Source organism: Nelusetta ayraudi, unplaced genomic scaffold, assembly GCF_046127955.1.
Source record: "Nelusetta ayraudi isolate G7.1 ecotype Tasmania unplaced genomic scaffold, CSIRO-AGI_Nayr_v1 ptg000003l, whole genome shotgun sequence".
Lineage (NCBI taxonomy): Eukaryota > Metazoa > Chordata > Actinopteri > Tetraodontiformes > Monacanthidae > Nelusetta > Nelusetta ayraudi.
Window position 1 is genome coordinate 3,161,658 of NW_027466053.1, and position 68,343 is coordinate 3,230,000.

The window sequence follows — 68,343 nt, forward strand, 5'->3', positions numbered from 1 at the left end:
CCCACCCCCCACCCCCACCCCTGCCAGGGTCCGCCAACCAGACTGCCGGGGTCGAGGCAGAGGTCGGCTAGGGGCGGGGCCTGTTGAGGCTGCGTCCTTCCCTTCCGGCTGGCTGATGTCAGGCAGCAGGAATGTGGAAAAACAGAGGAACACACTGGGGGGCCTTGTTCTGCCCCTGTGAACCGTCCCTCTGGGACAGAGTCCAAAAAAAACCACACACAGCCAGGGCGGCTGAGAGGAGGCGGTTGGGGGGAGGGGGGGGAAGTTCACAGGAGAACACAATTTGCACTTTACAAATAAAAACTGATTGATTGATTGATTGATTGATGAGATGTCACTTGCAACAAATCCAGAGGACAAAACTAGAATTTACTTTTTCAATTTTCTTTTTAACAATGAGCACCATAATAATTCCTATTTTGTTACGTGACTCTGATGAAGCCAAACACACACCTACACACACACACACACACACACACACACACACACACACACACACACACACACACACACACACACAAATCTCTGGCAATTATTTATGAAAATAATTAGGATTGATTGAAATTGTCAGGGTGTCCAAGAACTTTTTTTTACACTACTCTACTGTCTGCTCTGTATTCTCAAAAAAAAAGACACAATTCTGTTATACTGTGGTGTAATAATATTAGACCATTAAAGAACTTTTTTCTGCTGCTGCCAAATGCATTCTGGGTGATAGGCAGCACAAGTCCACTAGACTCAATGTAAAATGTTGATGATGGGATCACGTGTACAGACAAGTTGTCGCACTGAGGAACATTTTAATCATCATCAACAACTTTGTCTTAACGACCCTTTTGAAATAAGAAAATAAGAGCTACGTTTAAAAAAAAAAGAAGAAGAAAAGTGATAACTATGTCAAGACAGATAATGTGTGAAATGAAAGAAGAATTAAAAATGAGCAAAATGAAACAATGAAACTAAGAAAAATGGATCTGCTCACAAAGACAAAGACATGTGACTGAGTGAATGACAGGAACGGACTGAAACCCGAATCTGAGCTATTATTGTTGCTCCACATTTCTGAGACCATTACATGATATTTGCTTCAGCAGCTTTTTTCTTTTTTTACCACTTTCACATCATTTTGCTGGAGCCACAGAAGTGAGAAGAAGTCGAAACTGTGACTGTGACATCACGAGGGGGAGAGTAATTCCCAGAATGATGACATCACCACCGTGCACCTGATGGAGAAGAGGAACGCTTCTTTTTCCTTCCCTGGAATGGGAGATAATTTAATGTCAGAGGGGCTTTTTGGGGAGCGATGGGGGGTAGGAGACGGAGAGGAGGAAAGGTGAAAGGAGGGTCAACAAACAGTGGCCACACCCACAACTCTGCTCAGCTACAGGGGGGAAAAAAACAAAAAATACTGGTGCTCATGCAAATGTAAGAAAATGCCGTGAGAGCTGCAGCACAGCAGAAGTTCAACAAGCCGCAGGAGAAACACAGCAGCTGCTTCCACACATAAAAAAACAAGTTAAAAAAAAACTATACACAACTGGAAGATGATTATGTAATAATGGCAGAAGCAAACAAACACAGCAGCTGCATAAAGCACAGGAAGGTCAGATCTCTCATTGGCCCCGCGCGGGGTTTGAATAGTTTGTAATGTGACACTGTGTTGTGACTTCTTCCACTCACATCAGTCACTGATGAACAAACATTTATTCGTTTTTCGGTTTCGTCAACAGGGACATTCCTGAGGAGATAACGTCTTTTCCCACATCCCCAAAATGTGTTGTGAGATGGAGGAATGAGCTGATCTGAAACTGGTTGGATCAGGTGGAGAACGACCTACAGCTTCACCAACCGCCGGGCAAGACGCAGCACGTCAATCTCTCGGTTGCGTCACCTGAGCGGTTGATTGTTTTTGTCGAAGTCATATTTTCACGTCTACCGTTTTTCAAATTTGCTGAATGTCGTTGAGGTAAAAGGACGTAGCTGGTGGATCTTCTCAAGTAAGAAAACAAAACAAACAGATTTATTCCTGCTCGTCTCACCATGTTTGGAAGCTGGACTGGAGAGAGGAAGAGGACGGAGCCTTCTGCAGTCACCCCAGACAGATGTACAATGTACAGAGTGTGAATCTAATGGGTGTCTCGCGGTTTGATTCCGACATTTGTGGTTCACGATAAAATTTGCAATTGATTCTAGATTCAAGCGATTTTCCATTCAAACGATTCTTGATTCAATCATTTCGATCGTTTCGATTCAAATGATTCACAATTCAAAAATTGCTACAGTGCATAGTGTGTTAATAATTCAGAAATTACAGCATCAAAACAGAACACAGTTTTGACAGTTTCTTGACGTGATATTTTCTTTAGATTTGAAAGCTAGCTGTTTAACCGATTCCAATGATGTTATCACATATTGCTCAACTGAAGCCAACATTTCTTCATGCTCGGGTTGTACAAAAACAATGTTGGTGTAAAAAATAAAATCGGGGAGAATGTGACCGGCCGAAGTTCCTCCATGGTGCCGACGGTAGCTTAGCAACATAGCAGGCTGCACCATTGTGCCCGGAAGCCTGTGAGGGCGTGGAAATGTTACTGAAAATTCATTTCTCAAAGTTGATCCATTGATCCAGAGTCAAGGAGAAATCAATGATAAGAATTGCGATTCACACATCAATCGATTGCTTTACCCCATCGCCACGAGTCTGTGCTACAACAATGAGCGTGTTGGACAGGTTCCACCTCAGACCTTACAGTCATGGAGTCATGAAGATGAAGGTAGATCACATTGCATGAGGAACCCTGACTTCCTGCCGTCCCTCTCAGACATGCCATCATCTTCATCATCTCAAGCTGCTGTAGTCACGTCTGAGGAGATTACAGCTTTGCAGCTCTTACGTAAGGCGGGCTGAGTCCAGACGAGTCCTGTTGCTGCTGCTGCTGCCACATCAGGACTTTGAGAACCAGCAGTGGCAGCAGCAGCGGCAAGCTGATGAGGCAGCTTGAAAACAGCCTGAAGGCCTGAATGACGTGTTGCATAGTTCAGATAAAAACAGCCAGCATGTCAGGTCAGTGACACCGGGCAAGTCGGAACACAGACACACACACACACACACACACACACACACACACACACACTCTAAATCAGTGGTTCAAGATAGCGGCGATAAAAAAAAAGTCCAGATGAAGCTGATTAGCACAACAGATAGAACTTTGGCCAAATCTGTTGGATTTATTCCACGTGTCCAGCTGATAAAGAGCCCAGTCAAAAGTATTTTTTTAATGTTTATTTTTTTGGGAGCCAGGGGGAGGGCTTTCTTTCAAAAGAACTAGGGCGGTGATTGGATGGACATTCTTTGTGAATTCACCACCAACCAATGTGGTGAAAAGGGTTTCTGTTTGTTTCTGTCGTGAAAAACTGAAATGAGGTAAACGAACAAACACACAAACATGCTGCTGCTACGATGCTAATCTCTTTAGCATAGCTCTCACCAATTGTTCTCTCGCTCTTCACAACCTGCTGCCCTAATTGACTTTTTTTTACTTGAACTTTTTGTGGAGCAACAACCACTGGCTTTGCCAAAGACAATGGCGTGTCGAGTCGTCGGGTTGTGTAACGTCGCCTGTTTGGAACAAAAAGTAGGCCAACATTGTATGCTGAGGCTCACCCCCCGCAGCCGTTCCCCTTCTGTTCACGCATGACGCAACGGCGCTTTATTACAGTCTGAGACGATAAAAATGCATATAATGGCACTTAAGGGTTGCCAGGTTTGCGGCATTCCGATTGGTTGATGCAACAGGAGAGCTCCTCAGTGGTTGGAGGTGAGAAAGAAATATCTTTTTTTCAGTGAAATCCTGCAGAAATCCCTCAGTAATCCAGCCAACTCCCCACAGACATGCTGTGGAGGTGGGAGTGGGCGGGGCACAAAGACAACCCCGCCCCTGGCCAGGTCCCATTGAACGGCACAATTCGAGATTTTTTTTTTTTAAGGCGTCTGATTCTTTCAAACACCACTGATGTGCAGAGGGATTAAAAACAAGAAGAAAAACACAGCCGGCAGCGGCTGGAAAAGTCGGGATTAGACCTCATTTGCATCTGCATGGTGTGAAAAAGAGTGAGACGTCCTAAAGTGAGACGTCCACCTACGCAGATGTAACAAACCGTCAGGGTTGGTTCTACCCAAAATGAGATTAGTTTTTTTTTTTCGACAGAGACAAAACTGCATTTGAGCTGAAGGGAAAACACAAAATGTGTTTTAAAAAAAATAACGGGGGAAAAGTGTTGAAATTTTACTGTGATCAGATTCAAACACCGACACAATATTTTTTTCTCTGGTAGAGTCAGAGCAGCAAAGTAAAATACAAAAGTAAGAGAAAAAAAACTAAAGAATTTTGGAAAAGATGTCAAGAAAATTATCAAAAAACAGCCAAACTGACAACAACATGACAATCAAGTATTGTCATCGTGACCGTACAGCTGATTCATCGATGACTTGACGAGGCCTTTTCACTGCCACATCGCCGCTGGTGCCAACCGCTGGTGCCAACCGCTGGTGCCAAGCTGTAAACACGCGACATGTAGCAACTGTTAAAACCGTTAAAAAAAAACGGTGACGTCATCTGGTGGGCATGGCAACAATGGAAGGCAAGCAACGCTATTAGAAACATGGCAGAATCAAATAGAATCATTCTTTGACCATTTATAGTTTGGCCTCTTTCAAAATGTAGCCGCATGTTGCAAAATCCGTCAATAGATCAAGAATCTGGAATCTGATTGGCCAAGAGGCCGGACTCTGGTTGGCAGGGAGGCGGGACTCCATGCTGAGCATTTTTTGAATGTCTTCATTTCCTTGTTTCTATTTTTTTTTTTTTCGCGAAAAGGTGCAAAGCGTGACGCCGAAATCCAAAAAAGTGCATAGTACTGTTCTTAAATATTACCATGGCGATGGTGTTAGCAGGGGACGCTATCATTAGATCGTTGGATTGCTGCCGTTTGATGAGCTGGAATCTAAAAATAAATGATTTGTTTTTCTAAATCTTCTTTTCTTTTTTTCTATTCTAGTAGAAGAGCGGTGCATTTTTATTTTATTTTTTTCAGCCCGCCACGTTATGTTCCTGCTGGTACAAGCATGACACCAGAAGCAGAAATAAGTAGCAAATATTGTGGCCAGATGAGGACTTTCTCACCTGTTTCTGTATTGGCTAACGTGTCAGCAGGCGTTGCTATTGTTAACTTGTAGCGGGGTCCCTCTGGTGCCGTTTGACGTGCCTGAATCTAAAAATAAATGATCAAAAAAAAAAAAAGCGCAATTGAAAGCGGTAGAAAGTCTGCGGAACTGCCTTGGTTGCCTAAATATGGCAGTGAGGGATCCAAGACGACAGCCGATCGTTCACACAAGTGCTCTTTATGTTGTTGTGCAACAGCTGTTACTCATGATAGAGCTCCTCTTCTTTCTTTCTTTCGTTCTTCATTATTTAGAGAGCATGTTGTCATCCGGCCCATTTCAGGAAGCCGATGCTCCAACAGCTGCTGGAACCCTGGACGTTAATCACCCCGAGGAGGGTAGGGGGTGCTGTGGTCACCGCTGCGGTCTGCTGCTCTTTACAAGGGCTCAAAGTCATTCCGGATGAGTGTCGTGTGACCGCAGCCACAGTTATCTCATCGCTGAGTCAAGAAGGAACCTTTGGCGTTCACAGCCTTTATTGTCTTTCAGGGGAAACTTTTAATTCTATTTGGATTTTTTTTCTTTCGCTCTGGACATCTGTAATGACGTCACAGCTACTGTTTGGACTTGAAAGGGTTTCCATGGTGACAGTGTTTGTGACTCAAGCCTGAGAAGGAAAATGACTCATCAAGTCTGAGATCTTACTGATGTGCTTCGCCGAGCTCAGGTCTCAAGTGGTTGTCGTTGAGAAGAGTTTTTGATTGGTCAATCAGACTCCTGCAGCTGAGAGGAGTGCAGGAAGTGACTCCTGCAAGAAGAAGAAGAAAGAAAGAAGAAGAAAAGGTCGACCTGCTGCTGGATGCTGCAGGAGTCTCCACTCCTGATTGGCTCAGGCAAGAGATTCGTTGTGGCCCCTCCCACCAGGAAAGAAGCCTAAGGGAGCCTCCCAATCTTCTTGGAATGACGTCCGTGATGGCGTCACTGGAGTTGCAGTCCGCAAAAGCGAAGTTGCGATCAGTTGATGTTGTCAGTTGTGGTGAGTTGTTATTGTTGGGCCTTGTAGCAGCAGCCAACACAACACGCACAAAACAAAACGTCCACCAGAGTTCAAATTCCTCCAACGTTCCCAAAATGAATCTCCAACTGGCGACCACTAAATGCGTGAACTTGGAAAAACACAAATTTTAAGGTCTTGCCGAAATGAATTTGATTTTTGTGTGTTTCCATGCACGTGTGTGTGTTTGTGTTTTTACCTTGGCCTCCACTTTCAAAACAATGTCAGTGGGCCATCTCCCAACATGGATGTCTGCATATAATTCCAACCATCCATCCATCCATCTATCTATGGTGTCATACTAATTCCGTGAGTCTTCCGACTCCTGAGGGCATCAGGGATCAAGACGCTCCCACACTCCCACATTGACAGCACAAGGGTTTTTAGGATGCAGAAGGTCACATCTTTCCGAGGAAACTTTTTTGGGCGAATCCTGATGACGAGTTTCACTCAACGCTGCTCGTGTTTAGGGGGAAAATCTCCTCCCACGCTGGTGGTTGCAAGCCGTACCAGAAGTCATGTGCAGAAACAGGAAGTGTGTTCATGCTGCTGCTGCTGCTGCGGCTGCGGCTCCACGCGCTCTTTGATTGATGCAGGGAGTTTTGAGGGGTTCCTCGGTGGAGAAAAACAAAAACTCAATGCAAAAAAGAAGACTCGTAACTCCCCCTCCCCCTCCCTATCGTTTCTATGGGGGCGACTCTTAGGTACTTTCCGATCAGAGGCAGGGCAGGCGATACGCCTGGCTAGCCAGCCAGCCGCTCCATCTCGACAGCTCAAAGCCCCTCACTGAACCGTCCAGCACACTCTTGACGGCGGCGATTCATCAGATCGACGGCCTCCCTCATGATTGGATGGTACAAAATATTAACTGTTAATTGGCTCTTCTAAACAATCACCTGAGTGTCGACAAATGTTCTTAAAACAGTTTCTAACTACTTTCTGTTGCTTTTGAAGACTTTCACTGTCTGCAACTTTTATCATTATCTGAATTATGAAATCATCTCTGGGTCAACATATTGGGTCAGATATTGAGACAAATATATTCTCTATACATTCTGTACAGTAAAAAAAAAAAAACAATAATAGTATTCTAACAATGTTTCATTACATGATATTATCTGAAGAATAATATTCAAGTAATATTCTCTCATTCAAACCTGAGGCCCTACTGTGCAGAAAATGTCTAGCATTTTTTCACATTAAAGACCAGACTAACCCCCTCAGTGCTATTTACAAGACACATCACATTTTACCGCCGTGGGACCTCGGCCCCTTGCCCCCAGCGGTGGTTATGTAACCGAGCTCTCCGGGATGAACTGATTGTCTGGATCGCTGTCAAATCATTTTTGCCTTTTATTGGTGCAGAATTCTGACCACGTCCCTCCAGGTCAGACTCACAGGCAGTGACGCAAGGGCCAAGAAAACAGAAAAAAGAATACTAGGGGTCCACATTTGGGTCAGAGCAATGTGTGTGTGTGTGTGCGTGTGCGTGTGCGTGTGCGTGTTATGTATTTTTTTCCTTTCTCTTGACTGATTGTGCGATTCAAGCTGACGGAGCAACTTAAGTGTTGCTGCCGCTGCTGATGATGATGTTGTGTTGCTGCTTGCAGCTGTTTGCAGCCGCTGCACCGCCACAGCCGACGGCTGAGACAGAGAGGGCTGGTGTGAAGTGCAGACTCAAAACAGTCAACTGCATGCTTTCATTTTCTCATACGAGAAGACCTTGAAAGGAACCTGTAAATAAAATCTGTTATCATTATTATTATTATTATTATTATTATTATTATTATTATTATTATTATTATTATTATTATTATCATAGAATAAAATCATGAAGAAAAGGTACTTTCAGACCATACACCATACAGATTTGTGTAAATAATATTTGCCTCAACTTTCGACAGAGAGAGAGAGCAAGGCAGTGAGAGAGGGAGAAGATAATTTGCATAAACAAGAATTACGACTCAGAACTGAAGCCTGCACACGAATCTAAAACTTTGCAAAAAAGCAAAACAATCAGCAGCTGCTGCCAGTTCATCAGCTGCTGCTCCACAACATGTCTATCCCAGTTTATTAAGGCTGTTGTCTGTGTTGTTTGTTTTTTAATTATTATCTATTTTTATTTTATTGTTCCCTTCCACCTGTATTAATGGTTAAAAAAAGAGCTCACCGCAATGTAAAATATTTTGAAGCTTTAATTTCCTCAGAAATCGACCAGACTGTGGGAAATGTGTGGGCTTTTACCCTCCAGTGTGTTTTCACTAGCTGAGTTTCCACCACGGCTGACATCAAACAACACTGTCACACCTGCCTAACACACACGCACACACACACACGCACTTATTCACACAAAGTAATATCAAAATACACCACAAACGGTGGAAAGGTGCTTGCTTGAAAGGTGCCGGGGGATATTTCAGTGAGGCAACCTTTTTAATGTTGCTGCTGTAATAATAACAATAATAATAATAATAATAATAATAATAATAATAATAATAATAATAATAATAATAATAATAATAATAATAATAGGCCCTGCGATGAACTGGCAACTTGTCCAGGGTGTCACCCTGCCTTCGCCCTAAGACAGCTGGGATAGGCTCCAGCAGACCCCCGTGACCCTGAATAGGAATAAGCGGGTATAGAAGATGGATGGATGGAATAATAATAATAATAATAATAATAATAATAATAATAATAATAATAATAATAATAATAATAATAATAATGTTTGTTTCACTCAAACCACTGACCAACATAACCAAATGTGACCAACTTTATATGACCAACTTGACGTTGGTCATATAAACAGTACTTGACATCACCAGATCCGTTCTATTTCTTTGCAGACACACACAGACACACACAGACACACACAAAGCTGCAGCCTCAGCAAGGGGGGGGAGGGGGGGGGGGGGGGGGGCTTTAATCAGGGCTTTTGCTGTGTCAACAAGTGAAGATGCAATGAGTTGGAGCAACACTAGCGAGGGTCTAGCCTGACCACAAACAGTGGGCTAACGTGTATCAGCCTAACTGGGATCACTAATAACTGTGCGATGCAAGAAACAGTTGTCAGCTCTCGCCACACACACATACTGCTGCTTCCTGTGTTCCCCCTGAACAATAAAGGAGAAAAGCGGATAAACACTCTGCAGGGAGCAGGTCGGAGCTTGACTGCTTGTCTTTTCCTCTGCTGGCTGGTTTGGCTTGTGAGTGTTTCTCACTTTAGTTCCAACCGTCGCTGTTCACAGGCCGGCGGGTCGAACAGCTCTCAGGTATTGCAGCTGCACTTTGAGTCCTCACTCTTCCTGTTTGACCGCGTCCGGCCTCGGCTAGCCTCCAAACGAGGCCACATCTTTGTGTGTTTGTGTGTGTGTGTGTGTGTGTGTGTGCGTGTGCGTGTGTGTGTGTGTGTGTGTGCGTGTGTGTGTGTGCGTGCCACTAACATTAGAACACAGTGTTCCAGGGCCTTTGTTTTGTTGTTCCGTGCCTGTCTGCTGCGCCGCCCGTCTGCATCCTGATCCTCATTGCTCTCATTCCTGGCAGGCACAAACAGCTCGGAGTGAGGAGGCTCGTGAGAAAAGAAAACATGCAGCAAAGTGAAAGAAGAAGAAGAAGAATTAAAGTAGCTTATGTTCAGCTACTGCTGATGGTCGATCCTTTGGTTCTGGACTTTCAAAGAGCCAAGATTAATATGATTGCACTGCTTTAATCAATGGGGAAATAAAAAAAAATTCTGGATGTCCAGAAAGCAGAATATTTAGCCCTCTGTTTTTAGCCTCACAGAGGGCTTGAGGCCTTAACTCTGTGTGTGAGCGTGTGTGTGTGTGTGTGTGCGTGCGTGTATGTATTGTGCAGTATCTCAGCTGCTACACACCCTGGCTCCTGATAGGGCAGGGACACCTGTAAAGGAACCTGATTGGCCACCAGGCGAGGTGTGTCAGGCAGCCTATAGGCTCCTCCCCCAACCTCCTCCCAGGTTGACGTGTGTACAACCATATTTCACAGATGTCCGCCTTCGCGTCCGCCTGCCGTGTCTTGTGACCCACCATCCACTGAGGATGGTGCCAAGCCTCACACACACAGACACGCACACACACACACACACACACACACACTCACACCCGACCTCTGAGTCGCCTCACCCACACATGACGGGCCGTCACCAAGTAAATTTGCTTTGGGCGGAAGCTTCCAGTCAGCTGATGAAGGAAAATAAGATTTATAAAAAATGAGCCTGAGAGCAAACAGGCAGCCGCCGGCCTGCAGCGATCACCTTATCTTGAAGTCTGCTCCATTTTAAACGGCCGCAGAAAATAAAAAGGATGCGGTGAATTTCTGGTGATGGGGTCAGAGCGCAACAGGAAGTGGAGCGCAGAAGTAGATCCCAGATCTAGAAAGACAGAGATGATGCAAGGTTGTCCACTTCCCGTTGTCGCTGCTGCTACTGCTGCTGAATTATCTTCAACCTGAAGTGACTCAGAGTGAATAACGCAGTGAGTCACTTCCCAGCACTTCAGCGAAGGAATTTGAACGGCTCCAACTCAGCTGAGTCATGGTGAACCGTGGAGGCGAATGAGGGGCAAAGCTCATCAGGATGAGGATCAGAACAACTCAAGAAGGTTAACGTGAAAAGTCTCCGATTTTCGCTTCCTCTCCAGCTGCTCGGTGCATAGAACACACACAATCCGAATCTCTGAACGGACTGAATCCTTCTTAACTTGACGGGTTACTTTGTCAGAGGAAGCTTCTGCCTTTTTTTTCCCTCCTACCAGGATTCATTTTTAACGCACCTTCCCACTGCAGACCAGAACTGAATCATTGCCATTTAACCTTGTGACCATGTGACCATGTGACGTGGTGTTGTGCCTCCTCACTCTGAGCAGAAGAGCTGCAGGACAAACGGGCCTTTGTCTCGCCCGGCTTCGATGTCAAACTTGTTTTTTCCCATGTGCATCGTTTCTTGGACAGGTTCGGGGCAGCCTTGAGGTGAAGTGTGCACATTCCCAGAACCATGTGTGCGTGTGGGGTGGGGGGTGGGGGGCATGGGGGGGATTAAAAAGCACCAGATGATCGAGGCCAGCAAGGAAAATAAAAAGATTTGCAGCAGCTTTTTATTTTTATTATTGGTGCAGTAAAAGAGTTGAATAGTCTACCAGATGTGGTCTCAGACTGGCTGACAGTTCAGTTCCATCAGGCTGCAGACGTGGCAAAACTCTGCTTCTTCTCCCGTCGGCAGGCTGCTTTGCACAGAAAACCTTCTTGTCCAAAGAGTGAAATTTCACTTTCAGTGTTTCTTCTTCTCTCGCTGCAACAAACCACCAGGCCTTTGTCAATCTACTCTTAAAACTTTAATGACATAATTTTTAATGGAATTTGCAGCTGAAACGAAATGACTTGCATCAGAATTTTAAGGTGAAAATCTTTAAATGCACTGTTTTAATTTTTTCACGTATTTCCAGATCTTTCTTCATCATCCAGAACTCCTGTGTCGCAGCCTCACTCTTCACCCCTTTCTATTATTTATTCAAAACCAAACAAACATTTACACTCCCTAGACCTGAAAATAACACGACGCTCTTCGGCTCGGCAGAGTCACAGCTTATTTTTAGAGGCTCCACGGCACTTAAACAGTATCATTCAAACAAAATTGGCCCCAAACATCCGAGTGATTCACAGCTTGTTTCCTCGGCTCATCTGGTTCCTTGTGGCAGAGAGTCAGAACACCTGGTGACGTGGCCTCCCTCCCCCCCTCCCCAACTGACCTCACTCTGCTCAGACCTTCACACTCACGTATGGCTGGGTTGCAGGATTCTCAACCGCAGCCGAGTCTCTTATTGTCAACAGGTGATGTGGTGCGTGAAACCCGGAGTCAGAGCGAAAACGGTGACTGTTCCTTTAAGAGCGTGGGCGTGCAACAGCGAAGAAAGAATGTGTGGGCATAGGGCTCTGAAAACAGACATACGCAGCAGCAGCAGCAGAGAATTTCCCCTTGTCCACAGCAAAGTTGGAAGGCGGTGGAGGTGGGTGGTGGCTTCAAAGTTCATCTTCAAAAAAACACAGAGCTGAAGGTGTGCGGTTTTCGTTTGCAGCCTTACGGGAAAAAACTGTGATGAATATGAAAACTCTGCTTCTGGCTGGAGGAAGTGAAAGAGAGACTTGGACCGACTCACTGACTTGACGACATTCAGCTCAGTGAATCGTTCAAGAACAGGGGGCCTGGTTCTCTTTCTCAGTCTGCTTCTCTGACGACGGCTAGATTGGAAACAAAACAGGTTCCCCAGGATCTCCCCCCTTCCTCCCTCCCCTCCGTGCTCACCCCTCTTCCTTCCTCCTCCAGGGGCCCTCCACAGCTCCGCTCTGCCCTTCTTTTCTCTGAGGCTCCTGGTTTTCTCCTCCTCCTGCTCCTGCCGGCCTAACTTTGGCTGCCTGCACATCCAGTCATGCCTGACTGCGTCTCGGCTCACCTCCCCCGCCGCTGCTCATTCGCATGACATGCTTCTGGCGTGCATGCGTGCGTGGACATGAGTGGCCGAGCTGGCCAGGTGGAGTTTCCGGAGGGGAAACGGAACAGTGTTTTTGTTTTTTTCTTTTCCAGGAACTTCACTCCTTGAAACTTCCCCCTCCTGCGATCCGTCAGAGGAGGAAGGATGACGATGACATCGATGATAATGGCCATGTGCGTTTTGTTCACTGTTCAGGGGTAAAACATTTTTTGGAGGAAACAGACGGAAGAGTGAAGTATTGTGAAAAGATGCTGATGTGTCAGGTGTTGAGCTGGTTCCAACAGGAAACGCAATCCTCAACACTGAAAAGTTCCCCCCCTCCATCATGATGAGGCAACAACATCCATCCCTTCATTATTCTATTGATTCCTTACCCATGTAGTTCATGCATCCATCCATCTGCTAGAACTTTACCAGCCATCACCTATAATCTGTAATCCATCTTTCCATCTTTTCTGTGTCCGTTTTGAACTCTTATTTGATAACTCAAATGTCTTTTCTCGAGTGGCGAATAAACCTGAGCGGTGGAAGCCTTTTCTGGCCCTGTGGGTCTTCTGTTCACCCTGAGCCTGCAGCAGCAACAGGTGTGAGACTCAGGTCCAGCTGAAGCTGAGCAGGCACTTTGATCGCAGAGCCGACGGCCTGAGAACCAAACTTATCTCCAATACCTCAGTGTGTGTGTTTGTGAATGTGTGTGCGTGAGTACGTCATGCGAGGCTGTTCCCACAGGAAAGATTGTCGCCAATGGTCTCACGCTGATCAGGTTTCTCCTTCAGAACCCGACACGGTTTCACCCACTTCCTCCGGTCAGACGGCCAAACTGGGAGCCCTGAGGGGGCAGTCGCACAACACAACGACAACAACAACAACAACAACAACAACAACAACAACAACACAACGACAACAATGCGTTGAGTTACTGGGTCAGTGAGCTTTGGGGATTTTTATTGGTCAAAAAAGAAATGAAATTAAAATAAATTTAAATGAAATAAATTTAAAAACGACTCCAAGCTGCTGGTGCGACTTTTTGCAATGAACAAAAACAACAACAACAACAACAAGGTGATGCCATCTAGCATGTGACGGCTGCTGGTTTGAACAGTCTGCAGAAAAGTGAACTGTGGCAACACGCGGATGCTGACAAGTGCCTTAGCAAAAAAACCAAAAAACCCAAAAGAGCCAACAAATAGGAGAGTGTTTGCTGCTTCACGGTGCAGTTCACCAGCGCAGCAACACAGCAACACAACAATACAACGCTTGATTAACTGCAAAAAGTGCATCACACACACTCAAAGTCAAACGCCGGCGAGGTCGGAGGTCAGATAACCAATCAGCGGGTTTATGGGAGAACACGAGGACATCACAGCGGAGGAGGAGGAAGTGGGGAGAACAAAATTGGCACGGGCCAAAACAACAACAACAACAACAAGAAAAAAAAACAGGCGACAAGCTCTGAAATGTGACTCCAGTCACCAGTCAGTCAGTCAGGTCCACATTTAGTTCTCGCTATGAACTTGCTAAATAGTTCCGGCGACCAAAGTCTCAACACTTGTTCCTGCTCATAACGTTTAAAAATAGAACAAACAGACGTTGTTGGAGGGTGATGTAGTCATTTCCGCTGCTATTAAGCCCCTGTGTGTGTGTGTGTGTGTGTGTGTGTGTGTGTGTGTGTGTGTGTGTCACGAGCGAGATTCTGTTTATAGCCAACAGCCCAACATGACCTGGACCTGGACTTGGGACCTGGGATCTCATACTGAATGAGCTCAAAATGGAGTTGAAACTCCGTTTGAAAAGTGTAACAGCTGTTAGAAATAAAAGAGGCTCAACTGACTAATTCATTTGAAAGTTTTTCCACTGTGTTCTGCCAATGTTCACACCTGTATTAGTTTCTGATCTAACATAAACCCTCTCTGGATGTCTCCGGAATTAGCAGCATAATTAGCCCTCCGTTGCTAAAACTGATGCTGCCTCAAATAACAGCAGGAACAGTCAGCCAGTCATGTGACGCTTCTTCCCGCTCCATTTCAGGGCACATAGTCGTCCGAGGCTTTTTTTAATGCTGTTGACACATGCAGACAAGTGGACTTCTGAGGTCTTGGCAACTCCCGTTCTCCAAACACAGGCGTCCTCAGCCAGAACTTACTGACGGAGAGAAGATCAGTCGGGATCACAGAGAGTCAAGACCCAATTTATTGCGCTTCGATGTGAGGTCAACAAACTTGTGCTTCCAACATTAGGAACATTGGGAACCCGCCCCTGTTGGTTTTTGCTTTTTTGAGTAAACAAGCTAAATGGCAAAATAACATTTAGTTTCCCTGCTGCAAAAACACATGACTGACTGACTGCCAAACTGACTAACTGACCAAATAGACCAAAATAGCATCATGTCATGTGGAAAATCACATCGCCGATTACACATTTTTGGACCAGAAAGCAGGAAGAAGAGTGATGCCAAATACCCGCGACACCTCATTGTCATCATCATCACTGCTGGGGCCTTCATCATCCTCATTTCCTCCACGCTGGTACAGGAAGCTCTGTAGAAAACAAACAATCAATACCTCAGAAAGCAGGCTTATCGTTGCAGGAAGAGGCAGCCAGACCTTAATAATCGCCTGATTGTTTTTATTGCTGTTGTTTCTAGTGCAGAGCTTTAATTTCAAGCCCCAGCCTGCGGTGGAACAAAGGCAGAATCACGACAAACAGCAGCAGGTGTAGCTGGGCAACACAACCTGCGTGTTTCAGCAGCTGGAGGGACTTTTTTTTTTTTCATCAGAGGTCACCTCACCCCTGGACAGGGGACGGGAACTCTCATACACTCACAAAAAAAAACTAAACAAAATAAAAACGTCTCTATGAGGTTGAAATGCTTCTTTACAACGTCAATGTGTATTTTCAAAGCACTAACACTGAATTGCCGTCATTATGATCCAGAAGGTTTTTGAGGAAACAAGGCCAAACGCTGATATACGCAGAACACGAACAGAGCTGATAGGCTGCTGATTAACTGATCTGAACAACTTTGACCTGGACACACCCACCAGTGGCCGCTGGTTAATCTGTCAGCTGAGATAAGATATCACTTCCGCTTTATAAAACTCTCAGGTGCTGTCCAGTCACCTGCCGCCTCCCTGCACCATCCCACACCTACCCCCGCAACCTGCCGGGGAATTACTTTAGCGGAAGAAAAGTACCTCAAGGGGACAGCTGTTTGTAGCTTTATGCAAAAATGTTTGTGTCGGTTGGTCAAGACTTCAGACAGCTTGCTGAACCGGCCAATCATTTGCAGTGCCCTCTGAGGAAGCTTATCAGATAGAGATCCTCACCCCTACCCCCACTGATACAAGAAAATAAATCATTGATCATTGTTTGCTGTCTTAAAAAAAAAGGCCTTTACAGTCTTAAGTGATAAGCAAATTCTGATACCAGAATTCAAAACTGGGACTTCAATTGCTTTTATCTACATTCACAGACTCACACTGGATTCACACTGGATTGACTTTCCAGTGCTTCTCTACTGGTAAGCAGCATCTGACTGGCTCCACTTCTCATGCAGCGTATGCTCAAACACACACGGCCGTGTGACGTCACAAAGGGCTCCGATAACTCCTCCGCCAGGTGAATGACCAGCCAGTTGTTGGCTCCCCCTTTCAAATATTGTGTGTTGAGTTCCAAGGAGAACAAGCTAGTACCCAGTTAGACTGCTGCAAACAGCGGGCTAAGCCTGCTGTTTTCCAGAGATGTGGTGGGACTTCCTGGGATAATTAATCCGCCGTCCATCCGTTTTTTTTTCCAACGCCAGCCGTCGGCGTTTTTGAGAAGATAAACAACGACAAGAATAACAACATCAAAGTTCCTCCAGCTTTGTTACTGAAGTCGTTGCCGTTGTTAAAAAGCTCTTCAAACACAATGGCGAGCGGCTAAACCCCTTTTCTGGCTGGAGGAGGAACTTTGATTGAATTCCGACACGGCAGGATTTACAGCTCTGACACACAGGATTAGGCGGCAGCCTCCAGTGCGAGCTGGAAATACCACAAATATGTGTGGTAATTCTAAAATTCCATGTGGAGAGCGAAGGGTTTTTTGTTTTGTTTTGTTTTTGCGTGGCGGCGATGGTGGTGGCAGTGGTGACTTCGGCCTGAAATGATGGTTTGTGCGATGCGTTGAGTAACCTGCTCATTGTCTGGAGGGCCGTCTCTTTTGTTTCTCCACTTATCAGCACTGGTTCATACTTTATTTTGTCTGCGCCGCCGTAATCCCCACCCCATCACCCCACCCCCCGCCATCGCCATCCATGGGGGAGGATGAGAGAATGCAGCTCTGACCCAAATTCAAAGAAACAAGGAGCCGAGGGAGACAAAACAACAGCAAAAGATTAGAGAAGAAGAAAATAATCTCCCTAATTAAATGTTTGTTTGTCTTTCTTCTTCTTCTTCTTCTTCTTCTTCTTCTTCTTCTTCTTCTTCTTCTTCTTCTTCTTCTTCTTCTTCTTCTTCGAACGTTCTCATACGTCCCTTCGCTCAGTGGTTCAAAAGGTGGCAGCAAAAAATCCCTCCGAGGTGAAAACAGTCATTTCACCTGCTCACCCAAAACACCCATCAGCCTCGACAGAGGTCGTCATTGCGGTCCTGCAGATTACAGCCGCACACCGTGATGACTGTTTTCTCTCGGCCGCTGCCGACGTGCCCTAGAGCCAGACTCCCAGTTCCCCTCGCCGGCCAGGCCAGGCCTGCCTGCCATCTGATTGGCTGTCTGGGTGACTGCCTGCGCAAGTGCCAGAGTGAGGCAACTGTTCCTGAAAATGACGCGGTCGGAAAAAAAAAATGACACACAAAAAAAGAAAAAAACACAAAGTACCTGGCTGCGACATGTCGACGTCCGTCTGTCATTGCGACACGTCTCTTTCGGTTTAGAGCGAGGCGTTGGTGCTAAAGTTACACTGTCAATGGCAAAGAGGACAAAAAACAAGTGTGGAAACGACAAAATGAAACTGTATTTTTATGTTCCTGTCTGACCCGCAAAAAGGTCCATATTTGTGTTTGTCTGTGTTTGGGGCCACTAGAAAAAAAAAGGTAGACAGCCAAATTGCAACACACAAAGTTTATTTTGCAATTTGACTTTTTTCAGGACCGCACACACACACACAAAACCCAACAACCTCACAGATAACATTCTGTCACACCATCAACTGCCCCAAATCTCTCTTAGCCCTGTGTTTTCAGCTTTGCAGTTTGAAGATTATGCTTCTCGGGACCTGCCACACATTCAGAAGGGGAAAACAAGAAGAAGCAGGTCTCCGAGGGAAATTGACAGCTTACTCTTTGCCTTTAACTGGTGCTGAGGCCAACTGCTGCTGCTGCTTGTGACATCATAGCTGTCAAAGCAAAATAGAAAAGATTCAGAATTTCCACTTTTTCAACTTTGGTTCTATATTAAAGGAAACAAGCTGTCGGCACCAATCACATTGAATCACAAGGCGAGCAAAAACAAATTTGCACCAACACCAGTTGCCCTTGAAGTACATCGACGGTGGTGCTGAAATAATGTTTCTTGACCCTGTTTGGAAGTGAGATCACACAAAGAGCTGGAAATATGTTGCATATGACTCCCTCGAGATCAAGTTAATCTTTTAAGGTGCCTCTGGCCCAAATTTTCTGTAGATGCAGAGAAAACAAAGCCGCTGAGCAAACACCTTAGTGACAGTTACACAAACAAGGTTTATGAGTTCAGAGGCAAAACAAGTTGTTTATCAGCTGCTACAAAGGAAAAAAAAAAAAAAATCTAAATTTGCATTTTGAAACGTCAAACAAAAGTCAAACACTGACTGGGGACAGTTCTGTTCTGACAGTCAGTAGGATGACAACAATAACATCCGATTGTGTAATTAGACCGAGTCAGTCACAGGGTACGGCCATGCTCCACTCATCCTCACTAGAACGGAAGCCATCCATCCATCATCCATCTACAACGGATTAACCCAAAGTAAATTGGAAGTCATCCAAAAACCTGAATTCTGTTACTTGGTCAGCAGGGGCCGCCACAGTTGGTTGCAACATGCCTAAATATGACTGTGAGGCAAGTACTAAATTCACAAACAGTTCACAGTTTTTTTTTAGTCTTTGCTCAAAATTGCTGATAGAAAAGCACAGCTTCCTTTTAGTCCAAATGAAAATGTCCATAAGGTTGTGGGGGCGTCGCAACAGTTTAGTGGCAAGTTGTGTTAAAATGTTGGGGACCACACACAGTACTTTCACCATCACATCCAAATAAAGAGTCTTCCAGTTTCAAGATGAACGGAAGGTTCAAGGTGGCACTGACCTCCATGTTTCAGAGCAAGCATCATCTTTGGAATGAGGTTTGCAGCCTTGATGTCTAACATGCGGTTCTAAATCCAAAACCTACTCGTACATTTGGCTGCCTGAAAATGCCAAAGTCCCAACGTGCCGACCAAGTTGCAGCCAGAGGGAGAAGCTCCTACTGGCTGCACTTTGGTCTCCAGGAGCCAAGAATTATAATAATATGATAAAATAGTAGTAATATTCTGACTCTTGTGGGCTCACCATCCGCAAAGGAAGCTGTAGGGGTCGGGTGCTTTGTGGCACTGGCAGCAGTGTAGGCCGAGGGCCTCGATGATCTGGACCTCAGGAACAGCCTCTGGCTGTAGGGACATGGAATGTCACCTCGCTGGGCGGGAAGGAGCTCAAACGGGTGCAGGCGGTTGAGGGATACCGGCTAGATATAGTCGGGCTCATCTCCATGCACAGCCTGGACTCTGGAACCTCTCCATCTTTCTTGCATTAGCCGCGGTGAGCAGCGGTGGGATGGTGTGGGCTTGCTTATTGCCCCACAGCTCAGCTACTATGTGTTGGAGTTCACCCCGCTGAACGAGAGGGTTGCGTCCCCGCGCATTCGGGTTGGGGACAGGTCTCTCACTGTGATTTCGGCCAATGGCCCAACTAGCAGTGCAGAGTACCCGGCCTTCTTGGAGTCCCTGGAAGGGGTGCTGGATGGTGCTCCAACTGGAGACTCCATTGTCCTGCTTGGGGACTCCAAGGCACATGTGGACAATGATATACACAACCTGCGATATGGAGGAACGGCCTCCCTGATCTGAACTCGAGCGGTGTTCTGTTGTGGACTTCGGTGCTAGTCACAGTTTGTCCATGACGAATACCATGTTCGAGCACAAGGGTGTCCACTATGCCCTAGCCCGAAGGTCAATGATTGAGATTGACTTTGTTGTTGTGTCATCTAACCTCCGTCCACGTGTCTTGGACACTCGGGTGAAGAGGGGCTGACTGATCAATACCTGGTGGTAAGTTGGATCCGCTGGTGGGAGAGGAGACCGGAGAAACTCAGCAGGCCCAAGCATATCATGAGGGTCTGTTGGGAATGTCTGGTTGAGCCCTCTGTCAGTGGGGTCTTCAACTCCCATCTCTGGGAGAGCTTCTCCCAGATCCCGGGGGAGCTTGGAGATATTGAGTTTGAATGGACCATGTTCTTCACCTCAATTGTCAATGTAGCTGCTCGTAGCTGTGGTCATAAGGTCTCTGGTCCGTCCGGCCGGCGCCTCAGGAGGGGGAAGCAGTTCGCCATCAATACTGTTTAAGGTGCAGATGGGGAGCTGTTGATTTCAACTGGTGATGTTTTTCGGTGGTGGAAGGAATACTTCGAGGATCTCCTTCATCCTGCTGTCTTGTCTTGCACTGAGGCAGCAGAGGCAGGGGACTTGGGGGACTTGTCCAATACCCAAGCTGAAGTTACCAAGTTGGTCAGAAAGCTCCTCAGATGATGTGGTGATGTCGGCTTCATCGAGCCAGGACCTCCAGTGTGCACTGGGGCGGTTTGTAGTCAAGTGTGAAGTGGCTGGGATGAGAATCAGCACCTCCAACTCCGAGGCCATGGTTCTCAACCGGAAAAAAGGTGGCTTGCCCTCTCCAGGTCGGTGGAGAGACCCTGCCTCAGGTGGAGGAGTTCAAGTATCTTGGGGTCTTGTTCACGAGGGAAAGATGGAGTGCGAGGTCGACAGATGGATTGATGAGTCGTCTGCAGTGATGCGGTCGCTGTACCAATCTGTTGAAGTGCAGAATGAGCTAAGCCGAAAGGCGAAGCTCTCGATTTACTTAGAAGAAGAAGAAGAAGAAGAAGAAGAAGAAGAAGAAATATTCTGACCCACAGCGAAAAAAACCTGAGCAGTAGCAGCAGCAGCAGGCCTCTACTCTGACCTACAGCCAGGCTGGAACATGTTTCCACCGGCTTTCTGCTGATCCCTCATGCTCTGTGTGTATGTTGAATTGCAGTCGTCATTCCACCGCAAGTCATCATGTTTTATGCCCTTTGCTCCACTTTTTGCACCCTACGCACTTGTAAAATTTGTCTACTTGCTAAAACCGTGACTTTTGATACTGAGTGAATGACTCATGACTCAGCGACTCATCTTTCTGCTGACGGAGTGCTGATCTCACTTTGGTGATGAGAGAAGAAAACGAAGAAGAAAAGAGGGCGCAAAGAAGAAGAGGGCCCTCCCTCTCCCCCTGGTCGCCCTCCTGCTGTGATCAGAGGTTCTTTGAGACACTTGCCCATTCAGTGGCCAGGAAATGTGCAGCGGGCTGCTGCGTGATTCGGCGGAAAAGATTCAAACAAGTCGTGTGATATGTGAGATTCTTCCAGCAACTGCATGAACGGCTGCTACTACTGCTGTTGTTGTCATTGCTGTTGTTTTTAACACAATGTTGCTCTTTCATTCATTCAGTCAGGGGCTCAGCGGCTTTTCACCTCCGACCTTACACACGCCGCTGCAACATCGATGTTTTGTAGATTCCCAATGAAAGACCAGGATCAATGAGGGTAAAGTGGGAGGGGCCATTGTGTTTGCGTTTGGGACGGGCCCGAGCTGTGACTGACACTGACTGTTTGACCCCCGACCAGGCACAACAACATCTCACCCACCGTGGAGCAGAGAGGTTGGGCGGGGTTAGACAAGCCTGGCCCTGTCGACCCCCTGCGGATGCCGCGGCGATGTGAAACAGACACTCACGAGCTGCTGCTGCCGCCGCCACATCCTGACTTATAGATCACATGGGTCTCATCGAGTGAACAGGAAATGGGTGACCTACTTCTCACATGTTTGTCACCCAGTTTCACGGCGTCACAGTTCCCTAGCTACCAAGGCAGGCGACAAAGAACAAGGGCAGTGTGAGTGAGGGAGCGAGTCACTGAATCTGTGAGTGAGTGAGCCCTTCCACTCACAGTTTTGTTGAAACTTAAAGATGACGTGAAGCTTCCTAAGGTGTATATGCGTTGTGTTTCATTTTATATTATGTATTTCCATTTTCACTGTGCAGAACTATTGGTGGATTTGCAGAAACACGGGCAAGTATGAGCAGCCTGATGAGAAAACTACCACCCTGACAGCATGTTTGTTAACAGCTGCCTTCCGCGTTGATGAAAACACAAAAATGATTGACAGTAGATGTGGTGATTTCAGTTTAGTATCCACACAAAACAAACAAGCATTTGTCAAACATCTTTGATATCGGGGATTACAATAATGATTCCAACAGAAGCTGAACCAGTTCCTGAGTCATCTGACCAGGAGGCTGACTAATTCTGCTGACCCCTCGTTAAAACAGTAGGTCCCCATCGTTGCGTAACTGAATGATATACGTACAAATTATTTTGTAACTTGGATGAAAAAATAACCTGATTTCAAATGGCTGGAATTCATTTTTCTTTATGCCTAATTGGTTTTTTGAGCCGTGAGTTATTGCACACGAGGCGGTAATATTAGCATTGTTAAATAAGTATCAAGCACAGATGTGGGGGGAAAAAAGATATAGAATTTACAAATATTCTCCATTGTAAAATAAAAACAAATTTGATGAAATGAGTCACAGCCAAGGTAGGGCAACAAACAGCTGAGGACGGAAGAGGAGGAAACCGCCGGCATGTCCAGGCCTGATCCCGTGATTAATTGTGTTGGAGGTTGTTGCCTTGTACACATGGAGGATTTAATATTAGACAAAATGATGTCCTGTGACTTCCTCCCCACTTGATTTAAAAAAGCCTCGACCTTTTGCCGGGAACATCACTTCCCCCTCACGATTACAAAGCATGCCTTGTTCCTGAACTATCCCCCCTAATCTGCGAAAAAGAAAAAAGGAAGATTAAACAAAACATAACATGCATTCAAAGACTTGGAATTACTTCATGCAGGGTCAATGACAGGCGATGGGACACTGAACACTGAAAGCCATGAAGGCTGTTACTATTCTAACCGTAGTCAGCTCCTCAGACCGAAGGTAGCACTATGTTTTTGACGCTCCACCCTACTAACGTTAGGGGTGTTTATTTTGTGCAATTCACATTGCGGTGATGGTTTTTTCGCAACCACCTGCCCACTAAACATGCAGATGCAGGGTTAGGGTACGTTTGTAATAAGTATTTACATGTGTAAGTATGTAATAGGTGGGTCTAAATTAACTGTTATAACACAGAAAGCAAAATCCTTTCTTTGTGTGCATTTGGTTCCCAATGAAGACACTCTGCTAAAAACTGCTTAACATTTATATGGATATAAAAACTGTCTTGAAATGCAAAATAAAAGAATTTTAATCACACAAATCAAAAATGTGATTAATCGTAGTTAACTACAGAGAGTCAGAGATTCATCTAGTTTAAAAATGTCATATTTTGATGTCCCTACTTATATCATGTTGGCCCATAAACGTTGCCCAGAAACAGGAAGTGGAGACTGAGGCGATCCATTCAGAGAGCCGTTGGTTCATCAACGGAGAACTAACAGGCAAAGGTCAGTGGCCGCCTAATCCGAAGCACCGTGTTAATCATAAACTGTGTCCACTCATAGCAGCTGCCATGGCTATAAACTGCTGACCAACGCAGATGTGATGTCGAGCAGCAAGGCGAGGTAAAGCCATTGGCTGTCTGGAACAGAGTAGAGCCTGTGAAGCCTGTGGACGTGGTGATAGAAGGTTGTGGTATTTTGAACTGGTAAAGTGTTTTTCAATCAATCAATCAATCAACTTTTATTTGTACAGTGCTAAATCACACGCAAAGGTGTCTCAAAGCGCTTTGTACAATAAGAGAAAAAAACAACTGGGGCCCCAGAGCAAGCAAGGTGGCCAGGAAAAACTCCCCTGTGGGAAGAGACCTAGAGTAGATCCAGACTCCAGAGGGCCGTCATCTGCCTAAGACCAGTTGGGGTGGGAAGGAAATTCAAAAAATATAGGGAGAGGGAGAGAGAGAGAGAGAGAGAGAGAGAGAGAGAGAGAGAGAGAGAGAGAGAGAGAGAGAGAGAGAAATACAAGTAGCCAGAGTGGCAGACAAATCAGAGTGAGTTGCAGGGTTAACAACAAAGCTCTCACAATATAGATGTAGACATAAAAAAAAAAAATTCAAATATAGAACTGCAGAAAGACACACATAGGTCTAACATTGTAAACATGTTGATGTATATAAATAGATGTTGTGTCGTATACATCAAACTAATCTAAAATTTAAATCGGCTTAAATGTTAAGTGGTGGGGTAGTATAGCTACTGTCCATGTAGAATGTGTTTGTCCGTGTTTGGGAGGGCAAGAGTCCATAACGGCACATGATCTGCCGCTAAATCAAGTCCTAGGTCCCAATCCAGGCGGCAAAAATGAAGTGACGGCACCAAGACTCCCAGGACTGCAGTCTCCTGCTCCCGGCATCGTGGTCATCACCCGCCAGGGACACACAGAGACTGCGGCAGTATCATGCAAATAATCGGTACTAGAGGTGGAGAGGAAAAAGTGATAGAAGCTCCACGTGCACAGAGCGACAATCCCTTTAACGGGAGAGAAAGATCTCCCTCAGCGGCCTAGGCCTATAGCAGCTTAACTGACAGTGATTTGATTCTAACTGTCAGCTTTATGGAAGAGGAAGGTCTTCAGTCTATTCTTGAACAAACAGACCGTGTCTGCCCCCCAAGCTGAGGCCGGGAGATGGTTCCAAAGTAAAGGAGACAAAAAGCTGAAACTCCTACCCCCTGATCTGACTTTAGAAACTGTACGTGTTACCAAAAGCCCTGAATCCTCATGGCGAAGGGCTCTGGGAGGATGATAAGGTTCAATAAGTTTTTCAATGTAGGAAGAAGCCTGAGAGTGAAGAGCTTTTTAAGTTATCAGCGGGATCTTATATTCAATTCTAGATTTAACTGGAAGCCAATGTAAAGATGCTAAGACTGGTGTAAGTTGCTGCCTCCTCCCAGTTTGAGTTAGCAGACGTGCAGCAGCATTTGGAGTTAATAGTAAGGTCCTAAGAGAGGAGTTTGGGCACCCTGCTAACATGGAATTAGAGTAATCTAATAGTAACAAAAGCATGGATTTTTTTTTTTTCTGCATCTCTAAAAGAATATTTAACAATATGTCTTCAATGGAAAAAAGCTGTCTTTGCTACGTAAAAAATTACTCCAAGGTTTCTCACAGCATTATTGGAGGCAAAAGCGGTATTATTTAAACTAATATGACCATTGGAAATTTTGTCTCTAAAATCTCTTGGGCACACAAAAATAACCTCAGTTTTACTGGTATTGAGCATCAGGATGCGTCACACAAATTTTGATGTCACTTAGGGAAGTTTCTAATTCAACGAACTGATGCGCTTCATTGGCCTTAAAATGACAGATATAACTGTGTATTGTCCGCATCCCACCACCACGCTTCAGACCTGGACTTGTCCTATCGGCAGATTGTCCATCGAGCTAGGCTCTTGCCTTCCAAAGCATGGACACTTACACTTACATTCCACATGGACAGCAGCCTTGAATTATTTCCTATTCTTTGTGTTTATATCCGTTTTGCCTGGTTGGTGTATCTGTTTTTCACTCTGTCCTGTCTGCCACCCTGGCTCACTCTGCTCCTTTCTCTCTTTCTCTGTCTCCCCTCTATCTTTCTACTTCACCCCAACTACTCAGAGGCAGATGATGGCCCTCTGGAGTCTGGTTCTGCCCTAGGTTTCTTCCCACAGGGGAGTTTTTCCCAGCCACTGTCGCATCTTGCTTGCTCCGAGGGCCCGGTTGGTTCTCTCCGATTGTATAAAGCGCTTTGAGACGCCTTTGGTTGTGATTTAGCGCTGTACAAATAAAGGTTTATTATTATTATTATTATTATTATCATTATTATAACAGTGGGAACTGATGTTATGCTTTCTAATGATATCATCAAAAGATAACTTGTATGTTAAAGAGGAGTGGTCCAAGAACAGACCCTTGAGGGAAAAAAAGATCTAAACCAATTTAAGGCTTGATATTTGCTGCCAATAACATCCTCTAGTCCTCTAAGAAGAATGCTGTGGTCAACTGTATCAAATGCAGCACTGAGATCTAGAAGAACTAAAATTGAAAGAAGACCACTGTCAGATGCCATCAGGAGACCATTACTCACCTTCAGCAGTGCAGTCTCAGTGCTCTGATTATTCCGAAAACCTGACTGAAACACCTCAAATAAATTGTCTTCATTTAAAAAGTCATTGAGTTGCCTGGCAACTATTTTCTCTACATGTAAGATAAATAGACCGAAACAGAAGGTTTGAGATTGTCCTATAATTAGATAGTACACTTGTGTCCAGATTATGTTTTTTAATAAGGGGTTTAATTACAGTTACTTTGAAGGATTGAGGGACAAAACCTGTGGCTAATGACTAATTAATTATTCTAAGTATGACACTTAGTAATGGTGATACCTCCTTTAACAGTTTAGTTGGGGTGGGTCCAGAGAGTCCAATTTGCTGAAAACTCTCAGGATGAATACTGGTGTTGCTATGTTTAGGCTGTTCTTCTATGGGGCCAGTGGATGAAGAGAGAGTGGATCTCTCATTTCTAATATTTGCTATTCTATGCAGGAAAAAAAAAAATCCTCAAGTCGTTACGAGACAGACCAATATGGATACAGGGCTTAACACAATTATGGTTCCTTGTCAATTTAGCTATGGTACTGAAAAGAAATTGTGGATTATTCTTCTTGGCATTCAGAAGAGCAGAATAGTAGGTAGTTCTACTCACACGCAGGGCCTTTTTGTGGGACCTATAGCTATCTTTCAAAGCTGCATAGGATCAGGCCGTTTTTGATGAACGCCAAATTTCCTCTAGTCTTCGTGAAGATTGTTTTAATTTACAGGTAGAGACATTAAACCAAGGAGCTGATTTATCCTGCTTTTTTGTTGTTACTTTATATAGGGCCAAGTCGTCCAAAGTTGATTCTAACAGACCAGAGACACTATCTGAGAGTCAAGAGTCAAGATCTACAGTATGTCAGCCATCTGAGCAGGGGGACCAACCGGACTCATGTTGGAAGGTACAACTGCATCTAACACGACAGGGAGTATAGATTTATCTTGAGGGATGTAATCAGCCAGAATAAAAATGATAATTACTCTATGCTAAGACCATTGGTTAGAATTAGATCTAAAGTATGATTATGTTTATGAGTGGGAGCATTCACTACTCCTAATCCTAAAGAGTCAAAAATTGATTTAATTTATGAAGTCAGACTGTCACTCTCAACGTCAACAAATATTTAAGTCTCCTACCACTATAATCTTATCCTTAGATAATGCCAAATTAGACAGAAATTGTCAAAAAAAAAAAGAAAAGAAAAGAAAAATATGGCCCTGGGGGACGATAGATGATAATAAATTCAACAGAATTTAACAATTTATTGAATGACAGCAGAATAGACGTGTTTTTCAAACATCACCCTTCAGGCCAAGGCCTTCACACAGTCCCTGTGACTGTAAACTTGTGTCGGGGCGCAAAAACCTGGCACTTTGAAACACGCAGTGAACTTTTATTTTGGCATCTCTACCTCGGCCGCACACCCACGCACAACTGTGCCTTATCTGTATCTGTATGAGCATCAGCTTCAAGTTACTGATTGAACGAGAAGGAAATGTTCTACGTGCCGTGTTGGCTCAGAGGAGGAAACGTGCTACCAGTGGGTAGCTTGTGCAGTTGAAAAAAATCCCAACCATGTGGGGAAACCAGAAGTTGGCATGTTTTGTCTTCTCTTACTGACAAAACGTTTCGTCTTCCTCTTCCTCATCTCAACGACAAAAGCTGACAAAAGTTTTGTTTTTGTTTTTTTTAATGCAGAGATTTATAAATGCAGCTAATGCTATATGACAGGTGGTCATTGAGGAGACCTCTACAAGAAGCCCTGTGCGGTTTACAACGAAAAGAGCCTCCACCTTTATATATATTAGGGCTGTCAATTGATTCATTTCTTCCCATAATTTCTGATGTTTAAAATTCTGTTATTTTTTGCATTTTAAGACAGTTTTACGTCCATATTAAGGTAAAGCAATTCTTACCATATTGTCTCAACTGGGAACCAAATGGAAACAAAAGAAAGGATTTTAATTTTTTGATCTCTCATATTTCTTTCAAAACGGTGCATCAAAACAGACCCACTTAATACATTTGCATTTTACAGGAGTTGCCACCCATTTAGAAATTGTTTTAGTTAGCTTCTTGAACGTATTCCCATCCACAGGTTGGGTACCTCGCCAGTCTAAGAGACAGTGGCTGTGCCTGGACGTTTAGCTTTGTTTAGCAGGTGGTAGCTGAAACCATTACTGCAAACGTAGCGTTAAGGCTTGAGGAGCTGGCTACAGGTGAATGGAAGGGACTTAAATTATTAAAAATGCAATTTAAAAACATCTTGTGTCTTGTTCACACACATATATATATACACACACACACACACAGATTATATACACACACACACACACAGATTATATATATATATATATATATATATATATATATATATATACACACACACAAACACACACACGCAGTTGTGCACTTCTTTAAAAAAGGCCATTCAATAATGGAACTGTGTGCTGAAAGAGGAACCTGATAAGCAGCTATGCCTCTCGCTGCACAAACAAGCTCTCTGTGTTGACAGAGCAGCGTGCGCAACTCCGAGCCTGGAGGTTTAATGAAAGACTGTTTCCCCTCTTCAAAGCTCAAAGCAGCGCGAGCCTGTAATTCTTTGGCAATGACGCAGCCCTGGAAACTTTGAAGTGCTCCCTCCGCCAGGCGCAGCAGGAAAGTTCAGAAAACAACGAAGCAGACCAACGACGGAAGCGGTTTGTTTATTTCCTGGGCCGAGGAGACTCGCGCCTATCTTCACACCTCAGGGTCAATTCTGAGTATTCGAGAGCTTCTGACCGAGTACCGCCACGGCGGAGCCGCCAGTGTTAAAGATAAAACTTTGCGTCAGCTGACTTCCCAGAAACTGTTGCTTTTTTTAAAAGTCGGGGGCGGGCTGTTGCTAGGGGGATGTGCAGGCCCCGCAGCCAATAGTGTGCACGGGGAGATTGGGTTACGCTTCTTGTTCGTGTTCAGACTAAAACATGATGTTGGATTCGAGCTCCTGCTGACTGCAGCCTGAACCGCTGCTGGCTCAGGGTTCTTCCAAAGCTGCACGGACAGCATGCACTGCAATAAAACTCTGCTGATGAAACTTGATTAGCTCTTTGAAAGGAATTCCAAGGACTATGAATCGCTTAAATTCAACCTCTGTATCGCTGAGAAACGCTCCCTGAAACACTCCCATGACAGGAATGCTGACAACCTGCTGAAACTCACTCCCACACACACCTTGTCAGCCAGCAGTAAAACAACAAAACCTTTGAACAGAATAAAGACTGCAGTAAAGTTCCCTGACATTCGACACCTGCTGGCGAGATGACCTTTAGAGTGACCCCCAAAACCGGTCAGACTGCACCGCCACGGATTTTCAGGAATTTGCAGCTGGATGCACGTAAAACGCAGATCGAAGCCCTCGATTTGCAAAACATTTATTTGCATGTTCGGCCACTTGGCTTTCTTTGATCAACGATCAGCATCCTGCTGGCGTTTGCACTTTTCCAGAGATGCGTTCAAACTTCAATAATGCGCCGCAGTAATAAGCCCACCGCTGGGAAACCCAACGCAACGCGCTTTGCATATACAGCCCGAAGACGCTGGGCTGCTCGCCGCGCTGTGAAACTGCCCCCACCCAACACAAATCCACCGCTGCATAGTGCAAACCTTGCCACGATATTGCCTCAGCCTCAATTCCCTGGTGGCCCGCCACTGCCTTACAATGAGCTGTGTTAGCATCATTAGCGTCAGGAGAGGTTGCGGCTGTGAGCAAGTCGGTCACTATGGAGAGCCTCGACTCCCATTTCCACCCTAGAGCTGCCATGTTTGTCCTGTAACCCAAGACAACTGGGAGAATCTGAACAAACAAGGGCGCAGCTGCACATCTGCAGCGTCCCCGCCCAACCAACCAACCCATCTGATGTGTTCTGAAGTAACGCTTTAACCGTCTCCGAGGTTCCGCATTTGACTTGATGTGAGTCAGAGGCAAGTGGCAAAAAAAAAGCCTGGTGACATTGCCCTCGTCGTCCCCAGCCTCCCCTTTTTTCCTTTGGTACCAACGTGATGCTTTAAATTAAGTCACAAGTCTAGTGACTGAGAAGGGCGAAGGAAGTAGACGGTTGTGCAACTTTGGGGAGAATGTTGTGAACTGCTGTTACCCCCGTTTCAAAACATCTGGTGCTCTATGACTTGGTGCAGCTCTACATCGGTGCGTCTGCAAGATGTTTGACGAAAGGAAGGAGAGAGACAAAAAAAAAAAAGAAACCTTGCAGATGCAGCCGAGTGCTCAGTGCGATGCGGCCACAGCCACAGTCTCTAACTTCTAGGAAACAGCAGCCGCTGCTGCATCAGGTTCCGGTGTGAAAAAATAAAGTTGACGAGTTTAAAGGTAAGACAAATTTGTGTAAGAGCTCTGACGTGGTGAGACCTGCACATTTATATCAACATTTGAGATCATATCAGAAGATTACACGCAATTCTTTTTTTATTTTGTGAAATTACAGCTGGACCAGGAGGATTATTAATTATTAATCACTGATTAATCATTGTCCTTTCTCTGTGCGTTAACAATTTAAACAGAAACAAATCAAACAAAACACATGACCCGCACAGTCACAATCCTCAACTTTTTGTCCCGCTGTCAAACTCAGACATTCCAACTATTAAAAGAAACAAAAGCCGTGCAGTTGCCTACTTTTTGCAAGTGGCGAGTCCACATTGTATTCAAGAGAAAGATCAACGTGCAAATGTACGCTCCGTCTCAGAACACAGTGGATTCTCTATAAACTCTGGAAGTGAGAATGAAGAAAAAAAAAATGGCATTGATGCGGTTTTAATGTCCAAGTTCCCTGACAACAGCAGTGAACTGCAATGGAAGTCTAGAAAAAAAGAAGCTAAAAACAAACAAACAAACACTTAACCCAGAGCTACATTAATTCGATTAGATATACAATTTTTACAATTAGAAAAATAAAGTTCTTTGTTAAATAATTTTAAATTCCCAACTGGTGTTTATGTCCTTCGTGGCTTCACATGTGACTTATCTTGAAGCTGAGCAATGACCAAGTTCCTTAACTTGGGCAGGGAGGGAGGACCGGGAGTGCGCAGAGATCCCAGTACAAACATTCAACTTTCAAGTCGAACAGGTGACCGTAAAAAAAAAAATAATGTCTGTTCAATAGGTTCACCTGATCAACATTGCAAGTGTTGCCCCAATTCCTGCCACTCCTACAACAGTCATTAGGGTGTTCCTCACTATGGACTCCGTGTCTGCTTCTTGAAAGAACTCCACAAATCCATCCTGTGAAAAGATTGGAGGATAGAGAAAAAGATTTAGCCAGGGAGCTTGTGCTCAAAGTCCGATGGTCACGTAGCCCCTTTGGCTTGCACAATAACCCCATTATGCAATCAGCGGCCTTTTGTGTCTAGCATCAGGAAGCCACATGAGTCACAGCAAACTCACCCAGGCGTTGTTCTTGATGAGCCAGTCTTGCTGCTCCTTGATCAGGTATGTGGAGATCTGCTGGGCCACGGTCTCTACGCACTCCTCCTTGCCCTTTTGCTTCTGGTGCCTGGCCACGACGGCCCCCAGTGCCAGCAGGCTGGCAATGCGACCCCAGTTGGTGGTTCCGTCTGAAAATATTTGCTTGGCCACATCGCTGATAAAGCTCATGTCATCCCCCCGCTCGTCTAACTGCAATTTGCTCATCATACCTGCGAACGAGAAGACAAACAACGAAAACGTCAGCGGTGGCACCTTATCAACTAGCCACGTAGCCTCTTTAAAGGGTTACTGCCGGTTATGCGTTTCGCCTAAAGGCCACCAAAAGCACCACATGACATACATATATGGGCAACACAGTGAACATTCATTTTATTTTTGACAAATATTTCAAAGCTTTTCTTCAAGTAGCAGCTGTAACACTGCTTCTGACTTTGTTCAACATTAAAACAACGTTGGTAACCGGAGAGGCTAACAGGGGGCTAAGCTACGCTGCCTTTGTACTTCATGGAAACGCTGGCGCTTGTTCAACAAAGCTCCGAGCGAGCGAGCGAGCGAGCGAGCGAAAGGGAAAGAAAAAAAAAACAAACGTACCGTTGTACGTGTATCGGTGCTTTTCCAAGAGTCCACACACGACTCTCTTCATAGTCGACAGCGGTTTGCCGTCTGTCCACCGCGACCTGACAATCCCCGAGTCTTCGGCGAGGAAGCGGCCAATAAGCGACCTCGTCTCAGCCGCCAGTGCCTCGTTCTCCGCCGAGCACGCCTCGCCGTCGCTGTACTGAAGCTCCGGTGTGCAAGGCAGCGAGCCTTCGTCCGCGTCGTCGCAGTCCGAGCGGATGTGCTTCGTGCTAAAGTCCTTGATTTGCTTCACCGCTAACATCTTGGGCCTGTCCGGGCTCCCTTTGTAAGCGTCAGTCCGACCGTTGGAACTCCTGCTGTAGCCTGGGTCGAGTTGTGTCAGGCCCTCCGTCGATCCGCCTGCGACTCCATTTTGAAACAAAACGCTCATGCTTCCTGTTATATTGCTCCAGCTCGTCTGATTGCTACTCATTTGTGTCGACTTAAGTTACTCCAAATAGGTTTGGGGGGGTTAAGAAAAAAAAATAAGTTGCCTAATTTAGAATTAGTGCGAGCCGGAGATGTGCCAATTGACTCTTGCCCTGGATCATTCAGTTTCCATCACAGGGACAGCACTGGGAGGCTGTGGAGGTTTCCGTGTCTTAAATCGACGGGTGGGGTTGGGGTTTTACGGACGTCGCGCTACGTCATTGCGTACTTTCAAAGTTTTTTTTTTCTTAAAGGAAAATAACAGAATTAGCGGTGGTAATAGAAATTGCCTTCAAAGACAGGAAATTATTAGGGTCCCAAGACTTAAAATAGTGGTCATTGTCCATGACATCATGGAATTCTTTATATAGATATTTGTTGTGAACAACAACAGTAATAAATTGTAAATAATAAATAGTAGTGATACATATAAATAAATAATGGCGTTAGTTGACGAAATTTACATTTAAGGCAGGAAACTTCAGTAACAGCAATACAAACAAGGATAGAACTAAGATCTAGCCTTTACAAAGTGTATGCTTGTATTTATTTTAATTATTGTTCTATTCAAACAAATAAAAGCTAACCACCGTTTTCAGCTCTAATTTGTTTCAAATAATACACAGCCGCCTTTTTAAAATACACTTTAACAACATTAACATTATTTTTCTTATTTTCAAGGATGTATATGTATTTATGTGGAATCTATTAAAACTATCGTTTTTCAAAACTGAAGCACCTCTGTTCATACATTAGATTTCGTCATTCCACACGTTTAAATGTGTTGTCACGTAATCAGGACACAGCCAGAGTTTTCCACAAAGGCCTGGATAGGACATGAAAAATGTTGTGCCTCCCTCTAGTGGTCAATATGAGAATGCACCGTTTTTATCCATTCAATCCAAAGATTTAGCCAAGACGTCATGTGAGTAAATGCAATTTTCCAAATCCATGGTTTAAGCATCTCGTGAAGACAAAAGAGGGCTCATGACAATATATTATACTCATGTAAAATTTTTTACTTCAAATACTGACAAAAATCCACACACCTACGCCCACACAGCTGAAACATTCAGAGTACTTGCATTAATTTCTGATGTATTACAATCATTCTTGTGTTCTCCTGTCATCCCCATGATTGTGTGAATTCCCTTTTTCATTGAATTTGTTTCCCTCTCGGAGGCCAGGGTGACCTCCGATCTCCTCATAGTTAACTTGGGCCATGATTAAATATGTCTATCGCTCACTTTCCAAGAGAACGCATGAGAGGGGACAAAAAGAAATAAGAACATTTGCAAAACAACAAGAAAACAAACACAGATCAAAGCAGCACACAGCCTGTTGTTTTTCTATACATTCTGGCACGTCAATGTTTAACTGAAGCCGGACGGAGACGGTGCGTGTCACGGGATGTGAAACATCCCTGCAATACTTTGTCTCAGACTGAACTGCTTTGTGCAACATCAAGTGGCATTCAAGAACATCTGTCCGCCGCTGTTTTCTAGGAAATGCTGCAATGTGAAGCACAAAGCCATCAGCTTAGAAACACGAAATGATTATGATGATGGTGATGATGATGCCCGCCAAGTCAGATCAAAATGTGCAATATTTTTTTCCCCCTCAATGAGTCCGACCAGGCGCGATTTACCAAAACAGAATTGATTTGAAGCAGTGAAATCCACAGGACTGTTAACCTTCAGCGTCGACAGAGCCCATTGGGCCACAGGAGTCATGTGACCCTGAAGCTGAAGTCAGGACAAAGAGGACAGGTGTTCTGTACAGAGGATCGTCTCCACCATTAAGTCAGCAGCATGTACACATTAATTATTTTTCATATGATACAGATTCATAGAGCCTCTGCAGTTCACCCAAAAAAAGGAGTAGCAGTAGCGGTAGCAGTAGTAGTGTTAACAGTGAAAGGAGAAAAGAACTGTGGAGTCAGAAGGCAGGGGAAGAAAAAAAAAAAAAAAAACAAAGACAGAAAACAAATGTCCCTTTCTGTGCAAGTCAATTAACAAATCAATGCAGGTTTGACACATATATATGTATATATATATATATATTTTTTTTTTTACGTTTTAACGAAAATAAAATTAAAAACACAAAAAGGCGAGGCTGAGAATGTGTTGTTGCCGAGCCTACAAGGTGGAGTGTGCGTTTGTGAAGGTTCCCTGAAGCTCTACTTTAGCGGTGAGGATACACCAGCGTTCGGGGTGTGTGTGTGAGGGAGGGGGGCGGGGGGTGTCAGGGGTCATTTTAACAACCTGCCAAAACAAGCTTGAGTTCTCTACACTCGTTGTGCTGGAAAACCAGCCTCCTGCGTTGACAAATGTTGCGGCGTGTGTGTGTGTGTGTGTGTGTGTGTGTGTCTTGCTGGCACGCCAGGCTGCCCGGCTCACACCTGTGGCTGTCAGGCTGCCCCAAACCCACCCGAGAACGACCAGTCTGTAGTGTAGTGTATCAGTTTGTCAGAGTGTTTGTCAGAGTGTGTGTGTGTGTGTGTGTGTGTGTGTGTGTGTGTAAGACCTAACAGAGATTTCAAAGTATTTCAGAGATTCATAATAATTAGAAAGAACGTGTCTGGCTGCTGCTACGAGTATTTCTCACACTGCCGCCCTAGTGGCCGCAGAGCAGACCTTCACCTTCACCTTCCACAGGGGTGCAGGAGAGCTGGAAATCCTATGAGGTCACCCCGACTCCACTGAGCTCACTAGTTTTGGAACTAATATTTACAGAAGTGTATACTCCACACCAAGAAAAAATTTCATAGGCTAAAAGTGAAACGGCAGAGCCGCCCGGCGTGCAGCGGATTGTCAGGATGGCAGCCGGGTGGGTGCAGAGGGCAGGAGGGCAGGACAGGAAGTGCACCTGGAGCTGCCGCCACAGGGTTTCGTTGTGTTGCGTTTCCCTCAATCTCCACATCACCGAAGAAGAAAAAGAGCCACATGAAGATGGTGTTGTTTTTTTCTCTCTTGCAATCATGCAGCATATTAAGAGCAATCGGGAGCATAAAAAAGGGAGTCCAGAAGTGAAGCAACGCAAGAAGACCGTCAATGATGCCCCCGCTTCCCCATCCCCTTCCCATCCTCCTATTTGGTTATGCAGTGATCAACAACCTCCTGCTTTGTTTGGCGAAGATGAAGTGACCAGACCAGAGGACGCCTGCACAGTTTTGCCACACAGATTTGGTCTGCAAGCACGTTCAGCACCCCATCCCCCACCCCTCTCTGCACCTATCCCACTGAGTCCACTCATCAGCATAAACAGGAACATTCAAGAGCGCAGGTTTTAACCAAGGTTCCCAACTCCCAGTACACATCATCATCATTATTATTTTGGTGTCTTTCAGAATGCAGAAAACTGAGTGAATTCTGTGGATTTTGCAAAGTGCATTGAGGTGACACCCACCAGACCCCCCCCCGCCTGCCTGCTAAAATACCCGCGAGAGGGAGGAAGGCAGTTAGCAGGTGCTAGCGGGGGACCTTGCAGGATCGCATGATCCTTCGTCCCAGATGCATATAAACAAAGGTTGTTTTTTTGGGTTTTGTTTTGTTTTTTCAAACTGATTCAACTCGGCGCGACGATTGCAAAGCCAGTCGTGTGGGAGGAGAGGGGGAGGAGCGAGGGGAGGATGCATCGGGAGGACAAAGGTGGACGGGGGAAGGGGAGGGACGGGAACGGTGGCGCTTCCACGCAGTTGCGGCTAGCCGGCTAGCTTGCTTGTCACCAAGGAGGGCTTCCTGGGAGGCAGGTCCTCTGGTGTGGGAATGTGGTCTCCGGTCACCAGGTTCTTGTCCGAACCGGCCACAGGGAGCTGCTTGTTCTTCATCTTGGCCTTGGCCATGTTGTAATCGCCCGAGTCAAAGTACTTTTGCTGCAGGACACAAGAGAAGAGGAAGAAATTCTGTTAAGTACAAACCAGGGCTGTCAAATGTCTATTAAATCTATTTTTTTCTAAATCGCTATTAATCTTTCTTACTTTCCAAGTTAACCGTTATTAATCGCGTTTCGATTTGAATCTCTTTAAAATGCTATTCTTACCCGGGTGGCTTAAATGAGACCCAAATGAACACAAAGAAAGGATTTCCATTCTTTTTGTTTTGTTGACGGGGGGGGGGGTGTTGGTTGGAAATTGCGTCCCGGCGTTTTTTGTTTTTTTTTCGTTGACTGGGGGAGCGTTGGGGGGGTGGGGGCACGCTATCGCGCCGTGTTTTGTGATTTGTCATTTAGAAGGAATCCAAAAATGTTTCTGCTTTCATCCGTCTGTGAGGATTTTGTCATTCTGACACTTCTCTCGTGATTAAGTGTTGTAATTTTTACTTCTCCCTGCTCCTGTCAGCCAACCGCAGCGCCTCCCACCCCTCCCGCTCCATGATTTCCCAGAATGACTCGCAGCCCTCTCCAGAGATGGAAGCATATACATCACATGTGGGTGGAGAGAGCAGCAGAGCAGGAGAGCGAGCAGAGAGAGAGAGAGAGAGGAGGACACCTCTCAGTGCTGGGTCCTGTGGTTCTGAGTACAAGCTGAGCATCATATCACGTGACTGCTGTGGCTGCGCTGGATTCTGCTCTGCCGAGAATCGGCTGATGGAAGCATCATTTTTCTCCCAGCTGTGAGCAAGTTGAGACAAACCTCATTCAACCTCACCCTGGCCTGGCAATAAACTCTTCTCTGGCCTTTATAAACTTTGAAAGTTTCAAAAGTTCAGGACTTAAAAATGTTAAATTTGTATTGTGGTCTACGGGGGAAAAATGCTTTTTGGGCAACACAGGATTTTTCGCTGCAGTACCTCGAGTGGCCACTGTGAGAGAAATAAAAAAAAAAGTCAATGCTGACAACCCACGATTTGACGTCGTGGCTGCAGTTGGCTAACAAGGCTAACGGCAAGAATGGAGGAGCCCATCTGCTTTGCCAACTTGCTACTGGAATGTTCTGATGGCCAGTGTTGGCTTCGAGTCGCGGCCTCATCGAAGAAAACAAAGACAGAGCAACGTCAACTGGTGCCTCTGTCACCCCGCAAGGTCAGCTTTAAAGGTTCAGCTTCAGGTTCAGGCAGAGGGGCGAAGACCATCGGCAGCCTCCTTCTTCTCTGTGTAGAGGTGGAGAAGTGGCCAGCCTAATATAAAGTTACACCACCAAGGCATTTTACATTTAAAAATGAATGCAGTGGCAACTTTATGCAATTTTTTCCCCTTAATGATTGTGATACAAAAAAGGTTTTGCAGCTACTTTTGGTTTTAAAGGTGAACAGGGAGCGGTCGGGACCTACCCCTCTATGTAGCATCTTCGTGAGGAACTCTGGGCCACCAGGTTTCATGGTCATGCAGGGGTACCTTGCTTTCATCTTGGCTTCCTCTGCTTGCACCGGGCTGGCATTCTTCTCCTGGGAGTCCTGCAGAGATGACGCACACAAAAAATCAAAAACAGAGAACTCTATTGCTGATGTTGTTTCCTGCTTCTCCTTCTTTAGCAGTGCTCTGTCTGCAGTGGAACAGCTGTTTATGTGACAGGCACTTATTAAATGGTCACCTCGCAATCCCAAAAATGCTACTTCTTCAGCAAAAGAACGCGTGTCAGCGAGTGCAGCCACAATCAAGACCACATCATTCTTCAGAAATACTCAAACTGCACAACAAAATCCTTGAAACTTTAACAACAATGTCTGGAACCTGTGACTCTTCATGTTAAGTATAAGGTGCACCCTGAAGGTTCTCTACAAAGCAACCGACTGGGTTGGATTAGGGTGCAGCTTGTTATGAACATAAGGTTTATAGAAGCCGTAGAGCGCGCCCTCGGAGCTGTTGCAAAGACGCTGTGGACAAAAACAACATGCATGCTTCTGATAACGGCGAAAATAGGTCAATGCATAAACTCTGACCTTTGCAAGTCTGTACAAGTGCGGCTGAGCAATAACTTCAGTTTATCTATCACGGAAGGGTAATAAAGTAGCCGGCGTTTGGGAAATTCAAATGCAAGCTATGCTGGGAAATGAACTAGCGCGGTGAACATAACACATTCTATGAGAGCTCGCTCTGTCTGCCACAAATAACACTGTTTTGCTGTAAACATCGTGTTTTTTTTTCTCAAGCATGACTGAGCTAGTTTTGCAGTTGGGAGAGTTTCAAAGCGTTTGCCACAAAGAGTTGTGGCAAAATGCGGTGAGAGATGTGTAACTTGACTACGCCTCCTGGCTCTTGTGACACCGGAGAGAGAGAGAGAGAGGGTTTTATCGACGCTGCCCTTGCCACGAGCAAGAGCCAAACTTGTTAGTAACCCGGGATTCAGGTCGCCGCCAGGCAGGCGCTCGGCTCAGTTATCTGGGTCTGGGAGAGGCACACCTTGTTTTGAGCACACACACAACTTTAATTATGTGTTTAAAAGAGCCTGGAATCGTGGCAGGAAATGGCACAAAAAAAAAAAAAACTACCAAGGGCAATTTGTGCACAGCGTAGTCCCTGTACACATACCTGCAGACCTACTTTCACTCTGCAGAAAAGTGAGGACACTCAGGCTGCAAAGCCTGCTGGGGCAGGGATAAAATGTGAGTCAGGACACAGAAGCCGATGAACAGATTCCCTCAGGAGGAGGCGCAGGAGTAGGAGGAGGGCAACCTGGAGCTGACGGGTCTAGGATGTGAAATTTGTGAGATGCTAAGCTCAGCCCTAAGCCCTAAAATGAAGAACATAATCACATTGCACCTCAGAGATCTGTCTCAAAGTCTACACCCAGTGGTTTGACCGAAAAAAAAAGATCTCCTGCGCTACGACAACGTGGACTGCTTGAAATACAGCATAGCCCCTCCCCTTCCCCACTAAAATTAGGGGGTTGACACTGTGTTTTTTCAACGCGGGACGACTCTCAATCAATCGGCATTTAGTCCCTTCTCTACGGGCCAAAACCAACGGGGTCTCACCCTGCCAGCGAGCTGCACCCCCATCCGCTTTCACCGCTGCGTGTCTGCTGACCTGAAGCGGCGCGCACCTCAACAGAACAACTGAACAATTTTCGAGCGCCGCTGATGGAACGTAATCGAACACCTTTGCTTCGGTACGTGATAAACACCGCGGCTGGCGCAATATTATGAAGTAGCGCAACCTAACGCTCAACGTTATCCCGTGCGGCAGGTAAAAGATGCGACGTCGTCACGGGTCTCCCTTTCCTACCGCAAGCCGATTGGAGCCGAGCCGATCGGAGCCCATTTCAACCCGGGTCCCTTGCCGGGTTTGTTTGACGGGTTCCGCCGCAACTCGGTGAGCCTTTCCCACTGCCACCAAATGCCAATTCCTAGCGGGACTACCTTATGTTCTTTTGGCCAGCGGGAAAGGGGCTTATGTGTCTAACACATGGTTAATAAAGACGACAGCATTGAAAAAAATATGAGGAGGAAAATACACTGTCTATATATTTATGTACCTATTCATGCATCACTGATTGATTGTTACCTCTTACTAAAGCATAGAGGGTTTTTAAATCAAATCAAAAGCACTTTGAATGTTGGATTCATTTGCAAATATTTACAAATAGTTTAGGTTTTGGATCAGTGGGTGTGGTGTGTTGGACTTCCTCGTTTACACAGGGGCAACAACTTCCTGTCTTAATGTACACACACACATATACGCCTACATACACATATACGCCTACATCTAAATTTGAAGAACCAACAAATCGGAAAGAACAATATATTAGAGGTTTGATTACAATGGAATCTTCTTCTGCAGTTACAAATGATGGGTAATCTTTTCAGAAGTCTGCCACTACTATAGAGGTAATAATATCATTAAAATGCACATCTGGGAAAAAAGACAATTGGAGAAACGGACTTAGTTGAATCATCACCAAGCAGTCCACTTGGTTAGTGTGGTAAACCTCTACAGTGAGAGAGTGTGGGTGCGTGAGTTATGCCCTCAAAAGCTTTTTAGCTTCATAGCGTCCCATTTCACATGTAAAATGAAATGTTTATATATTTGTGTCTTCTTTTATCAGATGTGTGAATAAAATTGAATAATTGGCCCTTTTCCCCAAAGAGAGAAAAGTCAACACTTTATGACTTCCTTTGACTGCTTCACTCGGAAGGTGTGGGCATAGCTCTTTAATTTCTGATGTCACAAAGGGCATTAATACTGACATGTCCCCCAGGTTACCCTTCCATTGCACTCCCAAGTTATCCAAAGAAAAAAGAAAGTGGGGGTAGGTCCTACAAATCATCCTGTTTAGCAGGACACAGATACCAGAGGGCCACATATGCTATTGTGTGGCGATGGAGAGGGTTTATTGGACAACGCCGCTGTGCCACTGTCGGCAAGAGAAAGGTGTGAAAAAGACAACACAATCGGTGTTGCACAGCTTGGAGAAGCAGACATCAGGAGCGGAGCGGCAGGCACAACAACAAACACTACGCGGAAATGCGGAAGCGTTTGTGCCAGTTCCAGCGTGCATTATCATGTGCCACTCTCGCTGACGTCACTTGGACGATAAACCCCAAGTGGAACCGCACAGTCAGACAGTGACGTATTTTGGGGGAGCCGGGGAGTAGGAAGGTTGCGGTTTGAAGACCTTTTGGCCAAGAAGGGCCCGAGCTGCCTGTGGAGTCGCCTGCCAATGACACCAGAAACACAGTGACACACTGACAGGGCGCTCCGAGAGGTGCCTACAACTTATATGAGGCGAAATTCCGGAACATTCGCTCAACTCCATAGCTAACAGCTAGCCCTGTGACTCCGCGTGAGTGCCCGCTGCCTGGGCGCAGAGCTCAGCCTACACACTTGACTCGCGCTAGCCGCTCTCTAGCTTAGCATGCTAGCGCGGAGTTAACCAAGAAACACCGAGGCAGCAGCAGAGCGAGAGCGAGCCAGCCCACCTGTTTTTCGTCCTCGTAGTCCACCTGAGTGTCCGAGTCCAGGTTCTCCGACGACATGGTTCGCGTGTGACAGGCCGGACACTTGTCACTTAAACCCTGGACAAACTCTGCAAGATGAGCGTGCGCGGTGCCGTGCGCTGTGCTGTACCTGAGCCGTGTCTATTCTAATCTAGCTCCGGTCCTGGAACGCAGTAGCAGCAGTAGCAGCAGCTTTCCCCCCCCCCACCAAAAATGGCGTAGCAAGATGTGACGTCACCAGCGATGGGCGGTTCCCTATTTTTGGACAGCCGTTTAGCGGTATCCAGTGGATAAGGTCGTTGAGTTTCACGGAGCCAATGACAATGCAAGTCAACGGTCTCGGTTTTTTTGATTGACAGTCGCTTGTCCAATTGTCTTAAAGAAAGCGGCCGGAGTGGGCAAAGTAGGGCACAGCACCACTGTTCACAAGGCGGACACAAATGCACCTGAGCAGCGCCAACATTTTTTTTGTGTGTTGACTGAACGAACGAACCGACGAGCCGATGACTGTTTATTAAATGGTTCAAAACACATCGCGTATGGAGATCGATTAAGTCTCAATTTTCGTTGTGCTACAACACAGAGCCAATCACAGCCCCTTGTCCTGTGATTGGCTACTTGTTGCAGCAACCCCACCCCCACCTCACCCGCCCAAAAAAGAAAAAAAAAAAGTGCTTATAAGACAAGTCCTAGCTATCTAGGACTTCGTTCGTTTATTCACTGACATTTCTGTTTGTGTCACTGTCAGGTGATACTCTTCGTCATTTGCTCTTTCAAAGTTACAATGACTTGCGTACAACAAGTGAGAGCGTCACAGGTAATACGGTACATAGTAGTAATTAAGTTGGGGGGTGGGGGACGCTTCTACTAGCTTGTGAAGCTACTTTCTGATTTACTGGGATACTCCTACTTGTTTTCCTTTCCATTGATTCTATTGATTCTATAGTTTTGCCTTATAAAGCCATAATTCATTCATTCATTTCCCATACCCGCTTAGTCCCGAGCTCAGGGTCACGGGGGTCTGCTGGAGCCTCTCCCAGCTGTCATAGTGCGAAGGCAGGGGACACCCTGGACAAGTCGCCAGTTCATCGCAGGGCTAAAGCCATAATGCTTTCCTTAAATTATTCAATAGAATATTCTCACGGCAAGTCTTTATTTGGGATTTAAAAAACACACAACAACAATACAGTCGGATTTATTTATGAAAAATCAAAAATATATCCAGCGCACTTAGGATCAGGATTAACAAGCTAGCAAATATTAACAGCTGGGGGGGTGTAAACTCTAACTGAAAGTAGGGTGAGAGACAATATAGAGGAACACATTTTAAATAGCATAAAAACCATAGTGTAAGACAAGAAAAAAAAATACTGAACAAACATAGACTGTTTTAAAAAGATAAGCCAAAAACAAGTGGGCTAGTATAAGACGTGTAAACAAAGAATGTTATACCTTTCAAATATTAGTAGTAATATAATTGTGCTGGTAATAATCGCTTTGTGATTTCTAACATGGTCAATCTTTTTTTTTCTTCCAAACATTTTTTTTTAACTGTTGCAGGAAACACAGCTGCTGCCTAGCCAGGTTCTGACAGAGCAGCAGTCAGCAGTTGTCATCAAGAAGCTGCTGGCCATCGCCGTTTCTAGCATCACGTACCTGCGGGGCCTTTTCCCTGACAAGGCCTATGGGAGCAAATATGTCGACGGTTGGATTTGCTGTGGCTCTTTGTGACATCACTTCACCCCTGGTTACCGTTTAGTCTTTAGTCCACTTCAAAGGAAGTTTCCTTTCTCCCCTGTTCTCCGCCTTACAGATCAGAAAGTGATGATCCTCAGGGAGGAGGGTGGCTGTGCCGGTGCAGTTCAGATCGTTCAGTGGTAAACAACAACCACAAAGCTATTTTCTTTTAATTGTCTGTTTTTACACTTAGTTTTACACCTTTTTATGCTGGCATTTACGATCGGTACAACAAAGTAAGATTTTCATTGTCAGGGAAAGCTTGTTTCCTACTGTGCATATGACTATAAACAAACAGACAGACATAGTTTGATCAACATAACCTGTTTCATGATGCCGATGACGTGACTCCATGTTCATAAGTTCAAATGAACGCAGACACTCAGCCCAAGAACATTAATAGATTGCCTCTTCTGTCTGTTCACGATGAGCGATGTCATTCATAGGACACTTTTTTTGTTGTTCTTCTTTATCCCAGGTTGCAGGGCTGCTTTGATGCCATTCAGAACAAATATGTGAGTCAGTAAGAAGATGTCCATGTTTCCTTTTGTGTCCCTCAGTCACCTGAATCGTCTTGTTTTTCTAACCCCCTCCAGCTGCGGACAGTTGTTATTTCTGTGAGTATTTCTTGATGTAATTGTTTAAAAAAAAAAAAAAAAAAAATAGAATAAAAGCATGAGTTTCCTGTAAGCACCCTGTCAGCTGATGGTTTCATGTGTTTACATCCTGATTCTGATGGGTTTTTTTGACCAACCTTCTCACCAGATCTACACTGACCAAAGCCCGCAGGTAATACGCAACTTTTATTCTCTCTCTTTCCTCCTGCCATCACTGATGTTGAACAAACACTATTCTTACTATTTGCTTATCTCAGACGTGGCTTGTTTATTGTTCAGAAATTGACCGAGCTCTACCAGTTCAGGATCCAATACACTATACAAGGGGAGCAGATGGATTTTGAATGGTGAGAGTTTGCTTGATTGTTTGTTTTTTAACTGTCATATATTTGTAAGTCACCAAATGAAATGCGACCAGCGCAAGCAAAAGAAACTTCAGTTCTGATTTCATTACCACCAGGATCATAAGATTTTTACACTGATAGTCACCAGTCTGTGCAGTTACCAACACAATCTTTCATTCATGCAATGTTCCATTCTGGGATGTCTGAGTCATTTGTTAAAAGAGAGTTTTGTAGATTGCACAGTTTTGGTCAAATAGTTTACTGAGCTTGAAGCAGGCATCTGCCACTCCATCATTGTCATCGTCATCATCATCATCATCATCATGGTTTTTGGGCACCAGTATCAACAACAAGATGTCGATGGCCTGCGACAACACAAGGAAGGCCAGCATCCTGCTGGTGAGGAAGCTCTACACGCTAATGCAGAACCTGGGACCTCTGCCCGACAATGTCTGCCTAAACATGAAGCTGGCCTACTACGACGAAGGTGACACACACACACACACACACACACACACACACACATGAATGTGCGTGCCTTCCATAATAACCGGTCAGTGTGTGTATGAAAACAAGAAACAGGAATGTTTTAAGAAATTAAGTCAGCTGATCTTTATTTAATCTGTGCTTGCAGATATCAGTCAATCAAAGCTTTATTGCCATTTAGCTGTACATACACCAAAATGAGAAAGCATTTCACCAGAAAAAAAAAAACAACCTGTATATATACATTTGCTCATTGTGTGTGTCCCCTTTGTCTTGTGCGCGGCAGTCACCCCTCAGGATTACCAGCCGCCGGGCTTCAAGGAGACCGACAGTGACACCATTGTGTTTGAGAAGGAGCCGGTCAAACTCACCTTGGGCGAGGTGGTGACCCCTTATCACAGCCTGAAGCTGCACATGGCCACGGAGAGACAGCGGCTGGAGCAGGTGGGTGTTCGCCCAACACCTTCGCTCACATTCATAAGTCATTGGCAAAAAGGGGTCCGGTTTACAATAAAAAAAAAAAATCTGGCTTACCGATTGACATTTGGATACCTTTTTAACTACATTTTCTGCAGGTGGAGGAGAGTGTCTGTGAGAAGGAGAAATACGCTGTCAGCGTGCAAGAGGAGGGTGTCCGGCCGAAGGTCACTTCCACCTCAGCACATTAAGCAAATAACTAAAAGACCAAACGAGGATGATAAAGTTTTTTTTGTGTGTCAAGTAATGTAACGAGTCACTCAGACAGCCTGGTGTGTTGCACAATAAAATGTTATGTGTTTTCTTTTGTGAGGCTGCAGGTCACTTGATGTGGTGTGTACTACATGTTTTGTTATGTCTGCTTTACGGGCAATTGTTTTGAATGCAATCCTCAGATTCCCGATGATCGGACCATCGATGATGGGGAGAAGCCTGAGCAGCAGGGGGCAGATGTGGATGCCGGCGGTAAAGTTTAACAGTTTAGATATCTTTACAGTTTTCCCAGTGATATGAAACTTTGCGATACTTCTCCTCAATCACTTTCTGGTCAATAGAGCCGGAACTTTGTGAGATCCTTCCTTCAGATCAGGTTTTTTTTTTTCCCCCATCATGTTGCTCTGACTAATGTTTTGGTTGTTTTAGATGTGCCAGAGATCTGCGAGGAGAAGACGGACAAGTGTGAGATAGCCAAAGAGGTCGGTGCCACTTTAGCTGAGCTGCCCTCAGCCACACGGCTCGGAAACACTGTTTTAGAATGAAAGGATTCACAGCCAACATTACAAAGTCCTAACTAATCCTCCTCTTGTGGCCTCTGGTTCTCCTAGTTGTTCCAGCATAAGCAGACTGTTTTCAATTGCTGACAACCTGTCCTCTCCTTAGATTGACAGTCAGGCGAAGAAGACGTCCTACATGGTCTTTGGCTCGAGTAGGACCAGGAGCGGCCGGATCATCTCGTCCTCCTCTGTCAGTGAGAGTCTCGGAACAACAAGGAGACTCGGGATTTGTTGCCTAGAGATAATCAGAGATGAACGAAATGATGTGATTGTGATGTGCTGTGGTTGTATTAGTCCAATTTACCATCATTTCTGTCTCTGAATCCAATCACCGTGATGTACTCTATTACGTTGTATGATGACCACTTGTATTATATTATATAATAAAGCACATGCAAGTGTAGTCATCATAAATAGCCGAAGAAATTGAGGTGCAAGGAAGTATACTGTTATTTGTAATTATGAGGTCTAACTATGAGTGTTTAACAAGGATGAAACAAACAAAAAATGCCAGACTATGAGTTTATAAATACTGCTGTGTGTCCAGGAGAGTCGTCCTGCCAGGCTCAAGAGGCCGATGGCGCAGAGAGAAAAAGGAAGGAGAGTGAGAAACTTGCCTTGTTCCTCGCTCCTCCAGCCTCAGGTCTCGATTTCCCTCCCTTTCTATCGCTTTGTTTTTCAGTACATTTGTGCATTTACACGAGAAGCTTCTTTCACCTCCGCCGAGGCCTGAGGACGAGTCTTGAAATGGAAGCGGGCGTAGGAGCGCTGATGGTTCAGCAGCTCATGAGTCAGCGCTGATTGCGCTCAGCGTGGGATCTCTTCTGTCTTCTTGCCTGTCTGTCTGCTCGTCAGCTGTCTGATTTTTGTTTTTTGTTTTTTTGGGGTTTTTTTTTCTCTCTCCGCTATCTCCTTCTTCAGGTTTCTCGGTATGACATCCCCAACAGCCAGGAAGCGATGCTTGCCTCCGCCCCCGCGCAGAAGAAACGCAAATTCAGCGAGCCCAAAGAGCACTTCTGACCTCACACGGTGTCGCTGCGACGCTTTCAATCTGGTCTTCTCAGCCATCGAGTTATGTCCTTTTTTGTTTCTTTCTCTCTCTCTTTAAAAAAAAAAAATAATAATTCCTGCCGTGAGCGTTCAGTCAGCGTTGTTGCTCAACTGTTTATTTGGTGGTTGTTTTTTGCCATTCGGTTCACTTGGCAGTGCAAAACCAGCAGCAATATTGTTTTTGGCTTTTGTTTTAAATTGCATAAGATTAAATGAGAGTTGGAGTCTTATGGGCTGCACTTTGTTGACATAACAATGTTTCTATTCATCCTGTTACATGTTTATGAGGCGAGGTGTCACGCTGAAATAAACCAAGTGAGACTCTCTGAGACCGTTCAGTTTGATTGAAGGAAAACAACTCAAAAGGCCTTCGAGGCTTTTCTGTGTGGGTGGGTGGCTACACCTGAGGCCGAGCACTAATCAGCTCAGAGGGCATGTGCAGAGTTTGCCGGTGGGGCCAGACGGCTCTGGTTCTCCAGTAGCTCCTTCATCCAGCTGTTGCACACGTCCCAGTTTGACTCGTTCACCACTTCTGCAGAGAAATAATGTTATGGCCTCGGCTGAACGCTTATATACTCTGACGGGAATCAAAGAATTTATTGTTGTCTTTCAGTCACATTGTAATAGATATATTGGCATAGCAACAGAAATAAAAATAAATCACAGCTAATGGTTTTTAGATAACAACATTTCTGCATGCAAGTTTTTATTAATAAAATAGAACAAATAAGATTTTTTTTTTAAAATGTGCATCTCAAAAATATTACAAATAAATACATTTAAAAAAAATCTGATAATGTTTATAGCTGTCAGCATCAGCATGTTTTTTTTCTTTTTTTAAAAGAAAGATAGATAGATAGATAGATAGATAGATAGATAGATAATATATAGAAAAGTAAATCCAGTTTACAGATTTTGCAGTTGCAGCTTCCTGTTCTGCTCGGCCTTCTGATGACGCTCGCACCTAAAACAATCTTCCGTCTTTGAATAGACCTCGTAAAGTGTCGCCATTTGCATGCGAGGGTGCCTCAAATTAAGCCGTTATGTGAAAGTGGATTATGTGTGTACACAGCGACCTTCCGGGGCCTCGATCAGCAGGCCGCCAGCTCTCTAATCTCCCGTTGTTTTTTCCCAGAGAGGGGGACATTTGCTGATAGACTGCCGTAACCCTGCCGCCGATCAATACTGCAGGAAGCCCTTTGTGATGCATCTCCCAGCACTGGCGCCTCCTCCAAGCTACTCTCACTCTCTGCACATCTGCAGCTGGCCAGAGGGGGCAGCGGGAGACAAAGCCTTCCCCAACGTTGTCTTTTTTTCTTTCCGTTTTCTTTTTTTTAGAAAAAGCCCTTTATTTCATGGCACTCTGCTCTATATGTCCCTGATGGCAGGCTGTGAAGCAGTATGAGCTTTATGAGCTGTGAAATTAGTTGGGGGTCTTACCTAACCTTCAGCACGCCGCTCCTCCGGCATTCATCAACACCTTTATTTTATTATTTTGACAGCGGGAGGTGGTTTCTGCTGCGTTTTTGATAGGTGATGAAATGCATTGAGGGCTTGCATGGCAGCTGGAATGCCAATGAGCCCATAGAAAGAGTTTTTGTTTTTTCTTCTTTTATTTTTAGTCGGCCAAATTATTCCAAAAACCATTCGGCTTGTTTTGACAAACGCAAGAATAAGTGACTTCAGTTTGTGGCCCCTGAAGAGCTGCAGAAGAACAACAACAGGATGTGTCTGATGTGAGCCTCACTGCTGCTAAAGACATTAGCATAGTGATGGAAGAAGAAGAAACGAAGCGGAGAAGTAGTCACCGCTCCAAACTAGAGATAAAAATCAGCGAAGAATTCCGGTGGAAAACTGTAAAAAAACAAACAAAAAAAAAACAGAAAATGAAAAATGTCCAACAGGGGTCCCTGCGGGAGGTGAATCTAAAATTTCAATTAGATTTTAGCCTCGATCCTTCACACGGTTCCTTGGCGGGAACTCTACATCATTTCTGTGCGCGCACGTCCAGCCAGAAATGAATTCTGAAATTAAATTCAGGGACACATGTCTGGCGGCCGGCGTTAGCAGATCAATCAGCTGACCAAACAGCAGAGTGGGAGGAGGAGGAGGAGGAGGAGGAGGAGTCCCCCCGCCCCAGACCAATCGCGCCAGCGGCCACTGTGAAAGAGTCGATAGCGGCGGTCCAGGGCCGCTGCCGCCTGGGTCCGGTCAAGGTGAGACACGCTGACAGACTGACGGACAGACAGCACCAGTCCATCCTAGGGCTCCATATAGATAAAAGGCAGCTTCTGTTAGCCTAGAGTGGTGCTGCGGTGATTGTGCCTGCAGGGCCTATAGGCCCCAGGGGTTGGCCAGGCTTTGTAGCAGGACGAGGAGGGCCAGCAGTGGATGTCCAGCCTAGGGACCGTGACCCCTCTGACCTTGCCAGAAGGGCAGCAAATGCTTCCGAGCTGATTAGTGGCTACCCCTCCACCCCAACCCTGCCCGCCCCTCCCTCTGCTGTTAACCCTTTACAGTTTGGTCCAATGGTACATAAACCTTGGAAATGTGTCAGTCAACCTTCTTTTTTTTTCCGGGGGGGGGGCGGCGGCAAAGGTTCAAACTGTAATAATAAGACACACACAAAAAATGGGCAGATGAGGGAAGCTGGCTGCAAAGAATCGATCAATCGAGAATAGAAGCAGGAAAAAAAGTCAAAGCACTGCTGCAAAAAACTGATGCTTTGTTGGAGAACATGTTCTGGAAGGGGATAAAAACAAGGTGGAGCCAAGGCCTGGCCGAGTGTCGCGGCCGCTGTCCTGTACACAATTTTTTTTTTTACTGCTTGTGTTATTTGGCAGTTTTGATAATTGTGGAATGCAGTACTGCAAGGGGAAACGGAAAACTCAAGTGCTATATGTGATTTAAGCGGAATTTTTTCATAATATAGGGCCTAAAAATACAACAATGATAACACGATTTTTTAAGAATCATTGGAATCACCTGAACCATTTCCAAGGGAAGCATTACATCTGAATATATATATAATAACTGCCACAAACAAACAAAAACTCCAAAATCCTGGCGCGCAAAAGCATTTAAAGTCAACTATGACGGTGACAATTCTCAAAGATTATAATAACGAGGAGGAAAAATATTTTAAATACCTTTTAATTAAGATTAAATATACATGTTTTCCTCTCAGAATTGTATTTGGTTTTGAATGCAGCTGAGACAATAAAGACAAAAAATTATCTCTGGAAATTCTTTTGTAGATTAATTAATAATGATAATAATAAGAAGAAGAAGGAGGAGGAGGAGGAGACAGCAGAAGTCTTTTTGATTATTTTAGATTCTTCCTTTTTCCGTTCTGTCCTCCACGCCCACAAACCCGAGCTCGAGCTTGGATGAACTTTCCTGAAAGAACACTAGGGGGCGACAAGGAACCATGCAAGGGCAAAGAGGGACGGCGGCCTACTGTGGAACTCCTTCGGCTGGCATGCTGTCACGTCATTAGAAAAAGAAAAAGAAAAGCCTCCACTTCTTTTTCCCCCCTGCTTTCCGTAATCAGCCATCAACCTGTAGACACACTTAGGAAAGAAGCAGAAGATGCAGCAGCAGCAGCAGCAGCAGCCATTGACATGGAGCCATTCAGACCTGAGACACTGCAGTATTGATCTGAGAGGAAGCAGCAATAAAAGGTGGAGGAGGGGGCGGGGCCTGGGAGCAGGTGCTCTCAGGGCGGCAGACTCTTGCCGCTTGCTGGGCTGTCGCGTGGCTGCCACAGCGGTGGCGGCGGTGGTGAGGACTACCTAACCAAACAGATGCTGGAAGCCCTGAGATGTTCCTTGTGATCAGAGTGGACAGCTGAATTATTCACCAACCACCAAAGGGGCCTTTATATTCTTCAGCAGGCAGCAGGCTGGATGCACAATGGGCTCGGCCCACCCCCGCGCTGCCCCCCGTCCCCCCGACACTGACACAAGGCATGGTGAGGGGGGGCTTCAGAGGGCCAGCCTCTGTCCGCCCCCCCCCCCCACCTCCTTTTTTTCTTTTTCTTTTTTCTTTCTCTGTGCTCAGATGGGACACTGAACCCCCCGCCCCCCCCCCCTGACCCCCCCCTACAGCCACCGGAGGGCAGGGGTTTAAATGTCACGCTTGGCCATCAGAGCGCCCAGCCCCCGGCTCGTGTCTCTCTGGTGGGGGCGGTTTGAGAGGAGGGGAGAACCGGGGGGGTCGGCGGCGGGGGGGACTTACCCTCCACCCTCTATTCTCCACCCCTATTGTCCATTAGTACGAGCACGAGCTGCTGCGTGACTCCAAATCAAGTGTGTCCTCTCGCCACGCGCGCCCCCCCACCCCTGCCGGATCCCCTTCGCCCCCCACCACCCTGCTCCCCCTCCCTCACACAAAGACCCTCTGCGTGTTGCAGGAGGCGGCTTGGTGCGGCTTCTGACAGCTCAGGAAAGACCTCATCCCTCGCACATCGCTTGGCCTGCTTTGACCGAGAACGGAACAAGAAAATCAATCCCAACTTTTTTTTTGTAATCTTTTTTTTGCCTCTAATTTACAAACCGGCAGGGTTGAAATGTTAAATGAAGTGTTAGGAGTGTGTTGGGGTGAGGTGAGGTGTGCGTGTGGGTGTGTGACAAAGTGTCAAGCTAAAATACAAGTACAGCAGAAAAAAATATAGGGGTGTGGCCCGACCAACTTTACCTCAGCCAGGGTCCTGCAGACGGCTGCGAGAATGACTGTTTTATCTATCTATTTGTTCTAAATAGTGGCACACCTGACCTTGACTGGGGATGTGTGTGTGAGAGCGTGTGTCTCTGTGTGTGTGCGTGTGCGTGTGTGTGTGTGTGTGTGTGTGTGTGTGTGCAGCCCGGCCCTGGGAATCACCCCTCCTGTCAGGGAATGTCCTTGAACCGGCGCGTCGCAGGCGTAGCTGAGTGCACAAACTCATTTAACTGTGGCGTTTGTTATCGACGTACTGTAATCGGGAACATTATGGATGATGAATAACTAGTGAGCGAGCGCCAGTCGCCATACCTATGCTGTGGCAAGGATGGCTGCAGCAGGCCGACCACAGGCGGTCAGGTGAGCAACGGGGTCGCTGTGGATTTTATTTTATGTATTTCTTTTCTCAAGCCGAATCACAGCAGCCCGTCATCACGGCGAAAGGCTTGTTGGTGAAGGTTGCTTCGGGACGTGACTCACTCGCAGGCTTCTTCTTTTTTTTTTCTTCCTTTTTTTTCTCGCACACATACAGCGCGTGAGCATGTGTGTGTGTGTGTGCATGCTCAGGAACACTTAACCTCTGGCATCAGCTTTTCAGGCCTCGGCAGTGAACTTCTTTTTATGTATTCTTATCTATCTATCTATCTATCTATACACACATACACACACAAATATGTATATATGTATAAATGTATGTATATATATATATATGTATATATATATATATGTATATATATATATATATATATATATATATATATATATATATATATATATGTATATATATATATATATATATATATAAATATATATATATATATGTATATATACATATATATATATAAATATATATATATATGTATATATACATATATATATATAAATATATATATATATGTATATATATATATATATATATATATAAATATATATATATATGTATATATACATATACATATACATAGTATGTATTACCTTACCTTACTCTGATTCAGTATTGATTGTCACAAGGGTGAACTTCCAGCAGTCTTTCTGTGCACAAAGAAATAACTGTAGTCTGTGGTCAGCGTTTGAGCATGAAAGAAAAAGCAAAAAAAAAAAGAAAATAGTTCCATCTAATTTTATTTCTTTTCTGTGTCAGGATCCAAGGGCACAAGTTAATAATCGTCTATTAATTATTAGTTCGACAAAATTATTTGCACGTTTATTTTAGTTATTTAGTATGTTTTTTTTTTTACAGTACAGATTTGTACATGTTTCAGGACAGAAATGGCAAGAATTCACATTTCAAATCTCTCTCGAGGGCATCTGCTTTGTAAGTTGAACAGTTTTTCTTTTCACAAAAATTCCAAATGAATGGTTTACGGTTTTAAAATGGTGAAGTCACGATTTTAAGCTTGATTAAAACTGTGTCAGTAATGGAATGTTTTCTGATTTCTGCATTAATGTTTTGCTATACGCTTTGGCCTTGAACTCACAGCAAAAAAATTGGTTATTGGAAAATTCTAAATAAATGTTATTTAACGATGACAGCCTCCAGACATTTTTTTTTTATATCATCTTGTATTTTGTCAAAACAAGATCCAAGACGAGGTATTTAGTTAAAAAAAAAAAAAAAATGTCTCCCATATGAATTGCGGATTTTGCAGCATCTGTTGATAAAAACTGTAAAAAAAAAACCCAAACCAAAACAAAACAAAAAAAACCCCATGAACAAGAATTTATATAAAACTTAATGATAAAAACAACATATAATAAAAATTAAAAAAGAAAATAAATACCTGCGGCAATAGAATAAAACAACTGCACTGGAGTGAGACCCCGGCGAGCCTTCGTTGCAAGTTGCCCCAGAGTTTTTGTATACGTTTCCCAACATATATACCGAAACTCCCGAGTTTTCACACCGGGTCTTTGACGCTTTGACCACGTAGTCAGTCCGCCTCGGGGGGAGGAAAAAGTTTGGTGAAAATTATCCTCTCTCTCTCTCCCCCTCTCACTCTCTCTACCTCTCTCTCCCTCCCTCTCTCTCTTGGATGGCCTTGGGAGTTTGACTTCTGCCCTGCCAGTCTTTTCCTCCTCTACAGGCTTTGAGGGCTTTTTTTCATCTCGCCGAGGCGCAAGGGCAGCCACTTCTCTCCTCTCCCAGCCCCTTCTTTCCCATCCAGCGGCGGCACACACACACACACACACACACACACACACACACACACACAGACACACGCACAGTCACGGATTTCCATTTTAGCTATAGCGCAAGATTAGCAGCTCCAGCAGCCCAAGGCTGGCTTAAGACAGGAGGGCAGACATCCAGCGGTGTTGGTGGAATGCGTGCGGGGGAGACGCTCCCTGAAGACTTGTTTGAGGCCGCCGCGGATTGTGCGGATGAATACTCGGAACACATACACATATACACACACACGACTGTGTATGCGAGAGTGTGTTTGTTTCTGGGAGAAGCGGTGCGTTGAAGTGTCTGTTTGTTGTCAACTTGATGGCCCCACATACATACACATAAATACTGCATACACATGTATATATATATATATACATATATATATATATATATATGTATATATATATATATATATATATATATGTATATATGTATACACACACATACACACACACACACATAGCACTAATGGGAGAGGGGTGGTGGGACTAGTTGGACTGTTGCTGTTACAGCTACGTCTACATCTGCAAGTTTGACCGAAGACGCCCTTTAAGCAAATTTGCCGACACTCTTTCCTGCATAACTGTTCAGTTGAAATACACAGAATTACTTAAAGTGGAGATTGGAAGCGAAGATCGCAAGTCAGGCTGCCGCTTGACTATTCCAGAGGCAGGAGCTACAATGACAGAAACGTTGCTGTCGTTGCTTGTACGCTGAATTTGTAAGTTGAGGTTAGAGGGGGTGGGTGTGAGGTCGAGGGGCAGAGGAGGACTTACGGATGTGGTGAGAGAGGGACGTGAGTTTAGAATGCAGAGAACAGGTCAGGGGTGAGACGGAGGCAGCTGATTCGCTGTGCCGCCCCTGAAGGGAACAGCATGAAGAAAAGAAAGAAGAATCAATTCCCTTTGTCATTCCAAGCTTCAAATCACAACTTCTGAGCTCACTGGGAAACCGTCATTACAATTCATCTGACGTTCACCATTACAATCCGTCTTCCCGTTGAGAAGTTTGTCGTAGTGTGCAAAAGGTCAAGGAGAAAAAAAAAAATGCAGTTTGTGCTCACTTTGGCCGACCAACATTGTTGATGTCACCAACAGGTTTCAGCCATTCGTTTTTTTTTAGAGAGAGGTGGGTGCAGGTTGCTGTGTGAATGGAGACACTCTGGTCAGAACACATGAAGAAAAAGGCAAAAACCCAACAGACAAACACAAAGGCAGTCGTGCAAAGTCTGCGACATCCAAAAACTAAGTCGAAACAGAGGCAGACAGTAGGGATGTCATAACCAGTTCATTTGAAAGAACCGAATAATTAGAATGAGGGTTGTCCAAATAAATGTACACTAAATAATCTAAGAATTCTCTCTCTCAAAAAAATATTTTTTCAAATTAAATCTGGCATTACAGAGATTTAATTTAGTGAATATCTCAGCTTGTTAGAGTTGATCAAAAACCCAAGACATGAGAGGCCCGCCTTCACAGAGGTTTTCATATAGTTAGTCATGGCTGCCTTCTCGGGACCGGAGATCGAATAAAGGCGACGCTTTGGGATGGTAGAACCCGGGATCAGATCTATGGGGCATATGGTCTATGCGGAGGAAGTGATAATACTTTGGCTTTGCTGAAGACCTGCCAGAGATGATGGTAGCAGGATGGTATAGAGTTCTGGTCAGTCATGGAGTCTGTGACGGCATTAAGGGAAACTTGGGTCATGGATTTTACCTTCGTTTCTCGACTCGGATTACATTCACCCTTTTCAGCACACTCTATTCCCCATCCTATGATAGCCCCGGATCTCCAACCGGTGCAAGGGTTACGTCTACGCCGCCAGGAATGACTGAAGACCGGCGTACGGCTTGGAGACTGAAACAGGTAGAACTTAATGAGTTCTCTGTGACTTTGGATGCACAGTTCAATGGCTTTGGTGTGGTGAGTGATCGAAAAAGGTTCCTGGCCATTCAACGCTTTAGCTTCGAAGCTAACTTGGGTCTGGCTAACCGGTCTGGTCTCAAGCGCAACTCAGCTGCCAAACCCCCAGTCCATCATGTTCTCATCAGCCCCTGAGTGTATGAGCACCCTTAGGTTCATGGAAGCAAGGAGGTGCAATACCTCAACAGGCGTGAGGACCCGTGGTGCGTAACCAGGGTTTGGATGAGGACTCCCCGGCTTGGGTCTTTTAGCAGGACAAGAGGCCGCGAGGTGAGTTTGATCCCCGCAGTAAAAGAATCAGCCCTCTTGCTGCCCTGCCGAGTTGCATGGGTTGAGTTTCTTCTTGTCGTGGTCGGGGTGCGGGTGTCACTGCTGGCTTCATGGTCTGCTGGAGGAGGTTGACCAATTCCTGGACCTAGCAGGTTAGCTGTCCCACCTGCGAAGCCATGGCATCTTGAAACTCCTCTTGACGCAAGATTCTTGCATCCTGAGCACGCAGCACGTCTGTGAGCTGGCGAGCCTCTGCTGAAACCATCCTGGCCAGAGTGAACTGTCAGGCCGAGACTCCAAGCAGGACTCAGATGCAGAGCTCAGGTTTATCAGTCTTATATTTAGCACAAGCAATTGTCCCCTAAACCGAATGACAAAGCAAAGGGCTATGAAAGACCTACAGGGTCTAACCCATATATATATGTATGTACAGAAGGCTAGATGTCTTATCCGCGCTGCTGGCCAATGGAATCGAACGTCCGCACTGGCGGCCATCTTGCCACAGTCACCTCGCTCCGCCTCTCTCACTCATAACGATGTATTCTGATTGTGCGTGTTCTTTTAAATAGCCCTAAATTGCTCTATTTTTTTAAACTGACTTTCGAGCGGTTTGGTTTGTTATAAAGGTTCTAAGCATATTTATGATACTGCATACTTATTAATGATTTATAACCATAGACTTTCATGTGAAAATAGCAAAAACACGCACACGCCCATATTTAATAAAAACGTATAAGCTAAACGCTAAACTAAACAAACCAGCTCTAAATCGTAACATTAATCAAACAGCTCCAACAATAGCTTACAGATGAAATGTGATCCTACGAGCTTCTGTTTGTGGACAGCGACGATTGCTGCACCCATAAGCGGCACAGAAGTTCAGCATTTTTTCAGTCACCGATTTCCTGTAGAAATCATAATGCATGATGCTGTAGCAAAGCAATCCAATTGTAAATACTTTGCGAATTAAGTTAAATTATATTGAAAAGAAAAGCTATTCTGTCTCTCCATATGTCAAATTGCTTGTTTTATTTACACCTACCTACTCAGGTTGTCACCGTTAGACTGAATCAAACAGGTGGGGGATGAGATATCAGCAGCTCTAGTTCATTGATCACCGTGTCTCTGCTGCATGAACTGATGAGACTGCGTTCATGCAGCAGCAATGGATGTAGGCTAAGTTGCATTAGCTTGGTTTGCAACGTTATAGGAAACGCACCTCAGCGAATAACTACAACCGACACCACAAATATTGTATGTGAACAAAATACTAGTTTGTCCTGAAATAGCTGTTGGCTATACTTAACTTAAGAAATGAAAATCTTAGTGGTCTCAGTCGTATTAACTTGTGCAGATAGGCTGCCATAGCACCGTTGTGTTTTTTTTTCTAATAGAAAGCTGCACTCTCAACATGTTCAACCATCCAGAATTATTGCTACGTTGTGAACGTTTGTAAGAAAGCAAACCGTGTGCAAATCCGTCAAGTTTTCAGCGAGATCAGAGTGTTAATGCTTGTACAGATCACTCACGTTCCCTCACATTCAATGCATCAGACCGTGACTGCCTGACTGTGGAAAGATGGCGGCCAGTGCGGACGTTCGATTCTGCGCCGTGAGACATCTAGCCTTCTGTACAGGGGCGGACTGGGGGGGAAAAGTGGCCCGGGGATTATTGATAGACTGGCCCACTTCATGTGCGGTGTAGGATGAAAAAAACAGCAGTTGATGGTGTTTTGGACAATAATCATATGGTAAACATTAACCTGAACCCTTAAGTAGCCTAGAGTTAAAAAAAAAAATTAAAAAAAATACATCAGTGTAGTAATTTTAAAGCATGTAGCGATTTTAATGCAAGCAAGTCATTGATACAATAAAATTAGGCAGACCAATTTGCCAGGCTGTTAGAACTAAATAACTATAACATGAGTAAACCACTAGAGTGCAACATAATTACAACAAGTCCATTTCAATAAAAATGTCATTTAAAAATAGATAAACAACAAAGCTCTAAAGTAATCTATATATTATATATAAACTATATAGTATCTACAAACTTAACCCAGAACACGTATAAACATGGGAACTAAACTGAAAATAGCAAACTGACTCAGGTGCATGTTCGCTAAAATTCTTTGCGTTTTTGGCCATGTTTTCTATGCTCCATCTGCCCGGGCAGCGCTAACTCTCGATCCTCCACGAAAGATGTCAAGTGCCGTTACAGCAACGTGATTGACAAGTCACGGCTGCAACAGGCTGTGGTAATGGGTGGGACTTACCCGCGTGGACCAAATTTTGATTGGCTATCAGCAAAGGTAGTGAGACGTGCACACAGGTATAGTCTATTACATTAATAGCTAACCGACCCGGCCCCCAGTGCGGACCACAACGCGGTTGGCCGTTGCGATAGACTTTTTTTTTTTCTTTTTTCCCCCCCCCCCTTTCTTTTTTCTCATGGTCCGGCCCATGAACCCACCGGCCCACCGGGGAAATCCCCGGTATCCCCGTATGCCAGTCCGCCATGCTTCTGTATATATCTATGGTCTGACCTGTTACTAAAAACCTAAACAAAAAGCATGGCAACTAAAAATCACTCCTAAGAGCGAAAAAGGGATCAAGAGCTACGGAGAGGAAAAAAACTAGGAACAAAAAAATCATTCTCTAAGAGGATTCACAAAATCACTCAGGCAGAGGACATAAAAGGGCTATGAAAAAACAACAGAAATGAAAATCTGAAACAAAACATCAACAAAAAAAAAAAACACTCACAAGGAGGAGGCACAAAGCTAAGAGCAAAACCTAATGGAAGAACCTGAACTAAAGGCAAAATTTAACAAACAAAAAGTCACTAGTCTCGAGGATCAAAAGTGGCTACTTGAAAAGGCTGTTACTGTGAGCAGGCTCGGGTGCATCGGGTGACGGCCGAAGACAGTCTGGCACAAGACAAGGGAGACGCAGGCTAAAGCCTCTGTTCCACTAAAATTAGCGGGATGACGCCATGTTTTTGGACGCGGGACGTCGCGGAAGCAATCGGCATTGAGTTCCGTGTCCACGCACCAAACCCAGCGGGGTGTCACCCCCCCCCCGCCGGCAAGCTGCACCCCCTCCGCTTTCACCGCTGCGTGTCTGCTGACGTCATCGCGCTGAGATCGCACGGTGAAGTTCTACAGAATTCAAGAGTCCGGCGGTGGCCAGTGTTCTTAGTTCTTGGTCACTTTTGGCTGTAGTGGAACGATGACGTCGTTGCCGCCAGACTTGAAGCGTGCAGCGATCGTTTCGGCGTCTGGTCCACTTTGTGCGCGAGCAGCGGGTGAAACAGCCAGAGGACAATGAACAATTATCAAGCGCTGATGGAACGCGGTCGAAAACTTTTGCATCAGTGCTTGACATACGCCGCGACATTGTGATTTAGCGCACGTTACGCTCAACGTCACCCCGTGCGGCAGGTAAAAAAAGGTGGTGTTGTCCCGGGTTTCCCGATTCCATCGCAAGCCGATTGGTGCGGAGCCGATCTGAGCCGATTTTGACCTGGGTCGCTTCCCGGGTTGTTTGACCCGTTTTGTCGGTGAGCAGATTCCACCGCCACCAAATGCCGATTATTTAAAAAAAACAATGGAACAGTGGAATTGGGGCTTTAGTAAACACACAAGGTAATGAGACACAGGTGGAGACAATAGGTAATTGGGTCAGACGCACAGGTGGAAGGGAATGTGATCTGAAACGAGAGGAAGGTTGGTTCTTCAAAATAAAACAGTAAGTTATAGTCCTCACTCTTTAGTAACAGGAGCAGAATCATTGTTGGCAGCTTACCGCAAAAAAAAACATTATAAATAAATAAAATCTGTGCAGTGGAACTCCCCAGATCTCAGTGGATAAAACAGAAAAGCAAAAGTGTTGACATGCTTCTTCTGTGACCCTAAAATTGACCATGACCCGCCTTCATAGGGGCACTTTGGACCGTTTCACCGCGATCTCCTGTCAGCCCATCAGGTTCGTCAGGCATCTCGTGGCAGCGATGGCCTGTGGTGGGGAGCCCGTTATAACTGACCCGTAACATGTGGCCCGACTGCAACTAAATTGTTGCTGAATTATTGATACCGCGGCGTCGGTGCGCTTTGCTAGTGGGGGCATGAAAGGGAGCCGACAAGGGAATGGTCCGCTAATTTTATGTGGAAGCCTCAGGGCACATTCCTCCCCGCGAAGACCAAACATATTGACAGATGTGTGTAGGGGGAGCGGCTGTATATGATATCGGCCTCGACACCGGAGGAGAGTGTGAGGGTGGCTCTTCCATATAGCACGGACCTCAGGATTTTCATGTCTTGTTTACCCCCCGTTCTTCTGTGAATGTTGCTCGACAATCGAAGAAGTTTGGGCACTGATCCAGTTGGATCAAAGAAACTTGTGTAACAATAATGAGACACACACACACGCCCTTGTCACTTCCTCTAGATTGTTCTCTCTCCTTGAGCTAGAAACTTCTCCTTTCCAGGAGAGCGTGTCAGAAAGCGAAAAGCCGCAATGGGCAAAGTCACACCGGTGTCAGCATTCTGGTGTCAGTTCTATCCGAGCAGACTGATGGTTCTTCACTAAAAGAAGAGGCTAATTGACCTTGGCCAGAACGTTAGGGCATACCACAGATCACTATACACCAAATGAAGCATGGAGCCAATTGGGAAGTCTCGTCCTCAACCTGCTTCCAGCGTGACCCGGACCAATATGTTTGCCCACCTAGATTCTCTCTGGAGATCATCTCCCTCTCTCTCTCCTGGAGCTTTGTCACTTCGCTTTTTCCTCAAGATCATCACGTAAAAAATGCACATGCCCGATTGTGGTTCATTAGATTAACGAAATTATTGCCAATGAGCCGAACCACTCGGCACTTGGCCTGGCCCAAGATTGGGTTTTGATGAAGGGGGGGAAGCGAGCCGTTTAGAGGAGGCGCGGCTCCTCGGGGAGAGGGGCCACACTTGACGACTGACGACCGCCGATCTAGTTGGGGCTAATTTCTCTAGAAGTGTCAGAGAGTCCTTTGTGTCCTCAGTGCACTTTTACTTCCTCTCTCTCTCTCTCTCTCTCTCTCTCTCTCTCTTTCTCTCTCTCTCTCTCTCACACACTCTCTCGGAATTGTGATGACCGTGCCTTGGGGCGACAGAGACACCTTGAGGAGCGCCCACCTTTAAATCCGCTGCTCCGTGACTTCAACCATGACCCCTCGCTGGAGGGATCCCTCAGGCGAGATTTAAACGAGCTCCCCCAGGTCTGCCACGGCCATCGCCGCCGCCGCTCCCCTTCTCTCGGTCACATTTTTGAAAGATGCCGATTGGCCCCCTTCACACCCTCCCCACCCCCACCCCTAGTGTCTAGTGTTTATCTTGGATTGTAGAGGGAAGGGAGTGTTTTGGTTGAATTGATATGAAAATGTACAAATGTGTGGCAAATGTGGCCATGACAGCCATGTTGTATGACACCGACGTCAGAATTAGTTGGTCGCCTCGACGGAGAGAGGATCTTTCCATCTTTATTCTGATTAAAAGGGGATTCCAATCTCTCAGCTAAACAGAAAACACACCTTTATTCCCCTCACGACACACACGCCATGTGACTGCAAGTGCCCCCCTACAACTGCAGCATTTTCTTTTTCAGCTAGCGTTAAATACTATTGCCGACATTTTTGCGATTCCTTTTTCTCTCTCTCTTCCTCTCTCTCTTTTGCTATTATGGAGGACGAATGGCAAGAAGAGCATACAATATACAGGCTATTGATCCACGCCCATCACTGCAGAAAAAAAAGTCAGTTTAGAGGGGGGTTGTGGGTGAGTGCAGTGCATGTACGTGTGTGTGGGGGGGTGGGGTTAGGGGGGTTGTAGAGGGAGTGGGGGGCACTGGACACGGCAATCGATAACCTACTCTATCAGCCGTTTCTATGGCAACCGGCCGAGCAAGGACAGAGGGCTGCCATGCATTTTGCACCTGTCTATTTCATAAACCTATTGTGATAATGAAAGTGTCGGGGAAACAAATGCCAAGGTGACAGAGGGCTCCGCCCGCCAACCTGCCGTCGACTCCCACAATTAGAGAATTTACGCAAAGGTTGATAGCCGGCCGGCAGGAGGAGGAAACAGCAAGCGAGGGCAAGGTTTTTTTTGTTTTTTTCCCCCCCCTGACAACATCCTCGTCCTCTCTCCCTAACGTGGGCCGGAAGGACGTCGCCTGGAAGGCAAAATGGCAGCTCCAGCAGTACGTGGATTTAGGGGTATTTTTTCTTTTGACCAGGAAAGAACGACTGATGATGGAGCCCAAATCGTCCGTCCTTTTTCTTTGTTGACAGAGGCCTCTTTTTTTTTGCGGTCGACCCCAAATTGAAGGTCAAGCAACACCGTCAGTGTCCCTGACTGCCCGCTCTCCCTGGTCTAATATAGGCGGTAGGGAGAGAAACTAAATGCAATGGGGTTAGAGAAGGAAAAGGGGGCGGCAAAATCATTGCACTGGCTGGTCTTGAGCAAATTATATTGTTTACAAGGCAGTCAGAGGACGGCGCTACAGTCAGTCGAGACTGAAAACATAGCAAGCTGGTGTCAGAATAAAGGTCGAGGAATTCCACAAAAACACATTTTCAATGCAGGGAACGGAAAATTGCGACGCTAGTCTCCCCAGACTCGGGATAAGATAGGAAATTACACAAATGTTCAATCCCAGGTGTCTTTTTCTTGGTGTGTGCGCTTTGAACATCCTGGATCCCGGCCCGGTTCGGTAGATTAAATTTAAATAATTTCCAGTTCAAGTGTACATTTTCTGATGATTTAACATATTAGCCCGGTAGCTCGAGTTACACAACTAAAATGTCAGGATTCGCAACGCAGAGTTGATGTTGTCACTTGTTGATGTTGATGTGTTACTGCTCAGCTAAGCACTGTGTGTTGGTGTCAGCATTACACAACATCATCACACTAGCTGTAAAATCTCTCTTTTTTATTTATTTATTTATTTATTTATTTTTAAGAAAATGCTGCCTGGCAAAATGACCTGGAAGTTTCCAGGAATTTTCAAGACTCAAGTCATTTTCGAAGAACAGATTGTGGATTCAGATGCTGGATTCCATGGTATATTATTTGTCCTTAAGGACTTAATGAGATCTTTGTTTCCTTGATGTTCCACTTGTTATTGCCACCAGGCCCTGTTGTCACGCTTAACAACAAAGACTCACCCTCATCACCATCTCCAAGAGAGTTGTTTGCAGGTGAATTCAGCTGATAAATGTTAAGCGCCTAACAAATTCTCTAACATCACCAGAAAAAAACACGTGAGCTGAATTGAGTGTGAATTCAGCTCATGCTTTTGCAGCGTTTTTGACCCATTGACCCGCTGTCCTGATCGCCTCCGGGTTGACTGGGAAAATTCAGCAGGCTGAGTCAGACAGAGCATCGGGAAGAACTCGACAACGAGACGGCGAGCACGAGGTTGAACTCCCAACCCTCTTTGAACCATTAGACTCATCTGCGGCAGAGCCGTTTTAGCTACTGATCCCTGTGAGAACGGGGAAGGGATACCGTGATCCGGGACCGGCATTGATCATGTGCTGTATTGATCGCTATTCGAAAGCAGCCGCAGCTGAAAATTCGACATCGAAAAAGGGAAAGACAGGGAGAGAGTGAGATCGGTGAGCGAGGAAGCGAGGAAGTGAGGGCGGGAGGGACTTGAGACAATGAGCTGTGGCTTACTGCCTTGCTCAGTGGCCTTGGACCAGCTGCATGTGTCCACTGATGCATTCTGGCCCCCTTCCCCCCCCCCCCTTCCACAAATGCAACAGTCGTGCATATCCAATCGGAGGCCACAGTTGGGACCTACAGCAGGGCAAGTAGGGTGCTGCGGCTTGGTGGGCAGGCGGCCACAGCACCCCACTCATCCTGCTGCACTCCAGGCACTATTGTGTTTGCCGGGCTGTGACAGTGAGCTATTGACAGACACGTGGCTCTGTGTTTGCGGCGTTGGGTGAGGGGAGGGGGATGGGTGGTGGTCGGGGTTTTCTGGTCACTGCACTGACCCCTGACGGCCTGTCCACGCTCCGGCCTTCATTGTTGGAGGCGGTGGTAGAGGGGGAGTTGAGAGGCTGAGCGATGACCCCTGGTTTCCTCCTATTTGGATTCTCCCCCATCTCCCCTGAGTGGCCTCACCCCTCCCGACTCATCCGTCCCCTCCCCTGTGCACCCACCCACCCCTCATCCACACACACACACACACTCCACCTCATGCCGATCAATGACAGTTTCATGTGGCTTCTCTGGGCCTGCAGTGACGTGTGTCCTATTGATTTATCGACATTACTCCAGGCAAGCCAGCCCCCCTTTCGCCCCAACCCCAGCCCAAGCCCCTGCCCCCCTCTCAACAGGCATCCAGCACAGCCAGGGCTTGTCCCCATGCCAATATAACCAACTGTACCATCAGCTCTCTGGAAGCTGCATTGGATCAACTGTATTTTCTTGCGCAAGTACATATGTCGTAGGGAATTCTTTTAAAAGCCCCCCTCCCATCCCCCAATCCACACACACACACACACACACACACACACTCTGTCCCCTCCCTTTTTCCCACCCCCAGCGCTGCTCCTGTAATGGGGACAATACAAGAAGTGAGACACTCTGGCATCACAAAAAAAAAAAAAAAAAACACATTTAACCGTCACCTCCGATTTCCACAGGCGACCATTTCCACTTTTATGGCTAAGAGGTTCCTTTTTTTGGCACCGTGTCAGTGTCATGCCTCCGTGGCCATGGCTCATCCTCGTGGCTATTGCTCTCATCTGTCCCTCTTCCTGTCTTTTACAAGAGTTGGGGGGGCGGGATTGTGTCGAGGGAGGGGGTGGAAATCAAACAAGCTCATCCTTTTTACCCCCAAGGCTCTCCTGTGTCCAGTGAAAGGCCAGAATATCCTCAGAGGGGAGGGGAAGAGGGCAGCTGGACACTCCCCGTGACCTGGCCCGCTGCTAATGTGGGATGGGGGGGGGGGGGGGGGGGGGCTCCAGTACCATTAGGACAGGACCTCAGCGATGGCAGCTGGCTTCAGAAAAGGAGAAGTAAGTACGGGGCGGTAGTAGTTGATGGTGGGGGGGGGAGGGGAGGGGGTTGGACTCAGAGATCAGTGACCTGGCCACAGTATCCAGCTGGGGGGTCATTTCACAGCCACATGCTGTACGACCATCTGGGAATCTTTCAAGCCTCCTCCACAGGGTCAGCAGCATCATCTCCTTAGTGGCGGCCCAGGGAGGAGGACGCCGACACAACGAAAAGTCAAGAAATCTGTCGGCCCTAATCAGGAGAGTGGCCGCTGCGCTTGGCAGGGAGGCCGGCCAGCCGGCTGCCCCTGCTGTCACCATTGCACATCTGTTCAAAAACACCACAAAGCGTCAGCAAAGGTTTTCTTCTTCTCCATTACTGTACCATGCGTTGAGGCGGTGGCTGGTGTCCCTCTTTTTCTGAACACCACAGTTTGAAGTAGAGACTGCCAAATTCCTTCATGTGCTTCCTCAGAATTGTATGCATACAAAAGCGTAGGAACTTGGTGTTTTTCCGTACTTTGAGATTCAATCGGATCAGATTTTTTTTTTTCACCCAGACTTGTAATTGATACTGTCCAGCTGCGGTGTCTGTGTCAGGACAATGATATATCATGGCCTTCAACAAAACAACTTATTGTTGTCCTTTTGCTCTTCACTTAGCTAGAGAAATGTCCACTTCTGATAAAATGTACAACTTTTAGATACATTATCTTGAGTGAGATCACCAGATTTGCCCCCCCCCAAAAAAAAAGCAAAACGCAAAAGTGCCAATCACATGACACCAGAATTGCATTGCATCGCTTCCAAGCACTTTGAAGTCAAGGATGTCGAAAAACAGTTTCAGTTTTGGCAGACAGATGGTACGAATGGTTTGTTGTGATTGTTGTTGCACTGCATTTGAAAGTCCAAAAAATGATCATGACTACAAAAGGTTCTTTGTAGTTTTGCTTTAAATGTGTGATGGCTTTTTTTTTTTTTTTTTTTTTTAAGGCAAAAATCCAATGGCTCTTGTTTAAATGAGCAGAAGAAGTCGACTCAATCAGCAGGACAAATGGATCAGCAGATTCTCTTTTCACTGAGCCACTCAGTCTGATCGGAGAACAGATTAGCACTGGTTTGCTGTCGCTGCTAACCTCCACCTCCACTGCTTCCTCCTCCTCCTCCTCCGCTTTCTCCTGCTTCTCCTCCTCCTCCTCCACCACCACCTACACCTCCGATCCTTCCATCATTCCCTCCTCCTGTCCTAAACTGATTATGGTGATCAAATTCTGCCCATCCTCCCTGTGTGATCGGAGGGAGATCAGGGTTGCTGACCCCCAGGCCTGATTGTAGAGGTTGCAGAGGTTGAACCTCCATAATAAATAGAGGTCCCTCTAAAGAGATCTGACCCCCTTTGGCTGCTTCTATGAGCTTTAAAAGTCTTTTTTTTTTGTGGGGGGGGGGTTCCACCTTAATTCCTTTAAGGTTTATCATTGTGCGGCTAATGAAAGTGATCTCTATACGTCTATGTCTGATCGCTCTCTAATTAGATTCACATAGACCCATGTGGAAATGATCCAGAGGACGAGCCAGGGGAGGATTGGAGTGGTGGAGTTATTACTCCCAGAAAACGTGCTGAAAGAAAATTCATGCAGGATGGGAGATGGCGGGGCGGTGGCAGGGCGGGAGGAGCAACGGCAAGTGTGTAATCTCTGGTCAGCACTTCCCCGCGGGCAAGAAAAGGAATCCTCCTCTGAAATTTGATTAATTGCCATCTCTCCGCTTCTCAATCCAAAATATTGGTGGAAATGGAGGCGGGTTTGACAAGGCAGATACATCAGAACTCACGCTGCCGCAGAGGCATTTTCTTGCCCCGTAACAGGATATCTGTGCACGGGGAAGGTGGTGGAACAGCCAGAACTGCATTGTCTTCATTTGGCCATAATGAGGGAGCCGTGGGGAAGGGAGGAAGGGACGATGGGGGAGAGCTGTAGTCATCTGACCAGCCAGCCAGCCAGGCAGGCATGCAGCACTAGCTCGGGCCGAGGCGTATCGATTGATTTCCCAATAGCCTCTGGTCCACGAGCAGCGAACCCTGGCCCCGGTTGCTAGGTGACCACTTTGTCCAAGATGGAGAGTGGGGTGATGGAGGGTGACAGCAGCTCTGAGGGGGTCAGCGGGGCCGCTGGTCACTCCGAAGAAGACCCCCACCCAACCACCCACCATCACCCCCATCTAGGACCCGCTGGACACACAAATATAAGTGCAGTGAAACTGGACCTGAGCTGGCCGGGAGTGATGAGCCAAGCAGGAATACAGGAAGACACCACACCAGCAGGGAGAGGGAGCGGGGGATGGGGGAAGCAGGCGGGGGGCGTCGCCCGCCACCTTTGCAGATCAATGCAGTCTGCAGGTCTGCTGCTGCAGTCGTGCATGCAAGTCTGTTCCGAGCCGCCACGTAACCACAGCATAGCAAGCAGGGAAAAGGGATATCAGGACGACGGCGTTTGTTGTTTTTTTTTTTACCTTCCCGACAAAAATGTTTACGACTCGCAGGAGGTTGATTGGTTCCCATTGACCACATATGAAAATATTGATCGGGCAAACAAAGAGCCATTCAGATGGTCACCCGTTCAAAAGGTATGGCCTTAAATTTAAAGATGAAGGATATTGCATTTTGTCACCCTCGCAGTAAAAACAGGTTAGCAGTTAGCGATGCCATTTTGAGCCAAATGTACAATTTGCCGGGTCATAAAAAAAAAAAAAAAAAAAAATGAGAGGAATTTATTTCTGCTGTTCTGCCCAAATAGAAATGCACAGCGTGGTGGAGATCCGACACAGGGAGGGGGTGTGTTGCAAATAAAATGCAAGGTGATAAAATGAAGTTCTTTACTATGTGCACAATTGCAGGGGAAGAAAATATAAAAGATCAAAAAAAATCTTTGCACCAAGCCGACCAATCAAGCAAACAGAGGAGGGGTGGCTGGGCCAGAGTGGGCGAGTGCACTAAAGAAAAACACTGTAAACATGGACCGGCCGTAATCCATATCATGTATTCTGGCGTGATCCATGGGGCTGCCACGCTTTTCTACATATCGATTGTTCCACTGCGCGAGTGAAAAATGATACAGCGGAGCAGAAGAGAAGAAGACAAAACCAGGAGGAGGAGGTGTGTGTGTGT

At 45.7% G+C, this 68,343-nt stretch overlaps 3 protein-coding genes and 1 long non-coding RNA gene across 11 annotated transcripts; 1 reads left to right on the top strand and 3 right to left on the bottom strand.

The window, feature by feature from the left end:
* Positions 1 to 460: 460 nt before the first annotated feature.
* LOC142890318 (uncharacterized) lies at positions 461 to 21,482 on the bottom strand. 4 transcript variants are annotated; one of them, XR_012927064.1, is made up of 5 exons: positions 16,550 to 17,569; positions 15,763 to 16,368; positions 15,181 to 15,258; positions 9,662 to 9,754; positions 461 to 1,257 (listed from the first exon to the last, which is right to left on the bottom strand). It is a non-coding gene; the product is annotated as an uncharacterized LOC142890318 (long non-coding RNA). The 4 variants fall into 4 exon arrangements; XR_012927061.1 differs by lacking the exon at positions 461 to 1,257 and adding an exon at positions 5,172 to 6,142; XR_012927065.1 differs by lacking the exons at positions 461 to 1,257; positions 15,763 to 16,368; positions 16,550 to 17,569 and adding exons at positions 5,172 to 6,142; positions 19,282 to 21,482.
* Positions 21,483 to 30,592: 9,110 nt separating this feature from the next.
* Positions 30,593 to 32,838, bottom strand: mcl1b (MCL1 apoptosis regulator, BCL2 family member b). The gene is made up of 3 exons (XM_076029227.1): positions 32,230 to 32,838; positions 31,597 to 31,847; positions 30,593 to 31,434 (listed from the first exon to the last, which is right to left on the bottom strand). The coding sequence occupies exons 1-3, from the start codon at positions 32,687 to 32,689 to the stop codon at positions 31,318 to 31,320; spliced, it is 828 nt and encodes a 275-aa protein (XP_075885342.1). The 5' UTR covers positions 32,690 to 32,838; the 3' UTR covers positions 30,593 to 31,317.
* A 3,389-nt stretch (positions 32,839 to 36,227) lies between these two features.
* Positions 36,228 to 41,780, bottom strand: ensab (endosulfine alpha b). Of its 2 annotated transcripts, none has more exons than XM_076029240.1 (3): positions 41,544 to 41,767; positions 37,956 to 38,078; positions 36,228 to 36,559 (listed from the first exon to the last, which is right to left on the bottom strand). In XM_076029240.1, exons 1-3 carry the CDS (start codon positions 41,598 to 41,600, stop codon positions 36,389 to 36,391), a joined length of 351 nt encoding a protein of 116 aa, XP_075885355.1. In that variant the 5' UTR covers positions 41,601 to 41,767; the 3' UTR covers positions 36,228 to 36,388. The 2 variants fall into 2 exon arrangements, with proteins under 2 accessions (XP_075885355.1, XP_075885362.1); XM_076029247.1 differs by lacking the exon at positions 36,228 to 36,559 and adding an exon at positions 37,503 to 37,802 and having other exon boundaries at positions 41,544 to 41,780.
* hormad1 (HORMA domain containing 1) lies at positions 41,218 to 47,372 on the top strand. Of its 4 annotated transcripts, none has more exons than XM_076029204.1 (15): positions 41,218 to 41,329; positions 43,122 to 43,266; positions 43,375 to 43,438; positions 43,777 to 43,813; positions 43,895 to 43,915; positions 44,064 to 44,087; positions 44,195 to 44,262; positions 44,601 to 44,746; positions 45,032 to 45,189; positions 45,321 to 45,389; positions 45,618 to 45,687; positions 45,865 to 45,917; positions 46,102 to 46,185; positions 46,543 to 46,638; positions 46,917 to 47,281. In XM_076029204.1, exons 3-15 carry the CDS (start codon positions 43,386 to 43,388, stop codon positions 47,013 to 47,015), a joined length of 978 nt encoding a protein of 325 aa, XP_075885319.1. In that variant the 5' UTR covers positions 41,218 to 41,329; positions 43,122 to 43,266; positions 43,375 to 43,385; the 3' UTR covers positions 47,016 to 47,281. The 4 variants fall into 4 exon arrangements, with proteins under 4 accessions (XP_075885319.1, XP_075885301.1, XP_075885294.1 ...); XM_076029186.1 differs by lacking the exon at positions 41,218 to 41,329 and adding an exon at positions 42,252 to 42,378 and having other exon boundaries at positions 46,543 to 46,599; positions 46,917 to 47,372; XM_076029179.1 differs by lacking the exon at positions 41,218 to 41,329 and adding an exon at positions 42,252 to 42,378.
* Positions 47,373 to 68,343: the final 20,971 nt, after the last annotated feature.

Excerpts from the sequence above, each read along its gene's own strand:
- mcl1b (XM_076029227.1), bottom strand. The coding sequence starts at position 32,689 with ATGAGTAGCAATCAGACGAGCTGGAGCAATATAACAGGAAGCATGAGC. Across the intron at positions 31,848-32,229 it reads GCACCGATACACGTACAACG|GTATGATGAGCAAATTGCAG; the intron begins GTACGTTTGTTT and ends TCTCGTTCGCAG. Across the intron at positions 31,435-31,596 it reads TCATCAAGAACAACGCCTGG|GATGGATTTGTGGAGTTCTT; the intron begins GTGAGTTTGCTG and ends ATCTTTTCACAG.
- ensab (XM_076029240.1), bottom strand. The coding sequence starts at position 41,600 with ATGTCGTCGGAGAACCTGGACTCGGACACTCAGGTGGACTACGAGGAC. Across the intron at positions 38,079-41,543 it reads ACTACGAGGACGAAAAACAG|GACTCCCAGGAGAAGAATGC; the intron begins GTGGGCTGGCTC and ends TCATCTCTGCAG. Across the intron at positions 36,560-37,955 it reads CGAAGATGCTACATAGAGGG|CAAAAGTACTTTGACTCGGG; the intron begins GTAGGTCCCGAC and ends TGTGTCCTGCAG.
- hormad1 (XM_076029179.1), top strand. The coding sequence starts at position 42,346 with ATGACTTGCGTACAACAAGTGAGAGCGTCACAG. Across the intron at positions 42,379-43,121 it reads AACAAGTGAGAGCGTCACAG|GAAACACAGCTGCTGCCTAG; the intron begins GTAATACGGTAC and ends TAACTGTTGCAG. Across the intron at positions 45,918-46,101 it reads AGTGTGAGATAGCCAAAGAG|ATTGACAGTCAGGCGAAGAA; the intron begins GTCGGTGCCACT and ends TCCTCTCCTTAG.